At 33.8% G+C, this 64,744-nt stretch overlaps 2 protein-coding genes across 5 annotated transcripts in view; one reads left to right on the forward strand and one right to left on the reverse strand.

The window, feature by feature from the left end:
• Positions 1–347: 347 nt before the first annotated feature.
• Positions 348–45,295, reverse strand: LOC124357086 (myelin expression factor 2). 4 transcript variants are annotated; one of them, XM_046808509.1, is made up of 11 exons: positions 45,103–45,295; positions 26,177–26,409; positions 16,039–16,193; positions 15,458–15,742; positions 15,056–15,362; positions 14,118–14,207; positions 12,653–12,685; positions 8,378–8,530; positions 4,286–4,551; positions 2,055–2,190; positions 348–882 (listed from the first exon to the last, which is right to left on the reverse strand). In XM_046808509.1, exons 1-11 carry the CDS (start codon positions 45,135–45,137, stop codon positions 827–829), a joined length of 1,749 nt encoding a protein of 582 aa, XP_046664465.1. In that variant the 5' UTR covers positions 45,138–45,295; the 3' UTR covers positions 348–826. The 4 variants fall into 4 exon arrangements, with proteins under 4 accessions (XP_046664465.1, XP_046664464.1, XP_046664468.1 ...); XM_046808508.1 differs by having other exon boundaries at positions 8,378–8,548; XM_046808512.1 differs by lacking the exon at positions 12,653–12,685.
• A 7,733-nt stretch (positions 45,296–53,028) lies between these two features.
• The window catches only part of LOC124357088 (prenylated Rab acceptor protein 1), a 12,173-nt gene continuing 457 nt past the window's right edge, over positions 53,029–64,744 (forward strand). Inside the window, exons 1-3 of the mRNA XM_046808517.1 lie at positions 53,029–53,407; positions 57,915–58,121; positions 58,655–58,854. Of these exons, the coding sequence (XP_046664473.1) occupies positions 53,337–53,407; positions 57,915–58,121; positions 58,655–58,854 (478 nt within the window). The 5' untranslated portion in view covers positions 53,029–53,336. The remainder of the gene's footprint in view (positions 53,408–57,914; positions 58,122–58,654; positions 58,855–64,744) is intronic.

Below are 64,744 nucleotides of genomic sequence, written 5' to 3' on the forward strand. Positions count from 1 at the left end.
TTTAACAAAGTTAAAGCAAAATTTCCACAAAAAATATTAAAACAAATAAACTAGAGAAGCAGTTGACAAAAATAATGTTATATTATTAAATTAAATAGAGAAAAATTAAAACTTCCAGGAATGTAGCACTTGAATAACAAGGACAACAATTTTTTAAGTTTCGAAACAACTAAATTATTTTCATTGCTGTTTCTGGTGAACCCCTAAACGAAGTCTTGTATTCACCGTTGATGATTTCCTATGAGTTTATGACATAACAAATCAATAAAGACATCTTATGAAGTTGTGATGTGGAAATTTTGCAAAAACCAAACTTATCATTAGGGCACAGCAATCTTCAAGACACGTAAAAGTGGAATAATCAAGTATATTTTCAAAACACTGGTTTATTAATACAAGTATGATACTCTGGATCTTGAAACTTGACCTAATTGGAATAATCCAGCACAATACAGAAACGGTGATCCTTACAATCTCATCTCTTCATGTTCCCTTCTTAAACTTCAGCTGGACAGATACAAACCGCTTCATTTCTTGTAAAATACTATGCTATTAATCTAATACATCAACAAAAGTACATCTCAATTGATAAAACGATACAAAAAGGCGCTGCAGAAACAATTCAATCTCAAACCTATCATCAACAATTTAAGTGAATAATTGATAAAACTAACACTGAGACAAAATCTAGAATGGAACTGACTGTTGAGTAGATAGATGGTCTATTACATAAAATCTGTAGATTTCCTAAAAACCTATGTGGACACAAAAACACTGAAGGTCCAAGAGTCTTTGAACAGCAACTGAGTATCAGTTACTCACTGGCTCAGTAGTAACGGACGTCCAGTGTGCGGCCGTCCCACCTCACTCGGTCCATCATGTCTGAGAACTAGGTTAAGGAAACATTGCTATTAGTAATTAACACATAGACTGCAACAGATGCATTAAGTACATAGTGTACTGTAACGAGTAGTAAAATTACTCAGTATAGAGCGACAGTGAAATTGTTAACCCATTAGCGTATCATCACGGAAGAGCTCCGTGACGACATCACGTCATATGCTGACATCAGTCAAAAGCGATATGTGACGCCGATATTACAATAATACAATAAAATATGAGATAGAATACAGTACAAGATCCATAGTTATAAATAGTACAGTTATTTTAAATTTTATTACTCCATAAATAGTCTATTTTAAAGTTTAGACAATGGCTGTTTTCTTTTAGTTGCCGCGATCGCTGACGCTTGAACACACTGAGCCAGCGATCTCTCATTCAAGTTCATCACTCAGTGTAGTGTGTAGTAAGAATAAATAAATACTTTATTTCATTAGTCATAATGTTGCAATTGCTTGATAACTGTTAAGCTTCTGTTATTTTTGTGAACTTAAATTTTATAAATTTTGATTTGTAAATTTTTTAATTTAAAAAAATGTAAATAAAAAATTATAAATACCAATAATCTTTAAATCCACCCCTGATACTTCTAGACATAATTTATAGAATAACAGAACAAAATAAAGCACTAGCAGTATAGTGTGAACTCATTACGAAGCACCAGAAATTTAGTTAAAACTAATGTTTAGAAAATAATTTAGTAAGTTTACTCATTTTTTACAAAATATCAAATTTGAACTATATTTCAGACATATTAAGTACCAGATGAAATGTTATGACATACTTAGGACTTAAAAACAAGTTTTTTTTATCACCTCGTCCTTATGTGTTTATTACAGTATGAAAAGAACCCAAGCTAAGGCCCATCCACACAACCAAATTGGTGACCAGTCTTCAGTTTGGAATGCTAACAACTAACTTATCTTACCAGGATGGGATGTACTTTAATACAGTCAATGCTGAGTATAAAGTATAAGAGTTAGCATTTACTTGGGAGAGATCAATGTCAACATTTTCTTAAAACCTTTTATATGTAAGTTAATAAACCAATCTTCTTTTTAAATATTTAATTAGATTTTGTTATAAAAACGTTAGGGAATGCCAGTTTTAGAATGATATCATTATAAATAATTAAGAAAAATGTCAAAGGATACTGAGAGCACGTTCCGCATCCCACTTGCTGGCGAATTGAATGATCCCGATGTCCTTCCCCCTGAGTTCTGCGAACTTCACTTCTCCAGCATCGCGGAACTTGTCCTTCAGCTGCTGCCAGGTGGCTGTAGGTGGCAACTGAGAAAAAACAACATACCAAATAAAAGTGACAAATAACAACACTGCAGTATAAATTTACACAATTTTTGAAGTCTGAATACGTTCAATAACTATTATCAACAAACTCAATTTAACATCAGTTTCAAAGAATTTGTTGTTATACGTGCCATTTGTTGTTTATAGCTGTACTACCATCATAAACATTTGTAAATAATGTTTCTCATTTAAATTTTGGGCAATGATGCATAAGAAACACCAAGAAGAAATTAACATTGATGGTTCTTATTAGAAATGCAACCCATTATTTAAGAAATTTTGTGTTATTTATGAAATATGTACCATTTTTTAACTTACAAATTATAATAAAAATAAGTGCCTCGTCATAAAATAATCTTACCAATAAATAGCTATAAACTGAAAAGTATAAACACATTTAAATATTAAAAGTATTTAACCCTTTGCGTGCCACGGCGACGATACATCGTCGCCAAAAACCCTTGCGAAAAGTGCCACGGCGACGATCTATCGTCGCCGACTAACTGTGCGAAAAGTGCCAGGCGACGATCCGTCATCGACGTCTGTTATCGTAATTTTTAACGCTTTATTTTTCATGACTTCTTTACACAACCAATATTGTTTTATTTGTTAACTATCCTGCAATAGATAAATAATAGTTCACATAGTACTTTATATTAGTGAAGATAAAAAAAACACAGAATAATAGAAGCAACAACAGCTGGCGGTGATCAACCGGGGCATCGTTGGCGCGTAAACAACTCGCTACGTATAGTATGCGTAATATCTAAAATAATACGTTCGGTCACATGGTTGTTTTTACATCGTTTTGAGGTTAGGATCTCTAAAATGATTTTGTTAAATTGATATATCCCGTGGGTGCGTGCGCGCGTGTGTATGTGTGTGTGTGTGTGCGCGCGCGCGTGTGTGTGTACATATTTTTTGGGAAAATATGAAGACCATATATTAGATATACTTTAGAACCAAAGGATAAATGTAAGTAATGCATTAATTATTTTTGTTTTAGTGTTGTGTTACCGGTACTGAAAAATGATTTTTTCGTTATGTACATAATTTCAAGCATTATTATGTAACTATAGTAATTATGTAAAAAAGTTAACCATTATTTTTTTTCACATTAACAATGTTATAAAGAATATTAAAAAAATGCTTCCCATAGTAAAAATTGTTTCTTATTAATTTGTCAAAAAAAATAAAAACTAAAAAATAAAAATTGCTCTATACATTTTTTGGTTTTGACATGCCAAAACTAATATTATTTTATGTTGTTTCGTTTGTTTTGTAACATTTTATTGTAATACAATGTTTTACAAACATTTTGATACCTGTTTCATAAAAATAGTATGAAAAATAAAAAAAATATATTCTTTTTCCGGAAGCCCGGTAATACTTCTTATTATTCCCTGGCATTTTTCGCATATGACTTGCAATATAGTTGCTAGTGCATTTCTTTTGTACTAAATTTTTTGCCTTGTGGCATTCAAAGGGTTAAACATTTTGAAAATCTGCTGAATCCTGAAAATATTAAATTACTAGATAATAGGCTTTATAAAAAAGGTTTTAATTTCATAAGGAAACTCTTGGTGATAAATTTGGAAAAGATTGTTGAGAAGAATTAAAAGCTTGTCCAACATATTTTAAGCCTACTCCCTAACACATTTTCTGGTGTCAAAAGCATTTTATTTTGTTGATGAGTACTGTGAATATTTACAGCCTTTATAAAGTTCTTCATTGTGTCCTGGAATTTGATGAATATTCAAACTGTATAATAAATAAATTTAAATAAATAACATTCCCACAGTATAATACCATACTTCATTATGACAATCAATAGTTATTAATTTATTTCCTTCAACTGTACATTGTTTTGAATTTTGTTTAAAATTTTAGAGGTTACATTTTTACCTAATTAAAAAAATATAATTCAAATACAGATGGTTCAAAGTATGCCATGTTTTGAAAAGGAGGGAACAAGACAGCGCACAGCTAATTGTGCCATAACAGCTGTTTATTAGCTTAAAAATACATATGTCCGTGCAATCATACACTATTGGTTTTTAAAACCCATTTAACTTACATTCTTAATCATAATTGTGTCAGACATGGGATCTCTCCCGTTGTTGGCCATGTTGTTGGGTGGGGGGCCTCTGAAGTCTCTCTCCATGTTGTTGGAGTTGTAGCCACCTCCACCACCGCCACCTAATGCAGCACTGAGGCTATCAAAGTCCCGGCCGAGTCCTGGGCCACCGCCTCCCATACCACCTCCTCCCAAGCCGCCACCTCCGAGACCACCTCCACCCACACCCAAGCCTCCTCCACCCAGGCCAGCACCTCCTAAAGCACCTGTAACATCACAGATTAACTCTTTATTTAGTATTTATCTGACACACATAAGGCAAGTATTTGCTGGAACAACAGCAATTTACATCATAATACTCATCAAGAACACTCAACAATACTCAATACTCATTCAGAAAAATCTACTGAGTGTTATTATATGAATCAGTTTAATTTTATACACCAATATGACTTTATAATAAACTGTTATAAAAAATTTCTTTAAAGGCAAGGGTCTTGGAGATTAACATCTAAAAATTTAGTCCAGTTTATTCAAAATTGTAAATCTGGTTTACTGTAAGTTTTTTGTCTTTGATTATCTGCTGAAACTTTTCACAAAAGTCTCCAACAACTTCAGAATCTGCAGACTATTTTTCAGTGCATATTTCAAGTTGCCTGACACCGTATTGTTTTTTTTAAACGGACCAACAATCCTGTACTTGCAGTAAAATAAGGTTTACCATCTTTAAACTCTTTTCAGAAAAACAAAGCTTTTTCCTGAAGGATAGGGTCCGAAATAAATCTTCCTTTTTTACGTTGTTGACTGAACCAAAGAAAAAGGACTTCACTTGTTTTATCATAATCAGATTTTTTATCACTTTTCTGTTGGATGTGGTTATGTCAGTACTTTTAACAACTTGTAACACTTTTAACTGTTTAATTTTACTTTGGTTTCTGCGCCAATCGCCTACTGATGTCTCGCCTACACCATAATCAGCTGCCATTTCTTCAGCGATTCTCAATCCTCTTCAACGCTTTTGAGTTTTTCTTTGATAGAAACTATTTTTCTCTTTGCTTTTCCACTCATTTGCACAAAATTAGCTAAAAATTCACAAAAATAAAAAGTAATCTACACACCCACACACTTAACCCATTGCGGATCACTGACGAGCTGGGCTCGTCACGCAGCGGCCGGGCCTAACGGCACGGTGACGAGCTCAGGTCGCAAAAGCGGTCTGCTTTTACATTTCCCTCCAAATAGTTCTGTAATGTCTGATAGATCGGGCGATCGTCTTCACTTGTCTACTAAGAGTGTTTAACAACGGTCTACGTTTAGAGTTTTCAAAAGTTTTATAAATATCCTACAGATCGCAGTTGTATGTCGAAGTTGAAAAATCATTCATATGAGTTTACTCTCTGCTTTTTAGTGCTTCTGATTGGGTGTTTTCCTCAGTTGTTATTATAATACTTTTGAGGTTAGTGACACAACTAAACGACGCAGACGTACATGTTGGTGGGTTTAGTCTAGACAATGGCCCGGATGTTGCAATTGATTCGCCCGAGCAGCTTTATTTAGACTATGATTCAGACATCATCCCTGCCACGCCGTAACCTTGCTCGCGTGTTATCGTTCCTACATCACGGATACCCCAGCAAGCCCATGTTCCATCTGAACGAATACCTTCGCAGCTGAATTTTCTAGTATACAAAAGCGAGCGATACAATGTGGCGCACCATTGCTGTTTGTGCGGCCGCTGATCGTGAATTAATTCGCGCCCGCTGGTGCCCGCGCGCCAAAACAATATGATCCGCAATGGGTTAACAACATGCACACAAAAAGATAACAAACTATTCAATTGAATTGAACGCCTGACAATCATAAAAAAAATAGAGAACGAACCCAAACCGGTTACAGAGGCAGAAAGAGCAACACTGATCTATTTTTCATAACACGTGAATCTTCTGAGCAATCAGGTGTCATTGTCCACTGACCTTCACTTCTCAAAAATTCAATAAAGCTCAAAAATTCAATAAAGCACTGAACGACACACAGCTGACTTATATACAGCATGCCGTAACAAACTTCACGCATTCCACTTCAGGATTGACACGGACTACTTTACTGAATTAAATAAACAATCTACAATTTCTTTTCACTCCAAGGTGCCTCAGATTAAACAGAATCTTGGATTACCGGGACTAAATTATCGAGCCTACTGTACAACATTATGAAAAAGTAGACAAAATCTCATTTTTAACCCTTTCAGTCCCGCTGGCATTTTCCCAAGTCATATGCATAAAGTGCCAGGCTGTGTTTTTTGCAAGTTTTTGGGAAAAAGCTGTTGAAAAGAACTATCCAACATAATTTTGTTGTTTTTTTTTATAATTAAATGAAGAACGTGAGTCATATTGTTAAAAACAAAATTTGCTTTATAATATGAAAATTTCAATTTTTACAAAAAAAGTTAAGTTTGAACATAATTTGAGTGAATAGGGTATTTGTAAGTTTTTTTTTTATTTAATATAGTTATCTGGTTATTGGGTCAAAATAACCTTGTACTATTTAAAATATTATTGAAATACAAAACATTAAAATTATCGACACCAGCACTTTATCCACTTTTTGTACAGTCATAATTAGCGACACTGCGGCACTCAAAGGGTTAATAATGTTATTAATATAATTTGCACAGAAACAAAATGGCCATGTCATGTCCACACCATACAATATAAACTTTTCTGAATACCATACCTGAGTTAAAGAACACAATTAAAATAAAATACAGGATAAATACACTAAGCAATATCACTGAAATGTTTAAGTACATTATGTAATATAGTTCTCATTATCTTATAAAACATATTATTCAAGCAGCATTGTCAAAGGTTCAAAATATTAAACTCATTACTATAATAATCATATACTATCCACTGAATGACTTGTAAAGTGTGAATGAAAACCGACAAATAATAATGTGGAAGAGATTAATTCTGTTTCAAATTTTACAACAATATCAGTCATGTAATTAAAAAATGTTGTGCCAAGTAGTATAATTATAAAACTATTGAACTCAAGGAAATGTGTTGTTAAAAGGGATTTGTTGTATTAACCTCCTCCACTACTCTGGCAGTTTTTGTTTAAGTATAGCATCTAAAAATAGTGATAACCTGTTGTTAAGTTGCACATGCTCTCTCATTTCACTGGAAAACAAAGTTAATTTTTAGGGATTATTCGTTTGCATTATTCTTTTATCGACCTTTTATAGAACCTCCCCCAACCACTTTATAAGTGGCCAGTAGGCAGATTTTATTTACATTCTGTATTGTTATGTACAGGCTTGTTATTTACATATATTGGTTTCACAACACGCATTAGGCCACCAACAAAATTTTGAACAATGTTATTCATTGAAAGGTATTTGCAAAGTACCAGAAGATGGAAAAAAAATTTACTTAGAAAATTTAGAACAGGCACATCAGTTAATATTAAAATCAAAAGTACCCTTTGGTCTGAATAAAAGATGAAATGATCAATTGTTTTTGTTATTATTTTTCTAAATTCTTTTTCTAAATTCTTCCTCTGTTCATGATATTTCTCTTTGGTGTTAATCACATGTTCAAAAATTCCTGTTTATTTATTTATTTATGCAAATGTTTATTTATTTACTTGTGTAAATTTTGTTTGCTGTGTTATTTTTGTTTTATACCTTTTATTATACCTTTTTGAAAACGGCAAAGCCGAAATATTAATGGAAATTTATACTAAGAAGTCCAATAATTGTTATATATATATATATATATATATATATATATATATTATTTTTTTTAAATACATAATTATATTGAATATATTAAATGACTTTTACTTTATTCAACTGAAACTATTGTTTTGGTATGCTGACACGTTCAAAAAATGTTTCGAATGCATCAACTACGACTAAAGTTTAAAACTCATAAAGTATCTTATTAAGTAATAAAGTATCACAATGTTATATATAAACTTATACTGCGTTAATATTTCAAAAATTAACATCAGCTTTTAAAATGTGTGTACACTTTAAAATTTTACACTTACAAAAAACTTATTATAATGAAAAACAATAATTATTACCAGCTCCTAACAAACTGTTGCCTGCAGCACCGAGCTGAGCCATGAAGGGGTTGTTGCCGGCCAATCCACCGAGAGCCGCAGCACTAAGTCCCGACCCCAGTCCCGCCAAGTCTCCAGTCCCCAGACCAAGCCCTGCAGCAGCTCCCGCACCTCCTAAGTTGGGCAGCATATCTGGTTAAACAAATAAAATTTGGCTCAATTTTAAATTTACCAATTTAAAACTGAACCTCTCTGGGAATGAACAAATGTGAAATCAGGATAGGAGCTAATCGTTTTTTAACTCTATGCACTCAAAGGCAGTATTTATAATTTGTCCTTGGAGCTCTACTGGCCACCATTTTGTTGGAAGCGCAGAATAATTTTTGCCGTAATGTTATCTCAGCTCGTATGACCAGCTGTACTGGCCAAGATGTAATACATCCATGGATCGTAAGGCCAGCACCACTGACCACTAAACATACTTATTTTCTAATATTCTCTTTATTTTATAATGAATGGTGAGTGCTAAAACCTATCGAACAGCTTCATTTTAAAGTAATTTTTAAGTAAAGCAGTAAATATTAAATTAGCCTATAATTTTTCTATATACATTGACTATGCAAATAAAGACGAATTACGCGTAGTGGGCCTATACACTGAAGTGATAGAAAAGATAGAAACATAGAACATTTTACTAGAAGATTTGTGTCAACTATTCTTGATTATACATAGGTATGTATTTTTAAGTCTTATTCCATAAAAAATGTAATGACTGAGAAAAATATAAAATGTCTAAGAATACATAACTGTAAAAACCAACTTTATAACATTTAATTTACACATCTTTGTTAAATATATAGGTATAAGGGTTAAATTTTCCAAATGTATGTTTATCTTTGTATTAGAAAGATTCATTAAAAATTAATTTTAAATTATTTTTCATTTCTTCTTTAAAAATTTTAAATTACTATGCAAATAATGCGGAGGAAATTGAAATATAATTTTGATTTGAGGAGGCAAACAAAAAATATAGCCGGCGAGCTGTCAACGAAAATAGTGCAGCCATCTGTACAGGCCATAAGAGGACAAACTACGGCAAAACTAACATGAGCTGTCTGTAACCTTGGTGTGATCAGTTCTACTGGCCTTTTCGAGCACAAAGGGTTAAACCTAGTGAAAAAATAGGTAGAAATTTGCTATGCAACATTTTTATTTTCTTGAAATTTGGAAAAAGGCATACGAAAATGATAAAACTAACATTACATTTTTTCAGTCACTAAATAGTAATATTTTTTAGACAAACCAATACAGGAACACGAGTAGTCCATACTAGCCCAAAACTTACCATTACATAAATACCTAATCTAATATTTATTTCCATAATAATTCTTAAGACAGGCTAGATTTGGTTAACAAATTTTTAGGCAACAGTTGTCATCACTTTTTCATTTTCTAAATAGATTTAATTTAGATATAAAATGTAACTATTGGCAATTTTAATTATGGGTCTTTTAACCCTGCAACTGGCTTTAAGCGATTATCGACGCATTAACTACAGTTTCAAAATGGCACTAAGCTATTTTTCGACGCATTAACTATGTCGTAATATGATCTCTCACAGCAAGTCTAGTTTTACTTTGTTTGAAGTAAAACATACGTAAATCTAAAGATAAAGATTCAAGGTTTCATATTAAATCATAAAACGCTCTATAGTTAAGTTAAATCTTTCATTATAAAATTCTAAACTTGGATGTTCACATTTCCGATCGCCATTTGTTTGCGTAATTTCCGAACACGCTAAAATTACCGTATGTTTGTAAAAATTCCCTATCGTGAGTTTACGTTCTACACGATCGTAAGTGTCGTCATTGAAAACAGTGTATTCTTGGCTTTCAGAAAACATCTTTTCAATAGCCAGTAGAAAAATAAATGTTTATAAAATAAGCGTTTGAAAAGCTCGTGTTTTGTAAAATCCCAAAATGCCTAATGCGTCGGAAAATAGCTTCATTAAATTTTGTTATTTTTGTTACTTTATCGTTGTCTGGAAATAGTGAAAATCATATCAAAACAAAGAAGAAGAATTGCTCTAAAGCAACAGTATAATAGACAACAAAGACTATGAACTAGTATTTTATTTTTGTTCTGTTGCGCAATCACCGACTCAGCCAGTAGAGAAGAACAACGCATCGCATGGTTGCCGTGTTGATTTCTTTGTTGTTATTACGTCATTGCCGGTATTAGTGTATTGCTTGCTATTTATTTGGATATTTTAGACTTCTCGTTATTTAGTGTGTATAAATAAAAGTTTGTTTATTGTTTTTGTTTTTAATTAGTGAAGTGAAAAATGTAGAGGTTAGGTTAAGTTTTAGCGAATAGGTTGGATTTTTGTGAAACTGAAAATAAGCCTATGTTCACGTAGGTTCAGTGTTTTATTATTTTGTAGACAATTTAATTTTAATTAAAATAAAAATTTTTGATTTAAATTTATGCAAAGGTATTTATTATAAAAGTAAAATTTTTTACTTTTTCTGAAGGTATTAGAAGGTATTTCTATGACCACCGCTTGTTTTATTTTTTTTACAAAAAAATAATAGAGATAAAAATTACATTGTTGTACATTTTTGTAAACTTCAATAAACGTTCTATCTTTATAAATAATATTTGGATGAGAAAAGAACATTGTTAGCTAAAAAAGTTAGGCATTTATTTCACAATTTTGACTTTTGTATAAAAATAGAAAAAAAAATTTTTGTTGCCATATAACAATATATGATACAATGTAAACTTCTATAAATATCATATTTTTTCTCTTCTACATATATTTATCTCTTAGAAAAAAATATTTGTTCATCCAATAGATTCCAAAATGTCACAATGGTATACATAATAGTGCTATACAAAATTTTTTCAGATTTTGTAATTTTTATAGATATATTATCCAAAAGTACCAATAAACTTCTTTTACCTAAATTTTTTTTTGTAATTTGTAATTGAGGTATATAAGTAAACTTTTGTATATTTTAGAATTATTCTAAAAACTTTCATATTACCTGAGAGGGGTGCTATACATTTTGAGAAAAATTTATTCTTTACTAATATTTTTTATGGTTAATCTGTAAAAAAAATAAAAATATATTCAATGATTCAAACTTAAATATTTTTTTTGGGAAACTGCATTTTATTTCTAAAGACAGTGATGTTTTTAAAATGTTTTTATCTTAAAAAATAGATGAGCAGTGATTAAAATAGAAAAACCCTTACAAAATCACCAAAAAAGTGCCTGCCATTTTGGGAAAAATGATGGCCAGTTCCAGGGTTAATTACCATTAATAATTCTACTCCAAATATAAATAACATTTAAAATTTTAAAATAACATTAATGTTATTTATTATTTTTAGTATTTTAACCAAAATATAACTATAATCTGAAGTTTTAAAGAAAAGGTAAATATTGTTTTAAATTGACAGTACGTAAAATAAAATATTATTTAGGACCAATTAAAATTATATAACTATACAAATTTATAATTTTTTAGTAGGACTATCAGAGATGATTGTAATACAAACATTCAAATAATGTTGAGTTGTGTTTTTGTACAACAATTGATTGTTTATATTACATTAATTATTCTTTGGTTTAAAATCGAACAATTCAATGATATTGTAGTTTTATCATTTTATTTTATTGGATTAGATTGTTTGGCCTTAAATTAACAGAGGTATAACCAATAAGCAAAGATCATATACAACATATTATATTCAATTGTAAGATTACAATTATTTCTAATTTGTCAATTTGTGTATGAACTATATTAGGTATTTGTACGATAATTTATATTGAATTCTGCTGCATTTGTTAGCATTACATTGCCTTTGCTTTTACTGTATGAAATACAATAAACAAGAATAGGTACTGAAGAATCAACCTTTGCAGATAGATTTTCAATGCACCTGTGCTAAGAATAAGTAGATCAAGAATCATCATCATCATATCACAAATCATCCTATTCGTAGCAAAATAAAATATGTTTAATTAAAGACCAACTGTATCTCGAGGTTATAATCATCTGAAAAGATTCTGTTTCTAAAACAATACCCCTAAGTTATAAGAGAGAAGGTAAAAAGTAAACAAAATTGTTCATACTGGGCTGACCACAATCTGCTATCAAAATATCCGATCTGCAAAATAAGTTTATATTAGGTATCTTGTCTATTACAATGTATATTATTGACACTGCAAAACATTGTAACAATGGACATTGCAGACTACACTAATAGCTTGTAACAGTACACTACCTCTTGCTGCCAAGGCTGCGGCTGCTGAAGGCCCTGCAAAAAAACACATTTTCTAAATATATCTCCAAATAGACTCCATTTCCGTGTCCAACACTACCTTGGATATGGAAAAAATTGTAATATGGTGATTAAATGCAACTGAACAAATTTGAAAAAGGTAATTTTATATTAGTTTAATGTAGGAAAATATAGTTCAATAGAAACCACAACTCTCTTCAGTTTTACATTCATATCTAAAGAAAAGGATATCTATCATAGAAAATTCACAGAAATCGCTAACTTTGATTAACTAATGCAACCACCTTTAGGACAAGCACAGAGACAACTGTAACTGACAAGACAAGTGAATCTGGTGATTTCTGAGAATCAGTCTTCACAAGAAGGCTCACCTAAAACAGCTGATAAAAACACTGCATATCAGACATAAACCAACCAAGATCAAATTATAGCAACAGAAGGGTACGGAGAAGAAGCCTTGGCAGTAGCTATGGTATTTGAAATTATTGATCTTCACAATAATACAAGAATATTTATTTTAAAGGCTGTTTCATTCATTTACAGGAGTTTGCTGAAAGAAGGGACTGATGTTAGTTCATTGCTTTGGCTGGTGACGTACTCGTATATAGTTATTATTATTTAATTTTAGTTCTGAAACTGGATTGATTAGTTATAAGTTTAATTTTATTGAAGCTATTCAATGTTTAATGCATAACAAACATTCCATGAATAAAGAGATATTTGATAACACTAAATATAAGCTCTGTTCAGTTAATTTTTCCTTGAGGTGTGTTCGTTGTTTCAATGTCAAAATGTAATCAAGAATTATAGCAAAACAGGAGATTTTCTGTAACAAATAATAAAGTACAAAATGCTCTAACTTTTAAACTCTGGAGCTTGTAGAAATTTAAATTTAAGTTGATCTGCTTATAAGAGCTCATTTATAAGTTTTATTTTCTGATGATTACCATGGTAAACGAAGATTCAGTTGGTCAGGACTAGCATTATCACAAGTATAGTTTACAGCTAATTTACAGGAGATAAGTTCTATAATAAATACAAAAGTATTTTCAAGTAATCAGTTATATTTGAAAATGTGTAAACAGATGCATTCATCTTTTCACAAAATGTACAAAGTTTCAAAGTAGTAAATTGCTTTAGTATAATTTAAATAATTAGATTTACTATTTTGTCATGACCTTATAACTCATTGGTTTACTCTAAACTCAGATACAATTTGCCCTAGAATGTTAAGAACATGCGATTTTCTATGAATTCCTCTATTTTAGGTTTGCAAATGTGTGACTCTCCTTTACAGAATCCTCCTGATTATCCATCAACAATGTAACATCTAAACTGTTTGCTCAGAAATAAAGAATTTGATCAAACCCAGAAGATTGTAGAAAATTATAAATAAATCAAAACTGAAAGATATCATCTTTTACTGGACTAAATCTATGGGAGTTACCTAAGGCAGCTGTGGTCAGAGAAGGTGCTGAGACTGCATTTGCAAGATTCATGGAAGGTTGAATGTTTTGTGCAATGCTAGGAAGATTTCCTGGAAAAAATCATATAAAAACAAATTTAATGTATGTACGTATATATCTGAATTTTAAAATATTTAGACATAATTTTCGTGAATCTGAAGCTATATTTTTATAATAGTCTGCTTGGTCTTAGAACACTGATAACAACAACTAAATCACATCCAAGATAGTCCATTTAATGTTTTGTAATAAAATAATACAAAATATTATATTTGTACATTGAAAGCATTCCATCACAATAAATTATTTTATTAAAACTATAAACATAGGTTAACACTTTAAATATAACAATAAGTATCAGAAGTACATAATGGATAAAAGCAGTACAGTATAATCAAGGTGAAAAATCCTCCACATTTATTCCTTATAAAATGGTTGATATTAAAATTGTATAGAAATACTATTCACCTTATTTTATACATATTTTCAATGTTTTATATGCATTGTTGATGTAGAAATTCCTCTGAGGATCTAAATGTCCCTCCAAGCTGCTTTCAAGCTACATTAGTAACAATGATTTTCAGGATCCATTTATTTATGCTACCCATCTCTTTACATGCATTAAAAGTTGCTAAGATGAATAATATTTATACAAATATAAAGTTTAAGAAAGAATAACATTTTTCAGAATATATGAATTGAACACGCTTTGGTTGAAAAGCCTGAGTCCACTCAAAAGAACAATTTACAACCGTACATGTCTGCAAATTTAAAAGATTTACCAAAATTTTAATGCAGACCACTCTGAAGGTAGATAAAATAAATACTAACTCCCAAAACACAGTTATATGCAATACAAAATGTGAATTCTATACTGATGCTGAATCATATAGAATTTTATTCATCATAACCTACTCACTTGCGACATCTTGCAAGGGTGTTCCATTCGCTCCAAGTCCCATCCCGATGCCCTTGAGGCCCTCTGGCAGTTTGGGTGGGCCGTCAGGCTTCTCCACCCTGTCCATCCGCACAGACAACCGCCTGTCATACAACATCTGGTTGTGAAGCATAGAGATGGCTTGGACAGCCTCCACAGGGTGTTCAAACTCCACCACACCGAACCCTCGACTCTTGCCTTCTTTGTCGACACTAATCTCAGCATTGTGCACGCGTCCGGCCAGTTTGAAAACGTCTCTCAGTTTCTTGTCATCCACTTTGTAATCCAACTAAAACAAAAACCACATTAATGTTTGTGAAAACCGTACACTAAAGTACTGTTGCGGATAACACTAACATGTGAGTAGATACAAATTTGACTTACATTGGCTACAAACACCCTGGTAACAAGAGGGCTTGAAATGTGAAGTGACTCCAGGAATTGAGGGCTCAGACCGTAGGTGTTACCCCACTTGCTGGTAGGGATACCCGCATTACCCCCACCCATTCCCCCACCCATCCCTCCAGGCATTCCCCCACCCATTCCCACTCTGTCTGGCTCTCGTATCCTTGAGTTCCCCATGCTCTGGCGACCGCCTCCGTCATGGTCTCGCCCACCCATGTTTCTCCCAACAGGTCTGCCTTGCTTATCTCGTTCAATGTCAAAGTCCTAAAACATAAAATAAAATGATTATAAGATACAAAATTTACAACATTAATAAATAATTAATTAAATTAATTAAATACCATATGCAAATCGCTAAAAATATCACAGCACTTTTGGATGGCACCTGTAAAAATACCTTTGGCATTATTGACTAACACTTCAAAAAAAATGTCTGGCACTGAAATGGTTAAAGAATAGCATTTTTGATATTTAATGCAACAAACTTGACAGTTATTGCTGAACATTTAAACAAAGTATTTCGTGATAGTGCTTAAAAACTAAATCAGATAATTTCTTACCTCCTTCACAACTAGTTTCCTGCCTTTGAGCTCGTATCTGTGCATTTTCTCTACAGCTTTCTGAGCTAACTCCTTTGATTCAAACTCGATAATCCCACATCCTCTTGGTTTGTCATTTTCATCTACAAACAGCTCCACAAATGCTACCTCACCAACTGTAACAAAACAGATATCAATTATTACAACAGTCAAGAGAGAATAATTAGTTAACACTTTTACCGTATCATGAAATTACAATCCCTTACAGTATCATCCGGTCTCACAGACCTGAGGGAGGTTTTTTGCTGTTTTTGGGCTATTTTTGATTTTTAGTTCAAATTTAAACACAAAATATATTTACAATTATTCCCTATTGATAACAAAACTACAATAAATAATTTTTAAATTTTTATAATTGCAAAAAAATATAAAATTTAATAATTTGGGGAATTTAGGATGGAAAATAATATTCTAGAATACTGGTATAGTATAAAGCTGTATTTACACAGGGTTCCCACTCAATCTAAATACTCAAATTCACGGCTAATTCACGGTTTTCACGGTTAAAAAAATTAAAATTCAATGTCGGAAAGTTTTCATAAACAACGTTACAGGTACAAAAAAAATCGTGTTGGAGAGGGGCGAAGTTGAGACGTAAAACACTACAGACGCGGCAGAGCGGTAAAATACAATATAAAACTTCTTTCCATTTGACTAACGATGTCATTGGTCGTGCAGGAATTGACGGAAAACGTCTAAAAGAACGAAATAACAATAGGCTTCGGTTACGACGCAAGCAATGAGCGGCGAGCGCCCGATTTTATGTGCGATTTGCTACATAATGAATATAACAAGGCATATTATTTTTACAAAACATCATCATAACAGTCATCAAAGCAATGACAAAGACAAATTTCAATATAATTAGCATGCACATAGCTCATAATTTTCTTTAACTTACAAGTTTGTTGAAATCTGAAGAGAACTTTGTTGACACAGGTTAGACAAGATGCAGGGTGACAGGATTCGTACGTTGGCTAAGGCTAACTCGTTTGAGTCCATGAAGTACACTTGCGTGATTATTAAATTATTTTCTTGTTTAACACATTATTATTATTATTTCGATCGATTTCTTCCACAGGAAAATTTTCACATAATCACAGGTTCACATTTTAATTAGTACATAAGAAAAGGCAATTTTATTGAAATTAAAATAACATATAAACGTTTTAAATGTATAAAAATTATATACAACTTGTTATAAGAACAGTTATTTGGTACCAGTTTATACAAAAAAAAATTATATTTGTACACATAAATAAAGAAATTGATAAAAATGTCTAGAATAAAAGTGAATTACGATTTTGCACTTTTTGCTAAGTTCCTGTATCTTATCGTCTAACTCAGCTGCCCTTTTCCTGGCGTCGGACAAAACCTGGAATTTTTGTGCTTCCAATTCTTTTTTTTCTATTGCAGCTTGCTTCCCTCTCTTTCTCAGAATTAATTTTGTCTTTCATTTCTTCTCGTTGTTTTGCCAAGTGCTCCGAGTAGTGGGCGTGGGAATTTTTGGCAGCATGAACTAATTCATTAGTGATTTCCATTGCCTCCAATCCTCCTGCTGCTGATATGCCGTCACAAACTTTTTCTCAACGCGACTAAACTCTCCTCCTTCAAGTTTTCAACTATACACTGTTTGTTGACAGAAGAAGCCTCTTTCAACAGAAGAATTTCCGTGAGAAAAGTGTCAGAATGAGTTGAATGAAAAGCTTTAAATCTTTATATCATTCTCACAATAAGAATAAGATTGGAGTGACCGAGCTGGGGAAACAAATCTTTCTGTTGAGACATGAAAACCAGCTGTTGTCCGAGGATGGGGGAGTGGAGTACACGATATACCCCTCCCCTTCCACTCTCATTGACAGTAGACAACAAAGGTTATTTTTACCATAACATCGCTGCACCACATTACAATAAATGAACCTTGTACGATATTATTTTTCATCTGCATGAAATGATTAATAGCGTTAACGTAGTCGTATGGAACCCGACAAAATTATACTTGGACGACTTCCTCGATTTGTAGTTTTGTAGTAATAAAAGCTTAACACTACAAAGTTACTCGACCGTTTGTTGTTTCCTGGTTAGAAAAAAATGCAATGGTTTTTTTTTCTAAAGTTTTTATAACATGACGTTTCATTTGTAATATTTTACTAATACATTATTACAATTTAAAACACACATTCACCATAAAAGATTTAAACCGTGTACACTCGTAATATCCATGCAGCTTAGGAATCATAAAAAATATTATTGATAAGGAAAACGCATATCACTACCGTTTAATATCTAAAGAGATGAAAAATAAAATTGTTTTCTCAAACGACCTTACTGGTAATTAAAACAGTTATATAGGCCTATAAAGTTATGGTCTCGCTGCGTTAATTGATATGTGTCGTGTAGGTTCTGCTCCGTCACATTATTATACTATTTATTTACGCAAGACCCTAAATTAATTCAATTTATTGTCCACCATAAATTAAAATTTTTTATAATTATTACATTGTGTGTTAACAGTCATTACACACAACGATATAGATATCGTACTGAATAGCATTTTTCTCATTAATATTTAAATAAATAAGGGATTTAATAGAATGAAATTAAGTTAAAATGTAATTTAAATTCCGTACAAGAATATGGTATAACTCTCGGTTTGGCTCGGGCGCTTTCGGTGCGGAGAGTTCACCGCGAGAAACTCCTGAAGGTTCTGCCCGGCGGAGGGTGTGGGTCAACTCGGGAGTTGAGGCCAGCCATTTTTTGTACGGGGGTCGAGTCCGACAGCCAAGGGGATAGCACCATCATCCAGCTCTTTCTCGGCGGCAGGGTCGGGAAAAATGTTTCTTAAATGTATTTCACCAGAACATTTGTGGAATACGTTCCAATATTGACCTACTCCAAATTCATCTGGAGTGCGAGCCGCCGGATATCTTGTGTCTTTCCGAACACAATCTTACGCAAGCGCAGTTCGAAGTTTTTAACTTGCCAGGTTACACAAGCGTTTCTGCTTTTTGCTGCAATTTCAGGCAGAAGGAGGAGTTTGCATTCTGATGGATAGTAAACTGCAAGGTGATCATGTCGATGTTTCCCGATTTTGCTCTGAGGACGATTGTCAGATGGCCGCAGCAAGAATACGTCTTCAACATGAGGAATCCCCTTTTTGTACTGGCGGTATATAGAAGCCCGGGATATGACTGCGAAGCCTTTTTTAACTCAATCAGCCAATGTCTTGAAAAACTGCTGAGTAAATCTCGAAAAATCATAGTGCTCGGGGACTTCAACATGATGTCTTGAGTTCAAGGCCTTCAAGTAGAAACTTTTATACATATAATGGGATCCTACGGTCTCAGGTGTACAATTTCATCGTACACAAGAGAGTTCAAAAACTCCAGAACCGCAATCGACAACATTTTTACTAACATTGATACACACGGGATAAGCAGCAAAGTTGTTGTCACTGCCTTGTCAGACCACCACGGCCAGGAAGCCTTAGTAAGGTTGTCACCAGTGGTCCTCGATAGCTCTCAGTATAAGTGGTCTCGCCGTTTCTCGCCACAGAATGTCCAGACATTTAGACATTACTTAAGTAATGAAATATGTGGGCTGACATGCTTAGCACAGAGAATGTCAACGACAAATTTGAGGAGTTCTTCAGGGTCATCAATCACTACTTTGAGGTTTGTTTCCCTTTGGTAAAATCTAGGATTTGTCCTAGAAAGTCTGCCGGTTGCTCTGTCACAAACCCTGAGATCTTACATATGCGGGATAGGTTGCAGTTTTTGCACTCAATAACAAAGGATTTCGATTCATCCCATCCCTCACGAGTATTGTATAGGAATGAGAGACGAGATTACAGGAAGGCTATTCGGAAAATCAAATCAGATCAAGTACTGACCAAGATTGCCAACTCCTCTAATAAAAGCAAAGCAGTGTGGGAAATCATAAACAACCAAAAGTCTTCAAATTCCAAGAAGAACTTGAACATTCAATTATTGGACGAAAATAATACCCATATTACAGATCCTACAACAGTTGCCAATATATTCAATAAATATTTTGCTGTTGTAGGACAAACACAATCAGATGTGATTTGTGGTAACACTGCTGCTATTACATTCATCTTCACTAGTATGCAGACAATAATGAACTCCTTCTTCCTTTCACAAACGTCGGCAGAGGAAATATCACGCGTCATCCTTGCTATGAAATCCAAGCCATCTTGCGGATCTGATGGTATTTTCTTCTAAACTCTTGAAACAGATCCATGACTTGATATCACCACTGCTGGCCTTTCTTGTGAATGAATCTTTTCAAGAAGGCGTTTTTTCCGGATGTTTTGAAGCATGCTATCATTCGACCACTGCACAAAAAAGGGTTAAAAGGGAGGATTGCAGTAAATTATCGCCCGATTTCCCTCTTGTCCAACCTTCTCCAAGGTAATTGAAAAAGATTTTTCTCGAGAGATTCTTGTCCTTTATAGACAAGAATAATGTCCTTTCTCCTCAAACAATTTGGTTTCATCAGAGGGAAAATCCACGATGGATGCCGTGAACTTTGTTGTGTCATCTCTGGCTCAAGCCATGGACTCAGGAGATCCGGCCTTCGTAGGTTTGTTTTTCGACCTTACTAAGGCATTTGACATGGTCAATCATGGCTTACTGATGGAGAAGCTTGACAGACTTGGAGTAAGAGGAGTACCACATTCCTGGATCTCATCATACTTAACAGGGAGGACTCAGTCTGTTCAGATACGGTACTCGGATGTCTTTGGGTGTCGTAGGTCAGCCAACTCAATCTCAGCTGGTGTTCTTAGGGGCGTTCCACAGGGCTCAGTTTTGGGTCCTGTCCTCTTTTTGCTCTTCATCAACGACCTCCCGAGGATTGTGTCTGGTGTCAATGCCAGGATTTGCTTGTTTGCGGATGACACATCACTCACGGTAAGAGCTCCGAATCAGTTAAGTCTTCGGACCTTGACATCGGAGAAGGTTTGTGAGATTGTGCATTGGTTTGAACAAAATGAGCTCAAACTGAATGGCTCTAAAACAAATCTCATGGAATTTTCCATAAGTGGTTCGGTGAGTTCCGAGCCGCTTGCAATATCTGTGGGGAGTGAACGAGATCTCTCCGTGTGCCGTGAGCAAATTCCTCGGCGTTCATATTGACAACAGGCTCAAATTCCATGACCACATTGAGTTCGTTTGCAGAAAGCTTAGTTCGGCTATTTTCGTAATACGGAATCTCTCAAAGATCGCTGACACTCGAGTGACAACTGGCTGCATATTACGGGTTAGGTTTATCCGTACTTGTCATATGCAGTCGGGATTTGGGGTGGTGAAAGCACGCGCACGGGGTTTATTTTTAAACTTCAAAAGAGGGCATTGAGAGCTGTCTTCAGCAAACCTAGCCGATCATCCTGCAGACCTCTTTTCAAGGAACACACAAAATCCTCACATTTCCATCAATTTACATCCATAGTTGTCTCACTTATATCCATAAAAATCCCCTCCTGTTCAGAAAATCCCACAACTCCAACACTTACCATCTCAGACATTCCAATAACCTTCAGATCCCTCCACACAAGACCAGTTTCTTTGAAAGGCAATTGCGGTTTAGTGGTATACGGTTGTTCAATGCTCTTCCCGAAACCCTTAAGGCAGAAGGTGACGGGAAATCGTTTGCTAAAGGGGTAAAGAACTTGTTGGAGGTGAAGTGCCACTACAGAGTCAGGGACTTCCTCAACGATAGTAGTAGTCTAAGGTGAAAGGTCACCTATGATCATGTTTAAAGTTATTGTTATGGTCATGTACCGTACCTTGTTGTTCTTAAAATATGACTACTTTAGTATTATTTTTTATTTGTTGAATGGAACAATCCTATTTTGTACATGACGCCATTGTATGACACCATATTGTGTTTTGTCAATAAAGAAATTTGAGTTTGAGTTTGAGATTCCTTACATTAGATTAAGGATTTGTATACTTTTTTTTATTTTATGAAAACAATAATAGACTATATCTGATACAATAAAACTCCAATACGAAAAGTGTTTACATTAAACGGACAATCTATCAAGTAATTAAATTGTGTTATTAATCTCGCGTTCAATCAGAGAATGACTTGTTTACAGCCGCGTAGCGTAGCCATAGCCAAGGCCCGGAACCTGGCGACAGACAAAGACAGGCCTCACGTGATTTGAGCCGGAAGCGTCATCTCCCACCGGCCCTTCCTTTTCCTCATTTGTTTATAAACCATATTATCAGTAAAATCGCTCAGATAGCAGCACCTGTCAAACTTCGTGGTCTATCCCCTACATTGCGTGCTACTTTTTACTTTGCAATAGCGAAGGTCAACTTTCCCATATGATCGTCTGACGACAGACCCGTGTTGATTTTTTATTTATTCAAAAGTTGTAGAGATTTTTCACGGTATGTAAACAAAATTCAACGTGCTTATTTAAGGTTTTTTCACGGTGAACGAAAATTCACGGCTTATTCCCGGTTTCACGGTTTTCACGATCGGGTGGGAACCCTGTTTACAAGTATCAGAAATACACATACATTTTTACCAAAGCAATTAAAACTTTAAAAAAACATAAGTACATACAAAAAAAAGTATCAACAAATTTTAGATATTCTGAACACAATCATGGAATGCACAACTTTCTGCTGCACTCCAAACAGATGGGTTGTCCGCATTTGATACATTTGTAATTGGTTTTTCTTTCCTTAGCAACTGGGCACTGGAACATGTCTTCCGTTTTTTCCAGTTTGTCACTAGGAACACATTTATTAGGATTTGCAGATTCTGTTTCTCCAACGTACTCCGTGATGACGCGTCTAATGTCTTTTGGCAAACTTTGAATTTCTAGGCGTCTTGTCATGTGAGGCTTTATAAGTTTTAAGGTCAGACGTTTTATGAATTCAAATCTTGTAATGAGTGGATTGTTACCTAAGACTCTTGCTCTTGCAGTAGGCCCGGGTAATGGTCCCCTCATAATGTTATGTTGAGGTATTCTGCGCTGCTTGGGTGGCTCCTTTCTGCACCATACGCTACCATCTTTCCCCCAAAAAAAGTCGTCTTCAGATTCCTGAACCAAATAATTTTCGACACTATAGTGGATGTCATCTTCATCTTCCAGTTGGGGTTTATCAACAGCAAAACTATCTCACTTTCACTTTGATTTAGTTCGTTATCAGACACTACATAGTTTGGATCTTCATCTGAATCGTCAACAGGTTCATCGTCACTATCATCCCCTTCAACGTTATGTAGGAGTTGTAAAAGTCGCTCGTTAAATCTTCCATAGTTCACTCTTAAAATTTCCAAGTCACTCATGATTATAACAAGTTATAATAAAACATAAAAACTAATATATACAAACACTTAATAATTATTCAAACTTTATCCGTTATCACCCGGTATGACAGACCGGTAGAATAGTTACAGTAACCGTATCGTCCGGTACAGTAGACCATAGCGCTCACAAAATAACTGGACTGATTCAAGGTCAAACACCCTAGACAAACTAAAACCAATCAAAAACGGCTCAGGAGAGACCGGTTGACAGCTACTGAGCGTGGAGGGGACAACCGAACACCAGAAGTGCCAATTTCAGAAACATGAAATTCCCCTCCGGTCTCACAGACCGGTGATACGGTAAAAGTGTTAATTAAGCCTAGGTTTATTGTAACTATTATAATAACATACTTTACTGCAAAAACATTAACGTATTGAGTTACAATTGGCATATGTTTAACATACACATTCACTGTTAACAATTAACTCAATTTATAATTGCATAAGCAATACACTCTATACTGCATAGCACTGACAGCTTCCTATTCTATTTAAGCTTCACCGGACAGTGATGTAGCCGTATGTAGTGTATGTCGTGTGAAAACCTCAGAGCTCAGTCCGTGATCACTTAATTCTACATAGGTATTGGCTATTTCCTCACAGAGTGCTCACTCAAAACCTTTTTCACAAATTCCTGGTTTTACCTGGTTGAAAACTTCCTGATTTTCTGGTCCATTTTCAATCCCATACACACTTTAGAATATTTTATTTAACCCTTACTCAGAATGTAATGGTGACAGTTTTGTCACCCACTGCATTCGCAGGAAATGCCATGAAGTTGAAGTGACCACGCAAATTGTGTGCCAGAGGTTTTGTTCTTAGTGTGTATTTCTGTGCCTTTCAACATGATGACATAATTCATGTATAGCTATTAATTTTCCATTATGTGATGTGATGGAAATTATATTTATCCAATTCAGCAAAATAAAGACAACAAACAATTATCTACACAGTACTACCGTGGGGCAGACTGCAGAGTAGCATTGCAGGCCAGAGGTCTGTGGTGCACACAAACTTTTGGTACAAGACCATGATTTTACCGATACACAAGATCGGTTCAGTAGGCCTACAACCAAAAAAATAAAACTCAAAGAAAGTTTCATTTGAAATATACAAATCATAAACATTAGACAAGTGAATCCTCAACAGCTTATACTTGAAATGTGATTCACATGTCCTTTCAAACATTCACAAACACAAAAAAGTAAATATATAATTCCAGTACTGGTACAAAACTTAATAGGCAAGGGCTTTATCTCATGAATGGTAATTGTTACAACAGCCTTACTTGGCAAAAACTAGAAAAACTAACTGTGTGGAATCATAAAAATGAAAGCCAAGAGTGACAAAAGATATCCTGAAGTCTAAAATAAATAAGGAGTAGTACAAGTTGTACAGTTGGATGATGGATCCATTGCCAAGTAGTGTGACAAGACAAGTGTGTTGTTTCTCTCATCAGTACAGTACTTATCAAGTAGAAATGATTACATGCACTGTCAATAATAGAGATTTCAAAATCAGGTATTAGTGGAATATAATAAAAATATGGGAAGTATAGACCTTAGTGATCAAATTGTATTAACAGGAAAGAAAAATAGGCAATTAATGGTACATTAGTCTTCAAGAATTTGCTAAATATTGTGATTCTTAACACATTCAAGATTAGGAAATCTAAACCCAACAATACTGACCACCTAACATTATGATTACAACTAGTACAGAAATTTTAAAAAGGTTTCAATCTGAAGTACCAAGAACAGTTCCAAGACACTCCTCTATGCAGTTGCCACAGCCTTCACCTAGGGATCTAGCAGTTATTTTATTGAAAAAATGTCAGCACTTGGAAAGTACCAAAGCCTCAAAAAAGATGTGATGTTTCCAATTAAAATATTTATGGGGAATTATTGAGCCAACCTAATTTGTTTTTAAAATTCAGTATGATAACCAAGCAGCCCTTAGAAACATGAAAATTAAGTCTCAGAAAACCATTCATGAATGATGTTGCCGAACAATTAAGAAGGTTCAGAACCCATGCGTTATCACTGGCATACAGGACACAGTTAAATAATTCCTGTGTGTGATGGAGTCTACATAATTGTAGCGGATAATACATACTACAGATGAATTTAAGTGTATATTTTTCCCGAACACATTTAATTAATTGATGCAACCCCCATTGAGATAGGTGTGCTTACTTGAGTTTAAGTACAATCTCAAGGTATGTTTTTCTTTTCCTGCCAGAAGTGCGGAATGGTACACCACAATAAATATGGTAGAAGAAGAGACACATTTCATATTTACAGATGTCCACAATATGAGGATGGACTTTGTCTGGAGGAATGTTAATCAACATATCACACAGTTACACATTTGTTAATGTGTTTTGTGTAAAGCAGATAAGTGGCAATAAATCATTTTTTAAAGTGGGTAGTATATAGCATATATTTAAGTAAAATTTAATTTAAAAATAAAAGATTATAATTACAGATTCAATATAAATTTGTTTTGCATGTAAAGGTATAAATATAGCATACAAAAAATGCTATAAATGACAAATTAAGTTGAAATTATTAAGATGTGTCTGGCTGAAATTAAAAATGTGTTAAAATTGAAATAATTTCAATCCAGTGAGTCTCATGGAAATGGAGTATGGTTGTGCAGAAAACAGACTTTTCCCACTACATACATAACAATAATATGACAATATATTACAATGATATTGTAAAAATCACTTTTAGTAACCCACCTTCTTGTCTGAAAAGATCTTTCAGCTCTTGCCAACGGAATTCGTAAGCAATGTTAGAAACATAGACTCGTCTATCTGAAGGGCCTCTCCTTCTATCTCCTCTTATAGGACTTCTGTCTCGAAAACCTCCACCACCACCGCCGCCGCCTGGGCCTCCAGAGAACCTACTTGGCCTGTCTCCTCTGCGGGATCTTTCACGGTCTCGGCCTCCTCTATCATCCCTATTGGGAGACCTGTAATGAAATATAGTTTATTCCATCATACAATAACAATTAATAAAATAGCTAATATTTTTATACAATATGCACCTAGAGTAAAAATATGTTAAAGAACGTATGTGTAATCAGGACAGCACCTTTTGAGCTATGGCTATGACCCTACTAGCCCATTAAACACATTCGGAACAATCTGATTCACATGTCATCAGCTACTGCAATGAAAACTACATCATGTCGGTCACCACTATATGTTTCTATAGTATGACATATGTTTTATTATGTTATGGATAGTGTTTATCTACATTGAAATTTCATACATATAGGACTATATTTGGATTTTACTTCAGTGAATTGTTTTCTTAACCATCTACATGTGAAAAAATAAAATGTACGTTTTAAAAACTTTAAAATATGTGTACCAAATATGTCAGCAGTCATCCAAAACTACAAGTTTTTTATACTGTTACAGTTCTTAACACATTAATTATTAAATGCTTATAATTATTTTACAAAAAGCTGCAATTTTGGTAGCAACTATGTAATTTCCCTGAAACTATTACTATTATTTTTTTATCTTGTTACTATTGGAAACCAAATCTGAAAATGTTTCATAATCTGGTAACTAAAAGAAATAAACACACATACAAATATATCCTGGGGATGTTTCCCATCTTATAATAAAAAAAATAAAAGATAACAATAAACTCTTAATTTTTTTATTTTAAGGTTCGACACTCAAATAAATACCATCAAAATTCTCAACCTCAATAAAGTCAGAATCAGAATCATTTTATTGTCGTCCAACAATTACAAAATTGTATTGACAAAGTCAAATATGATATTAAAAATATCAGTAAGTAGGCCTACAGAGCCTAAAATAAATACAATCTATATCTATATTAAAAGTTTAAAATTGTTTAAATTGTAAGTCACTAAAATTAGCATTAAAAATCTCATCTACAGAATAAAATGTTTTTCTCTTGAGCCACTCTGCAACAACATTCTTAAACCTACCAACAGAAATTGATCTAGCACTTAATGGTAACTTATTGAATAGCCTAGCTCCGGTTATTGCATAGTTCTGTTGAGTTTTACTTAACATAGCATATTGCACATCAATTGTATTTTTAATTCTAGTGTTGTGTTCATGGTTAAAGCTTCTAAGATTGAAAGAGTCGAGATTTTCCTTAACAAAAACTAAACTGTGTAATATATATATATATATATACATGGAAGTGTAAGTATACCCAGTTCTTCAAAAAATGGCCTACAGGACTCATTGTCACTAATTCCTACTATGCAGCGTATGGCTTTCTTTTGCCACTTAAACACAGTCTTGGCTCCACTAGAGTTGCCCCACAGTAAAACCCCATACAGAAGGTGTACATTAAAGAAAGCGTAAAATGCACTAATGACAAGATTAAGACTTGTATACAATTTTAGTTTTTTTAGTAGAAATATTACTCTTGCCAATACATACATAAGTCAAGCACACTAAAGGCATTCTATAATTTTAAACATGTCCACTAATTTTTTTTCCAAATTATCATCTAAAATAAAATAAAATCTTATAGCATTTTTTGACGCCGGCCACTTACTTTTTTATAGGGAACTTAAATGCATATCTTGATTACCAAATGTCCAAATCCTTTAGTGACTTTACTATTTTTCTTATGAGTGATAGCCTTAATAATAACTGTATAACACTAAAGGATAGAACAAAATAGAATAGGCCTAATATAATTTTGGCTAGTTACAAATATATACATGATAAAAGAAATATTACAAAATTGTCATTTAGGTACTCTTCCTCCACTACTCTTCTAATAGTATTGTCACTCAGTGGGGACCTTGAACATTTCATAATTCACTACATGTCTAAATTCATACACTCACAATTTGGTTATATTACAATTGGGCGGCTGAAAGGCAAAGTGGTCTAAGTCACTTTTTTGTCATTTTGACTTATGGTCCATATTTGGATTGCCAGCAGCTTGATTTCATTTTATGGCAAAGAGACCCAAGTCGTAGTTCGCCTAAAAATCCGCTAGAGCGCAGAAGCTTACTGTGCCTGACTGATGTCAGCTGTATATTCGGCCGGCAGAGTGGTCTAAGTCAGACTTAGACCAGTTTGCCTGAAATCGATTTGTTCATTCACCTTGTCATACCAGCTGAGGCTGAAACAGTTGCTTTCTTTTGCCAATTATTGTTGTGTTTATAAAGTTCACGGTGATGGAAGACGATGATACACCTAGTTGAGCCTAGCGTTTCTTCAGTACTCAGGATCAGATGACTTCCAACCTTCTGATGAATTTAGTTCAGGTAAGAAAATAAATAATTATGAACCTAACCTCAAAACTTGTACCGGGCTGGGCCTAGATCTACACATTACTAGGTACTTTTTTAGAGCGTACAGCTATAGTTTCAATCTGTATAAACGAATATGTGTTTTTTGTTTACAGATGACTCTCGGCACTCTGGAAACCCTGAAAATTCTGCAGGTGATGGTGATGGCGAAGGACATGATGAAATGATTCCAGTTGCTGTTCAAGAAGAGCCACCCAAAAGGACACGAAAACGTCAAAGAAGAGAAAGGCAAGCGACAAATTAGAAAGAAGCAAAGGAATTCTGGTTCGTCCTATAAAACAGAGAAAGGTAAAACAGTTGTAGCAAAATTATTTAGAAATACTCCGTGCTTGTGCAAAAAGAAATGTGACAATAACATTGATGAAGAAACAAGGAAACATACTTTTTCAGTTTTTTGGATGTTGGGATCTTTCAAATTGCAAAATGCCTATTTGTGTGGCTTGGTTTAAGCAAGAAATCCCAAAATGTCGTCGGCCAAGGGATGGTTCCGCCCAAACAAGAGCTCTCGTCCAACCATTTTTTACATTCATAATGTGGATGGCAACAACATCAATGTTTGTAGACAGTATTTTGTTGACACCTTTCAGATCACCCACGGTCGATTGACGCGATCCTTGAAGAAGCTAAAAGATGGAAAAGCACCTGGATTGGGCGAACGTGGCTGTCATGTTCCAGCCAACAAAATTGCTGTTGATCGTATGAATGTTGTTAGGGAACATATATTCTCTTTTCCTGCGTACCAATCGCATTATACTAGGACTCAAAACCTTAACAGAAAGTATTTACCATCACACTTGACCATCACTGCTATGTACAAGTCGTATTTAGAATACTGTAATGGGAAAGGCGATCCTGTCAGTGAGGTGGTGTATCGTCGCACATTTAACACTGAGTTCAACTTACATTTTCATTCCCCTCTAAAAGATACTTGCGGAAAATGCGATGTGTTAAAAATAAATTGAACGTATTACAAAATGAGCAGGAAAAACAACATTTGAAAGCAATGCATGAACTGCATTTAAGAAAAGCAGAAGCTGCTAGGTCAGCAAAGGACGAAGACGCAAAGCAATCAAAAGATGATCCAAACTATTATGCGTTCACATTTGACCTAGAAAAAGCTTTACCATTTCCTAGACTTTACTACTGGTATAGCTTATTATAAGCGAAACATGTATTTGTACAATTTAGGGTGTCACGAACTAAAAAATGGGTTAGGGTTTATGTACACATGGGACGAAACCCAAGCTTCCCGTGGTTCCCAAGAGATTAGTTCCTGCGTAACCAAGCACTTGCTATCAAGGGCTAAAGATTGCAAACATATTGTTATGTACAGCGATACATGTACTGGACAAAACAGAAATTGGAACTTTGCTCTTGCTATGCAAAAGTTGACACAGATGGAAACGTCTATCGATGTAATTGATTTGAAATACATGGTAAGTGGCCATATCATTTTTACCAAATGACACGGACTTTGCTTCAATCGAGTCCTATATGCGCAGAAAAAGCTACAGGTAATTTATTCCCCAAATGAGTGGAATGAGGCCATCCTGAAATGCCGAAGTAAGAATCCGTTTCACTTAACAAAAATGGACAGAGAGGACTTCTATTCCACCACGGAGTTAGTTGATGCTGTAACTAAACGGTCAGTGAACGTTGATAAAGGAAAATTCAACTGGCTGAAAACCCAGTGGATCAGATTTTATCAGAGAAGAACCTTTTGTCCTTTTCTACAAGGAAACTCTACAGAAAGATGTACAGTTTGAATCAGTTTCTCTCGCTTGGTCGAAACAAAAGACAAAGAAAAATCGAAACAATGACCAAATACCTGTTGGGTTGATTGAACAAAGTCACTTGTACAATGCTCCCCGTCCTGTGACTAAAGAGAAGAATAAGGGATATGTTAGACCTTTTGGACTATATTCCACCCGTTCATCATGAGTTCTACCATAACTTGATCACAGGTGATGATGTTGAGGACATTGGACTTCTGGAAGAGGTGGCTGAACCAGAGCAAGACGAAAACATTGATTAAAAAAAACATTTTATCTGATATAGGCCTATCATGTCTTTTTATACAAGTTGAACTGTAATAAAGTAAGCTACTTTTTATTTTTAACCAGTTTTTTTTTATTTTTCATTTTCCCAGATAGCTAAAAGTATCAACTAACGTAAGCCAAAGTGATCTAAGTCACGTTTTACGGTAAAGTGGTCTAAGTCCTGACTTAGACCACTTTTACCCATCTAATTAATTAAAAATTGGTATTAAAACTTAGGACTTAAGGTAAAGTGTCTAAGTCAGTTTTTTGGCTATAGCGTTAAGGAAAAACACGCTAAAAAAAAACGTTATATGCTTTAAAAAATAAAAGATTATTGTACAAAAGTAACTAAAAAATAATTGTTTAACTAACGTCAGTCATTACAAAATTATTGCAAAAAATCTAAAACATCAATTATCTCAAAACAGGTTTGTATGACTTAGACCACTTTGCATTTCAGCCGCCCAATTATAAACAAACATAAACATAACCACAACATTCTAACAAAGCACTCGCCAAAACAGCAGATTGACAACTGAAAACAAAGCGTCTCAGCTACGACGTCATTGACGACCGGCCAGCTTAAGAGTACACTTTTGTCATTGTTACAGATTGATCACCTGTGTTTGTGTACTTTAGGTAATCATTAACACACTGGCAATTTATGCATGTTTTTAAAACGTCCGGTTACCCCAAACAGTGGTAATTCACACATGTTATCCAGACGTTGGCACTGAAATGATTAATTATGTACAATTTATCTAACCCATTTATTACATGCTCACTAACAATATAGTGATGTCCTTAGATTTGGTTCAGTGTGTGTAAGTCAGTGTGAGTTTTATTAATGTACGTGTCATAAAATGTTTACTATTTCATCAATATTTCAGTACATAATTTAACAAGAACATAATTTTAACTAAATAGTCATTGTGGTATGAAAATCTCTTGAATGTTCACGATGTTATTGTTTGGTTTTAATGTTATGCGTTATAGTGTGGCTTAAGGGGAGACCCAACTGAAAATCTTAATTTCTTGCATATGCTTTTATTAAGATTTATGAACATTTGCTATATAAATACCTATACCTCCCAAATACTAATAAATATAAATACCTACTTACCACAAACTACATAATTTTTTATACATTAAATTCCCTCTTTCATTGTTAAAACTTTTAGGGTTTTTAATGTGCCTCCGCCTTTATTTAAAAAAACTAAGTAGAGTTGTATTTCTGTTAAGGCATTTAAGACCATTAGTTTCTAAAGACTATTTAAGAATGGCATATCACACTTTGTTCCAAAATATCTTCTCATATAGTCTGCTTTTGCGGATAAAATCTTGGACAGTATTTTGTTAGTAAAAAGAAAAGCTATCAGAATTGGTATAAAGGCAGATTTCAGATCTCGCTGCAGACCACTTTTTATCCAAGAGAGCATTATGAATATTATTAACCTTATGCACTCGAAGGCAATATTTATAATTTGTCCTTAGAGCTTGTATGGCCAGCTCTACTGGCTGCTGCCATGCAGATTATTTTTTGCTGTAATGTTATCTCAGCTCGTATGTCCAACTATACTGGCTAAGATATAAAAGACATTCATAGCTTGTAAGGCCAGCACCACTGGCCACTAAACATAGCTGTTATTTTCTAATATTCTCTCTGTTTTATAATGAAAGATGATTGCTGAAACCTATTGAGTAGCTTTATTCTAATGTAATTTTTAAGTTTGTTTTTTTTACACTGAAGTGATAGAAACCTAGAAAATTTTACTAGAAGAACAAGTGCAAACTTTTCTTGACTACATATAGGTATGTGTTTCTACAAATTTTATTCTATAAACAAATGTAGAGACTAGGAAAAATATAAAATAGGGCCATTCCACACCAAGTCATCCAGGGGTCGACACCCACCCGTCACAGATTTTAATGAAATTTTGTACACATAATGTAGGCATTTAGATAGGATAAAATCCAAAATTTCAGTTGGTTCTGACAAATGGTTCCAGACATATGAATTTTTAAATTTATTAGCTAATTCAGTTCCAGAGACCCATTTTGCCGCCAAGTGAGCGTACACGTATTCTCGTATTTCTATGTGGAATGGACAATTTTTAAGCTACAGGCTTCAAATTTTACTCATATGTTCAAAACTTAATGCAGAATCATAATATACTATTAAAATGAGATTTGTTATCTACTATCACCATAAAAATAATTCCGAAACACAAATAATTGGATTTTTCTGAAATCGGAACATTAAGTTACAAAAAGTTTTGTAGCAAAAATCTTTCTCCACCTACCCCTATAAAAGTATATATCACTGGAAAGAGGATAAAATTATCTTTCAAATGGTATAATAATATGAGTGGGGTTTTGTGTATTACCATTTTTATTACACGTCAAAGTAAAAAATAAAATTTTACTCTATTAAAACACAAAATATAGCCAAATATTAAAAATACCTATGAAAAATTGTTTTGAAAGAGGCCATTTTACATAAAATTAAATATGTTAAATCAAATGTTGTTGCAGAATAAGTTACAGTTAAGTTTTAAAACAATTAAGTCACTTATAATGAGTACACAACTTATATTCAGTACTTACTTGATAATATTTCAACAGGTATGTACATTTTCATGTAAAAAAAAATAAAAATCATTTATACTGAATTGATTATGTTGGTCCATCAAAACTACATTTTTCTTTCTCACACACACACATTGCACTCTAATTACAAACTGAAAATATTCCACGCTTTGTCTATTTCTTTCCGAGATACAGAATCAATTTTGTACGAACGTCCAAGAGAGGTTGTTTCAGGTGGATTAACAATGCATAACAGATGAGCTGCTGGAACAGGGCACTGATCTTCTTTTTGGGGCCAAAAAAAAGTTTCACTAGGTCCATGAGGGTGCATAAATTTTACATCATAATCTCCTTCAACTTCATTGAAACACTGGATCATTCCTATCCACCAATTATTTTCATAGACACATGCTACAAAAGAATGAATATTAGGCTCTAGAGTTGGCAAAGTGTTCTTGAATATGTTTTGTTTTAAACAGACATCAGTGTCTGAGCTTAGTCGCTTCGCTGTAATTACTTCACTAGTTGCTGGCTGAAAGAAGTGAAAACTTCTTGTTCCCTTAATAGTTTCACAACATTCAAAACGGGTTTCAAGAGACTTTCTTTTGTTTTCAATATTGTTCTCTTTCAAAAAGAAAAAACTAATTTTCGAGAACTGATTTGCACAAAATGAGTACATTTCTTCAGCATTTATGATTTGGTCTGAATCTCTGGCACTTTGTAAGTTTTTCTTTGTTACAGTCCTCTTAACTGTTCCTCCGATCCCATCACAAACAGTTTTTCCGTGACTTGTTGCATGGAATGACCAACTTGCTTCTAGCCCAAAATCTTCTTTATGGTAACACAAATTTACCATTGACTTGTAATTTTTATATTGGGCACTGCAACCATCTGTTAGGTATTCAATTTTGGTTACGTTAGGAAAGTTTGTTTTATTCTTGATTTGTATTGTGTCAGACAATGTTTCTTAAATGTAAATGTAGCTGTTACTATATGCACATATACAATTGCAAGTAAGTTAATTTTTTCTGTATATTTATTTGTATGTGTGTATGAAATCATTGTGGTTAAGTTACTAGTGTTTTATGTCTACTGTTGTATAACTGATTATGTTCTTGTTTTTAAATGTAAAAAATGTTGTAAATTGTAAATAATGTCTAGTTCAACACTTTTAGAGAGCATTAATGATGTAAATCAATTTTATAGTGAGAAAAAAGGGTTTATTATTGTGGCACACAAATATTAGGAGTGTAAACAAAAATTTTGATTCAATTTATTGCTTATTTAAATTGCTTGCAGGTAAAGCCTCAAGTAATTGTATTGTCTGAGGCTTGGTTGGTAAGTGAGAAAGAAGCTGTTTTATATAATATTAATAGTTATCAAATATTTTCATCTTGCAACTCTGGTGTGAGAAGTAGTGGTGTCATTGTCTATATACATCAGTCTATAACCTCGGTTCTGTGTGAATGTGATATAACCTGGGTTGTGATGTGGTTTTGGTCTCATGTCGTTTAAATAATATTTCTTTTTATGTTCTTGGTTTATATCGTTGGCATATATCATTGGCAAGGGGATGTCATTCATGATTTGACGTGCTCGTTATCAAAAATTAATTGTGATAATATCATATGTTTGGGTGACTTTAATATTAACATTAAGTTGGGAAAATAGCATTAGTGATGAATTTTTTTGGATTCAATGGCTAGTCCTTGGGTTTCAACAACTTGTTGACTTAGATACGAGAGTGCAGGGTATTTCCTCCTCATGTATAGATCACATATGGTTTAGTTCCAAGGTTTATGAAGCTCACAAAAGTATCGGTGATTGAAACAAATGTAACTGACCACAGATCAGTGGCGTGCATAGTGGATTTCACTCACTTTGGAATTGCAGAAAGAAGAGTTCATTATGGATGTTTCATTGATTATAAAGGACTTGGCATTGATATTTTGGAGAGTGATTGGTCGGATATTTTGGAGATCACTGATGTTAATTTGGCATTTAATTTGTTTTATGATAAATTGTCTACTTTGATCGATAACAATAAATATACTAATACAGCAGAAAAAACTAATGTTAAATTTAAAATGTTAAAACCATGGATGAGTGTTGGATTATCTAAGGCTTTTGCTATTAGAGATAAGTTATATAAATCATTTAAAAAATATCCCTGTACAAAAAAATAAGGAAAATTTTGATAAATTTCAATATAAATTATCAAACATGGGTGAGACAAGCTAAGAAAGATATTACATTAATAAGTTCCAAGAATACAGAAACAATTCAAAAACAACTGTGGCATCTAGTCAATGGTATTATAAAAGGAAATTCATCAAGTAGTAGTAAAATAACATTACAGAACAATAATAATCTAATGACTGATAGTTGTTGAAATTGCTAACTGTTTTAACAATTATTTTGTTAATGTTCCTAATAACCTAGTTGATTCATTTCAATATATCACTGATGATATTAAGCACCTTTGTTTTAACAAATTTTAAAACCTTTTATTAACGAAAGTTCCTTATTTTTATTTCCCATTACACTGACAGAACTAAAAAATACAAATTAAGTCTCTCTCGCTGAGTAAAAGTACTGGTGATGAATTGTTATCATCAAGGTTAATATTTAAAATGTCAGAAGAATTGTCTCCTGTACTTCTTAATCTATTTAATAAAAGTATTAGTTCAGGATGCTTTCCGGAATGTGCTTAAGATTGCTACAGTAATACCTATATTTAAAAAAGGAGACAGGCTTTTCGTAGAAAATTATCGTCCAATTTCTTTACTTCCAGTTTTGTCAAAATTATTAGAAAAATTAGTTAAAGTTAGACTCATAAAGTTTTTAGAAATACAAATACATTTTTTTCTAAAGTTCAATTTGGTTTTAGAGAGGGACTCAGTACAGAGCTGGCTTTGCAGCATTTTTTGAAAGATATATATAATGGTTTGAATAATATTTCTTGTAACAAAGTGGCCTGGTTTATTTTTAGATGTAAGTAAAAGCCTTTGATACCGTTAATCATGGGTTGCTGCTAAATAAATTGGAATCTGCTGGTATTCGAGGTGTCCCTTTGAATTGGTTTAAGACATACCTAACTGGTCGACAGCAATTCGTCAAAATAAACAGTAGCACCAGCTGCTTGGAAAGTCTACATTTTGGAGTCCCCCAGGGATCAGTTTCTTGGGCCTATTTTGTTTTTTTAATCTTTGTTAATGACTTTTACTCTGGAAATTTCAATGGTAAGGTGACAGCATTTGCTGATGACACAGCATTTTCCTATAGTGCGTCAACAGTTGATGAATTATATTCAAGGATGCAGGATGACCTAAATAAAATATCTATATGGTTTGCTTGTAATAAATTATCCTTGAATGTATCAAAAACATTATATATGATTTTTTCTTTGTCCCAATCCGGCAACTTTGGCACAGCCTTAAGAATACATTCAATAAATTGCAGCAGGGATCTGTGTGATTGTGGCGTAATTAATAAATGTAGTCAGATTAAGTATCTGGGTTTGACTCTAGATGAAAACTTATCGTGGAAACCTCATATAGGTTCTCTGAAAAAGTCTCTACGGTCATCACTTAGGGCATTTTTTCATTTGAAATCAGTTTGTCCCTCCCTCAGTTATGAGACTGGCTTATTTTTCATTGATTAATTCTAGGCTGGAGTATGGATTGTCATTGTGGGGTAGTTCATATGTTTCAAATTTATCTAGTCTAATAGTCCTTCAGAAAAAATTTATAAGATTGATATGTAATTCTAATATTAGAGAACATTCGTTTCCGCTTTTTTGTTAGAAATTTTATTTTACCATTAAGGATATTTATATGTTTTTAAAGTTTTAGTAATTTTTTTCATACTAAGTGGTAACAGTGGACCCGTTATTGACAACTCTGGTTATTCTACTAGACTCAGTAATCAACAGTATTTGCGATTGCCTAAACCAAACTGTTCTTTGTTTCAAAAATGTTTTGTGTTTTTTAAGTTATAAGTTTTTTAATTTAATTCCAAGTGAAATTAAAATTAATAGATCTATATTTATTTTTAAAAAGAGGCTGAAGGTTTGGTTATTGAGTAGAAGTGTTAAAGATATTGAAAATTTATATTTAGTTGTTCAGTAAAAAATATTTTGTTCTTATTTTATAAATTGTAAATGTATGTTTTTTATATTGAAGTTGAGTTGGATTTCTCTAATTAATGTGTGTTAATTTGATGGTTAAGAGTACATTTTAGTTTGTTTATTAATTATTTGTTGTATTTTCATATTGTTATTATAGAACTTAAATTAAATTAAGAAGCTGATGATGGCTCCCACCCGAGTGCAAGATTATTTTCTTTTTGGGTTGGCTATATTTTTTTTTCTCTGTAAATCTGTATATTGTTGTATACTGTATTTTACATGTATTTAAAAAAAAGAGAAAAAATAAACGCATTTATTATAGTTTGGACTTAATGTACTCAACGGTTTTTTCTTGAACGGAATAGACGAATGGTACATCATGTTTCAAATCATCGGAAATAAAACACAAAGAGGATTCTTTTGTTGTTTCACCCTCGCTTCTTGAGTAAACAACAACAGGCTGAATTGAACAACTTAAATGACTCCAATGATAGGATTGCACTTCATTTTGTAGGACAAAATTGTAATTTTCAGCGAAGTCCATTAGGACTAAGGCTACATCATATTGTAAATTCTCCTTCCTTTCCCTCATATAGGTGTTTTGTGATTTAGTTATGAAAGAATGTGGAATGAGTGATTCAATTTTATCAATTACAAAGCCAATAAACTCTTGGTGTGGAAGAAGCATTGTCTGCAGCTTCATGTGACCATCACTTATCCACTGTGAGAATTTGATTTCTTCCTCATCATCAAAATCTTCTAAAATAATCTCCAAGTATTGTCTTAATGGCTCGTTTGTTTTTGGACATTCATCACAACGTTTCAGCATACAATTTCTGGACTGTCTGTTGCAGACTAATTTTTCCATCATAATATGTATGGCTTCTTTATCATGCTGATTTATGGCATTAGCCAAAAGCTCGACATTTTGATGGTATAGGCATACACAAACGCAATGCGTGCCTGGAGAACCAGCCAGTACACACCATTTTGGCCTCAGAGAGCAAAATTTTGAAAATCCTATTTTTAAATTTGGATGTTTTTCTTTGAATGCAATAAACAGTTCTTCTAAATTACATAAAAGTAGTCTTTTTTGCATGTAGGTATTTTTTTGTACACTAACTCTGTCTTTCGCTCCTGGAAACATATAAGAAAATTCATCATCTTCATAGAACTGTTTTACTGCTTCAATTGTCTCTTCAGGTAGTTTTCTACCTTCTTTTGGTTCTGGCATCGCCAAAATGCCCTTTTCATTACAAACAGCCCTAGCTTTTCGTACTAAGTATTCTGAAACATTCAGTTTTTCAGCTACTTTTCTGCGGGACCATGACTTAGGAGCAATTGTTAGTAATTGTATTTTTTCCCTTCTGGTTATATTGGTCCTCAGCTTTTGCTTAATAACATCCATTAAATAATCAAGATCTTCAGATTTTTTCTTTTCCTCATCATGAAATTTTTCTTCGCCATCACTCGAAGACTCATTTAAAGAATCATCATTTACTTGTAGGACAAAAGATAGTTTCTTCTTGACTTGTAATTTTGCCTGCTTTAACTTTTTCCTGGCATATTTTTTTTTTGAATGAGTAGATAAGGACTGGAGTTTCAGAGGTGTCACATCTAAACCTAACAGAGACTCATTTAGAACTTCTTTTTCCACTACTCTTTTGGCAGTCGTAAGATCTTTGCCAATATCTTCATCACTCTCATGAAATGCAGTTTCATCATTATTTAAACCTTTGTTTTCTACATTCAATAACTTTCTACAATTACTGCACAAAAGCTTTCCTGGGACTAAAATTATGTCTTTATGTTCTCTAACATCTTTCGCCTTTTCTAAGGTAATTACTCTTAAATCTTTTTTCTTTGTCAAAGGTACAGCATGTTTTTGAAAAGGGTCACAACATGATTTTTGGCTTTTTTCAAAATATTTAAAAAAATAACAAAAATGATGAGAACAAATTGTGTCATTTTCACGATACTGATTATTTGTCCGCCAACTCAATGTTTTTACTTCTTCACTTGAAAGCTTTTGAAAAATTAAATGTACACTTTTATCTTTTGTCAGAGTAAAGTTTTCACAAGAAGAGTCTGAAAGTTTACCTACTGTACAAATTAAATTTGGTCTCACTTGACTTGGTCCAGCAATTTCTTCCATGATAAAAATAAACACTTCACAATTAATTACATATTTATAATAAATAAATTAATTCATTCATTTAAAATAGACAATTCACAAAAATATGTAGTACACAGCACCAATGTTAACTGAACCACAGATCCTCACATACTGACAATAGCTTGCAGTGTGACTTACTGAGTCATGTTGAGACTTGTGTGTTTCATGTCTCCACAAGAGTAAGTTTCTTTCATGTTGAGACTTGAATGAATGTTTCATGTCTCCACAAGAGTAATTTCAAACACTGGTTTGAAATGGTCTAGATGTCACCCATTGTGGTTTGTGTTTATAAAATATTAGTAATTAGCATATAATGTAATATTGATGTTTGACCTTTAATAGTTAATAGTGTTGTTTTTTTTTATTCAGAATGTTAAACTTTTAAATGTTGTATAAAATATTATTTTAATGCTTGTAAAGTTATAATTAGCCATGTTTTAGGTAAAAGTATTGTAGGCCAATTTAGTTAGGCCAATAATTATTTGTGTAAAATAATACTTTAATTCATTGACTTACTAAATTTTTTAAAGAAACTTAATTTTCTTTTTTATTTATACACACTTAAAAACTTATATATATTATATTTTATTTCACCTTCATATATTTTCAGATATTTTCAAACAAATATAATACATTTTTACACCTTAGAATTTATTTTTTCTTCATCACATAAATATTTTGTATACAATCACATTTTAGTGTCTTAAAATTTAATTTTTGACTTTGATATATGATAAAAATGTTAATACTCAAAACCCCACTCATATTATTAAATACCATTTGAAAGATGATTCTATCCTCTTTCCAGTGATATATACTTTTATAAAGGTAGGTGGAGAGAGATTTTTGCTACAACACTTTTTGTAACTTAATGTTCCGATTTCAGAAAAATCAAATTATTTGTGTTTATGAATTATTTTTATGGTGATAGAAGATAATAAATCCCATTTTAATAGTATTATATGATTCTGCATTAAGTTTTGAACATATGAGTAAAATTTGAAGCCTCTAGCTTCATAATTGTCCATTCTACATGGAAAGACGAGAATACGTGTACGCTCACTTGGCGGCAAAATGGGCCTTGGAAACTGAATTAGCATAAAACTTCAAATGGCCGTATCTCTGAAACCCTTTGTTAGAATAAGCTACAATTTTGGATTTCTTCTTATTTATATGTATATATTATCTATGTAAACTTTTATTGAAATCAGAGAACCTTGGGTGTCAATTCTACTTTTGGCTGGATGATTTGGCGTGGAATGGCCCAATAGTTCATTTTTGAGTATAACAAAACTGTAAAAAGCCTACTTAATAAATTTTATGTACACATCTTTGTTAACAATATAAATATAAGAGTTAAATTTCCCATGTATATTTATCTTTGTATGAGAAAGATTTGTTATATAAATACAATTAAAATTACTTTTCATTTCTTCTTTAAACATTTTAAATTACTACGCAAATAATAAGAAGGAATTTGAAATTTAATTTTGATCTGGAGAGGTAAACAACAAATATGGCCACCAAGCTGTCAATGAAAGTAGTGCGGCCATCTATAAGGGGTAGGGTATAATAAGCGGACCCGGTTTTTTATATTGAAATTGGCAAACGATATTACTTCATCATAACCATCGATATAATCAATCGATAGCCTACTGATTAATTATTTTGAACCATTAACTTAACCCTTTTAGCCCCGGCGTCCGATATATCGGACAGAGGTGGTCTAGCTAAAATGCCTAACGTCCGATATACCGGACGTCTCGAGAATTTAATGTAGCTGGCTAATAATATGTCCAAATGCCATCAGTTTCGGTATAGTAGTCGGTGAAGAAACGGGCTACATGCAAAAACAATAAACCTTCCAATTGGCATCGTATTACGTCGTCATTGAGCGTAGTTTATTTGTCGATGTCAGTTGTCAGACGACTTCAGTTGCATTGTTGTTGTATGCTGACTTATAACATCAATTAGTTTGCGTGATTGAAAGCGGTTGTTTTTCTTGTGATTTATTGTATTATTAGTAAAAAAAACATGAGTAAACGTCGTAGACAAAAGTTACCAGTGAGTGAAAACACTTTGATAAACACTGGTACTTTGGCATTATACCAACCACATCCATACATGAATCGTTATTTGACATTTTGCTTCTACTGATTACTAGATTAGAGTAGAACAATATTTCGTCAATATAAAACAGGAATTGTCTTATCGCAATCCCAAACCCCTCCCCATCCTCAGACAGAGGTCAAAGTCGAGCGGTCTAGTAGATAAGTAATTGCAGAGTCCCGCCGCGCGGCCTGCCGTAATCGGGATTCTCGAGAAAGATAAGATAACAGCGACAAAAATACCGATCACAATACCTGGAAATGCTTGTTGATTAATGGAATGTTAGTTCTGTTACTCAACTGCATCGTTTTATAACGTTCTAAGTTCATTGAAAAAGGTTTAAGCGTTGGGGGCATATAACGGAATCTGACCCCATTCCCAAAGTACCATAAAATGTATATATTGTAAATATTATTTCTTTTACTTTTTTGAAAAATTAAACAAGTTTTAGTCTTACAAACCATTACAATTAGTTTGTATTATTTTACAATTGTTATTATTTCAAAAGTGCAAAAACAAGTAAACATATCTGTATACTTCTACTGACGTGTATGTGGAAATATATGAAGAAGTGCTTATGCAGCAATACAATTAATTGGATATATCTCCTGCATTTATCAAGGAAAGTTCTTAAAATTTTGTGTGTGTAGTAAGAAATATGTGTACAACAAAATTGCTTCATTTTTCAGGGGCTACAATTTTTTTTCTACCGTTTATGTATGTCCAAACTATAAAAAATAAAAAAAATAAAAAAATTTTATGTATAAATACGCTAAAAAAAACAAATCATTCTGTAAAAGTACTTTTTAACTATTACATCTAAGAGTACACTTATTTGTGAACAATTTAAAACAAAAACCTAAAAATTATCTTCAAAAATAAGAAAACTAGATGAATTTTCCCTCAATTCTGCACTACGGTCCCTTATCGCCATGGGCTTTCTGGCAAGTCCATGAAAAAATGGCTGGGGTTAAAAGGGTTAAATTATCTACACCAACAGCTGTAAACACTTTCAAATACTCGTAATGTAATATTTCAATAATTTATTTAAGTAACATTTTATTATTAAAAATGACATTTAATTTTAGAAAACTAAACAACATTGCTTTGACAGATGATAAGACATGTTTTTTGTGACTTCAACATGTTGGACTAGTACCGAAAAAACTCATTATGTCTTCAGTTTTCCTAATTTTGGTTATAATAATTTGTTTCATCACTGTAAATATTAAATTCATATTTTAATTTAAAACATATGATTGTTATTGAGGACTATGGATACTTTTATATTGATTGATAGTGTAGGATTTGAGATGCGAATATTAGGTATCGATGATTACATTTTTAGATATAAAAAACCGGGTCCGCTTATCGTACCCTACCCTCTATAAGGGCCATACGAGTTGCAAGGATAAACTACGGCAAAACTAACTATCTGCAATTTTGGTGTGGCAAGTGATGCTGGCCTATCGAGCGCAAATGGTTAATATGTTTATTTTTCTTTGCTTGCAGCATGTAAAGAAAAACCTGTCTAACTTAACATCACACTCAACAGTCATGTATACAAACAAGAAATATTAGCAAAATTGATAGGCATTTCACCAGGCTCTCTAAAGTACTAAGTTAAATGCTTATGAATAAATGAAATGTTACTATGAGCTATATGATTCAAACGTTGTTAATAAGTCTACAAGGCAAGATCTGATGCTTGTATGTGTCCTTGAGATTAATGAAGTTATTCTACTCTATTCAATGAAATTTACTCCTTATAAGAAAAGTAGTTACAATTTTAATGTTTTATAACTTCGTTATTTGTCATTTCCACCCATTGAAACCTTATATTGTTTTGTTCAGGAGGACGATAGCAATAGGTTAATAACATGATATTCTCATAATTTGCCACACCAGCCTCTAAGTTCACAATTACCGTCAAATGTTTTTATACTCTCCTATTCTTCTTTATACAGGCTTGTCATAACCAAGAGTCTACTAGGCTAGGCTACCATAGCAATTTTTCAACTGAGCAAGCAATTTACGTTTTCCTGCACAATAGTATTGAAGCTATTTAATAACGAATTTTAGGTTTTTAAAACCTTATGAACTAATCTAGGAATTGTTACTTTTAGATTTTTCTAGATGAACTAACTCTTTCAGAATAGATATGTAAGACTATCCACATTGAGATAGTAGACTGACTAAACCTACCTAAGAAGTTACTTTAACCCTCCAGGTGCTGACATCGCGTAGCGCGATGTTAGCGTACCTGTTTCCAGTGCTGACCTCGCGGAGCGCGATGTCAGAAACGCGATCTCTTTAAACCACGCTAGTGGCTATATATATTACGGAATATCACGAACTATTTTATATAGTATTAAACTAGAAGAAATGCGGAACTCGTTATACTCTATGGAGCACGTCTTTGCTCAAAGACCGGCGCTATACGACAGCTGTTTCTAAGCGTATGTTTATTTCCAAGTCATACGGTTCGGTCGTTCTGTTTATTGCTGTTCCGTCGTTGTTTGCATCATACCTTTGGTGTTGTAGTTGACTATTACTGTTTTATATTGTGTTTTATTGTAAAAATGAGTGAATTAAGTAGGTCTAGTGCAATAAGGAATGTGAAAGGTGTTACAATGTAGTACACAATGTTTCAAATATCACTGATTTTTTACGTGTTACAATTTATCGTTTTTTGCTCTGAGTGAATTCTGTCAATATGTAAACCCATAAGATGTATATACTTTTGGGTTCATTATTAAATTACCTACAACTTGTATATCTTGGATTTTTATTTTCATAACTTTGGTGAAATGATATCTAAGCTCAAAGTGAAAAAATAAAAACTTTTTTTTTTTTTTTTGTCAAGATTTACATTCAGCAATATTTTACCATGTAAAGGTAAGTCATATAAGTATTATTATCATATTCTGTGATCTTTCCTGAAAATAATGATATATAATATGTAGTATTTACATTAAGGTAACAGTATATAAAAAAAAACTTTCTAAACGCTTGCAAACATACTGAAAAATGCCCAGCACTTAAGGCAGTTCTAACCAGCACTTGGAGGGTTAAACATAAATCCCAAATATGCTTCTTTGAAATTGGAAAAATATTTAAATATAAAAATATAACTTAAAATAACAACACAAATACTTAAATATAGGATACTACAATAAATCACAACTATAGAAACTCATATCTGAGTAACACTCGATTTCGAGGAATGAACCTTCTGTGATGAAAATAAATTAGGACATTCACATTACAAATCAAATCTACGAAAAATATTCACTCACCGATCCCTGGAATCATCATCCATGTCTCTATCCATGAAGTTTCAAGTTAGCAGATCAAAATATTTGTGACTCCTAGCTATAAGCTTCAGATGCCGGCCCAAGAAAATGAAAGGACGCAACCCCAAACTCTCACAGAGTAGAGAGGAAATGCGTAGCAAACAATGATCAAAATGGCGGCAGCGACTACGAACTTACAAACTACAAAGACTAAGAGTAAACATCACCAAAATCAGAATAGCCAACCAAAGTGAGTTATTCTAACTTATCTGTCATGAAGTTTATTATCATTTGATTCATATGTATAAGCTTTGATTTAAAAACTAAAAAATTGAGCTTGTCTATGAATACAAATTGCTTGGAAACTCCGGTTATCATTTGAGGATTTTATTTTTGGGACAAAAAAAATATAAAATTTACTATAAACATGGAGCAAGTTTAGTTTGTCACACGTATCTCTCAATGTGTTCTTAGAGTAAACTTTAAATTTCAGAAAGAACTAAAGATACCAAAATTGAAATTTGATACAATTACTGTTCTTGCAGGCTCAAATCAAGGTAACATTAATATTAGATCATATCACGTTGAAAGAAGCAACAAAGTTGGAATGTATAAATGTAAATTACATAAAAATATGAACTTTGTAAAGTATCTAAATTTCATTACTAACATTTTTATGACTATGACAAAAAATTGTTAGTAAATGCTGTAGATTTAACCTTTAAGCTGTCGTAATGCATGATTAATATAACGTGTAAACAATGAAACTTGTGTCATTCATTCAGGCCATTCCTTATACAAGAATTTGGAAAGCCAAAGAGAGTATACCTACCTATTGTTTATTAGTTAGTTAAATACTTAGAAATTAAAACTTAGTAACTAAAACAATAAGCTAAATTATGTTAATTACTGGTACCCATTAATTAAAACTATTTTTATATTGAAGTTTAAGTGACGGAAAAAATGTGAAATAAAAGCAAAGCAACGAGAAGATGCAAAAAGAAAAGCTATGAGTGAAAGTAAAGCACCAACGGAGAACGCATCGTTATGTCAATTTTACGTGCTATGTACAGCACTAAACAGCTCCCAGTTTTCTATCAATGACCAATTTCAAATGAAATCTGTAAGATGTCACAAAAACAGAGGAGCAATACGCAGTAGACAAATGATTTATTGAGGATCACCAACAAAAACTAATTTGGATTAATTAACAGAGATTTCTAAATTGAGTCGTCAAATTCCAAAACGTCCTATGTCCATTTTTTTTGGAAAGTGATGTTTTAGTGGTTTATGGAAGCAGAACATCCACTGCATAAGTAACAACAGCATTTGTATTCCAAAACGTCCTCTTTCCTATTTAAAATAAATATTGAAAGTAGCACCAATTTCCAAAACGTCCTTTGTCCACTTTAACAATTCCAACATGGCGGACATAAACTCTACAGAATCAAATTGTCCTATCTTCAGCTGGGTAAGTATGCCGTCACATCCTTCCAGTTTCAAAGTGTCCTTTGTTTAAGTAAGGGTATGCTGTTGGTTTTAGCACTTATTTCTCTAACAATGTATTATTTAGAGCATTATTCATGTTTAAAACATGTAGTGGCAACCCTGCTGAGTATAAAAAAATAGCTGTAAAGATTTTTAGACGATGCATGAAAGCAGAAAGTAAAACTGAACATAACCTTTCTTTCGGTGTGTTATGCTAGTACCTTTGAAGATTACTAAAGTTTTCTTGCTGAATGTTTCAGTTGTTTTGTGTTATCTCGACAAAATGCTATGTTTATTGAAAACTAAAGTAATTAAACAATTTGTACTTTTAGTGTCCAGTGAAAAGAACTAACAATAAACAAATGGATAGTCAAGAAGAGATTGAAGTTCTCCAAGCTGGGAAGGTGCAACCAGCGGCCGAAGGTAAAGCTAGGAAAAGAAAGTTAAATGTAGAACAATGGAAAAAGAATCAAAATAAGAAAAAAAGATACTCTTCTAAGCAATTGCCTACTTTACCTACTTGCCAGCACAAAAATGCCAAATTTAAATGTACTACATTAACAATGCAAGATATCCGCAAGTTTCATGAATGTTTTTATGAAACAAAATCTAAAATTGATCAGGATAATAAAATAATTTTGTATTCTTCATGCGAGTCTCCTGCAAGATATAGAGCTAGAGGCGATAGGAAACATGTCAATGAAGTTAGCAATACATTTTACATTCCAATTTCTCGACAAGGTGTTAAAAGTAAGGTTCAAGTTTGTAAGACAGTATTTTGTAAGATCTTGGGTATTACTGAAAAAAGAGCCCAGAGAGTGTGTAAACGGCATTTTAGTACAGGCTCATTAGCTACTGATAATCGTGGAGGTGACCATCGATCTCAAGCGATGGTACAACAGAGAGGATGTGTGAAAAGGTTTATTGAAAATTTAGTTCCTTTGGAAAAACATTATTGCAGAGCTCGTCAGTCCTGGAGAGTGTACTTACCCAGCCATTTAACTATAAGTTCTCTTTGTGAAGAATACAATAAAACCATAGAAGATCATCTTAAAGTTAAGTATGAATTCTTTAGAGGTATTTTCATTAAAGATTACAATATTGGATTTGGATCACCAGCGACTGACCAATGCTCAAAATGCCTTCAATTTAAAGAAAGGTTAAAGTCTGGAGAAAACTGTTCAGTTGAATACAATGTGCACAAAAAGAGAGCAAATTCATTTTATGTTTTGCTAAAGGAAGCTAATGAGGGTGAAATAACGTTCACCTTTGATTGTCAAAAAAATTTGGTACTGCCAAAAGTCACTGACCAAGCTTGTTATTACAGCCGTCAGTTCTACTTGTATAACTTTACTGTTTGTGAAGGCACTTCCAAAGAAAATCTTAGTAAAGAAAAAGTGTCAATTTTTACATGGACTGAAGCCGATAACAAAAAAGGCTCAACACAGATTGCATCAGCTGTGTACCACAAGCTCTGTAACACAAACATGGATGGATATAAATTTGTTCGTCTTTTCGCTGATGGAGCTGGCGGACAAAACAAAAATTCTATTTTGATTTTCATGTTGATGCATTGGTTATCAAACCGTGCTCCTGGTAACATCAAAGGAATAAAGTTAACCTTTCCAGTGGCAGGACATTCATACTTGCCGCCCGATAGGATTTTTGGACTCATTGAAAGAGACCTAAAAAAAAACTTAAAAATTATTGAAACAATCATACAGCCTGAGGAGTACTATAATGTTTTACAGAAGCATGGGACTGTTCTGAAAATATCTACAGACTTTGAATTTTATGACTGGAAAACACCAGCCCAAACTGTCATGAAAACTCCGGCTAACTGGCACTTTCGTTTTGCTCCTACAAAACGATTCATTATCACCCGAGGGAAGGCTCCAATAACTTCAGTTCTTGTCCAAGGAGAACCTGCTTACATGTTTGATACTGGAACTGCTAAAAAGGTTTTCAAGCCATCAATGGATGTAAATAGTGCTCCAATAGAAAAAGTTATAGTTGGAATACCTGTAAATCCTGCTAAGAAAAACGATGTTAAACTACTGCTTCAGCTGCACTTTGGAGACGGATGGGAGGAGAACCCTGCATTCAGTTTCTACAAACGTATTATAAATGACGAACAGCTTCCAGAAGAATCAGAAAATGAAGAAGAAGGAGGCCACATGGAAGAAATTGACAATATTGTGTAAAAAGTACATAATGGACTCATAAACCTTTTTACAAAGAAAACTAATTTTAGAATGTTTAAAAACTACTGTAAATGTAGAAACGAACGAACAATAAAATGTTTCGAGTTTTAATTTTTTACGAGTGTTAATGTTAAGATTTGTATTTAATTTTTGCCTTTATAATGTATTATAAAATACAATTTTGTTTCGAACCAAATGTATTAAAGTTTCTTTCGTTTTTACCTTTTTTGAAACAAAGTGTCTTTTGTCCAAGTTATACAGTTCCAAAATGTCTTTTGTCCCTCTTACAGTTCCAAAACGTTTTTTGTTCAATCTTACTTTGCTTTTTATGAACAACATACACATAATTAGACTATTTAATCATATTTATTGTGTTCAAATATTTATTTGCTATTTTTTAAAACATAATTAGCTTATTTTGAAGTGTAGAAAAATATTTTAAAGAAAAATCTTGATTTCCCACAAATTTTACTAAGTGGACAAAGGACGTTTTGGAATTTGACGACTCAATTTATCTTTATCAAGCCAAACGGTTTGGCAACAACATTTTCTGGAATTGTTGACTTAGGTAAACTCGCCATAGATACTCCTTTTACGTAAATATTTATTTTATTTAATATCTTTCTTTGATTTAGTCAATATAACGTCAATTAAAAATATTTTCTTGTCTGATTGTGACCTAAGATTGAGAAGCATCACGACAGTGTGGCTATGGCTGGAATGTGACTGGGTTCAATATGCGGTCACAGACCCATTCATGAACGTGGAATTGGCGTAGGATCTGCGTGGGTTGCGCATGTGTTGGATTCAATATGCGTCGGGCCTAAAGACATTCGATTTATCATTATCTCATTTTACTATTTGTGCGAAAACTGATTTTTTGTTCATATACTAAACAGAAATATACAACAATGCTTCTTCTGTATATAAAACGGATAGTTATGTAGTAATTATATGTACATTTTAGAAGAAATTCAATTTCGTTTGGTTTAGAAAATGTGTATATACTTTAATACTATATTGTACTCTATAAAATACTAACAACAAAATGTATTTTTCGCTTCACAATAAATATATAGTTTATATTATTTTTATTTTATTAAAATTAATTAAGAAAAATATAAATTTATTATATGCTTATATAACACTAAAATTGCATGTTATATTGTTTTCCCACAACAATCAAGTCGATCAATTTTTTTTAACAGTAAAAATTATGACCTCTAATATCTGTGTTAACCCTTTGCCCTCGGTAGTGCCTTTTAAGGTTTGTCCTCTCAGATCGAATGGCCAGCAGTGCTGGCCGCAGCCATTTCTGTCTCAGCTAGACAAATTTCCTTATGTTTTGTCCTCTCATGTCGTATGGCCAGCACTGCTGGCCATGGCGCCTTCTTTGTCAGCTCGATGGCAAAGTTACGTTCACCAATCTATCACTTCGGAAGCTATTTCGTGTTTAAAAGCGTGTTTGTACATGAGTGTGGTTTTTTATTATTCTAAACCCCATATCTTCACGTAAATGGTTACGTTGTAATTTGTTTAAAAAGTTAAAACGTACTGAATTTCATGGTATGGTTTAATTTATTATACAACATAATTTAGTCAATTTATTTGAGTAAGCAAAAAACTGGAAAATTTTCAATGCCATCAATACTTTAATTAAAACAATTTTTAAATTATAAAATAGCCCCGTAACATTACTTTAACTCATTCATTGTTAAAATTAATTTCCCCTTGAAATTCTTGCAGTGAAGAGACATTAGTTAAATATGGACAATTAGTGACAAAAAGTACAATAAAGTATCGTATGTATAGACACACAATTTGAGATCAAATACTAAATATTTCATTCTTACTTCGCAATCGTTACTGAGTGTGTTTGTTTGCTTTTTTATTTTCATAAAATCGATAAATAGTTTCGTAGAAACAGCAGTATTTTAATTTGCCCTAAACTTAAAATCATCAAATTACATTTAGTAATGACTAAGGCGAGAAATGATAACATGTATTAACATAAAAGATAGAAATAATTATTACTGTTACAAAATACAAAATTTGGACACATAAACCAGTCTTATGATTTGTCTTGGTATGGTATTTTTCAAAGCGAGCTCTAGGACAAAGTCCTGGCTTAGCGTCACAAGTGTTACAGAAGAATTTGGCACGTCTTCAAACGCCTGCTCCAGATCGGTCGCTACACACAGCGCTGTACTTTGTTTTTTTCTTCAAGGGGATACATTATGACGTGTAGTTTGCCATTCAGTCTCTGTTCATCACTAGTATTTGAGGGTCCAAGTCTTTTGTTTGTATTTCGAACTTCACCTACTAACTGTTTAACTAATTGTTTCCTAACTTTTCTTTGGGTCACCTTCTTTCCTTGTGTTTTATTACTGTTAAACAAAATACAGGAATTGACAATTCCTGTTTCTAATAACCAAAAGAACATTTTTCTCCAACATTTGATGGATTTTGATTAAAAAGGCGTATGAAGATATATACTGGTCTGTTAGGTCTACTCCCCCCATAGACTCATTGTACTTACATACAACGGTTGGCTTTTGTACAATTTCCACTACTCCACCTTTCTTCACCCGTCTTACTCAAAATCTAAGTATGGCTATACAATAATTTACAATTTAAAAGTTTGAATTGTCGTGTCTCAGTCTCTTATCAGGTCCGTGACTCCACAATAGCGCACAAGTCTAGTAGTGGCGCAAGGAAGTGAGCTGCGCGTTCACACAAGGAATTCCTCACAGGGTAGTCAGCGAAGCACCCAGAGGACTCCGTGTACGTTATATTCAGCTGAATGCCAAGACGTGCTGTTTGCTGGACGCACAGTCCAGAGCGAAAAACCAGAGCCCTATAAAGTTTCTTAATCTTTATTTTAAACCTGAGAGACCTGGCACGGTTTAATGCAACGATATGCTAAAGGCGACGTGTGCCCTCACATCACTAAAGGACATTCCTAGAGACCACAGCAACTTACGAACAGAACTTGCTATTGCGTGGTGATATGAAATCATGATTTTGTATTCTTTTATAATAAATTCTAAAAATATAATTGAAAAATATTAATATTATTACTGAGATAAGATACACGAAAATATTATGTATTATTATCAAGGGATCAATAATTGGGAGCATGATAGACAAACAAAATAAAAGTCAGCAAAATGCCGTAGTGTTTGTCTCTATTTGAAAAATAGGTGCGCGTGCTAGTGTGTTAATATTTTGTGTTTAATTTAAATTATGTTGATTAAGAAATAAAGGAAGAAATAAAAATGTTGAAGACAGAAGAAAACACATGAAGTTATTTACTAAAACAACCAAAAACAGGTCACTATGTAACTGGAACATAAAAGTGCTACAGTAATGGCTTTTACTTCTGTTGCAAAAGTTTTGCTATTTTAAATGGTACCAACACCTCCAAAAGACAAAATCAACTCTTCCCGAGTTTTTCTCTAAATTGCAATTCGAAAAAAATCAAATATCGTAAGAGACAAATATTATAACCCATTATTGTTTACTATGTTTTATAATATAGACATTGAAAAACAAGATATTAACGACAAAGATGTCGGCCTTTGAGACTTAGCTGGTTAATAAAACTCTGGAGTAAATTAGTTTGTACAATTTTGAATTAACTATACAGTTTCTTATTTCTATTCTTGATTTTCTCTTCCATTTCTCGTTTTAACTTTATTATGTTTTTAGTTCCTTGTTTGCTTGTAATTCAGAACTTTGGTTGGGTTCTTGCATTATTTTACTTTGCATATCCCATGAACGAAGGCGTTCATGTATGATAATCATTACCGTTTTTCTCAGAAAATATCTTCTTGGCCACATTTTTGTCTTGGATACTCGACTTCAGCTACCGACTGTTTTGTTGCACATTTTCCCATTGAGATCCTCTTCACTTAATTTTTTCATATTTAGTTAAGCCCATCTTAGTTTGATAATGATAGGTAGGTTAAGTTAGATTAGCTGAGAGTCAAAAACACACATAGTAATAGATGGATACAAAATTGTCATTTGTCATGATGCTGTGTTAGACTTTATCCTCAGACTCAGTTTTCAGCCAAGTAATCATTGTTTGCTACGATAGCTGTTTTAGTATCATAAGCTTGTCGCGAGTGTAGTGACTACTGCCAAGTACCAGAATTGCTTTGTGGTCTGTCTTTTGGTGTTAATAACAGATGTGCTGGCAAGCAACTTTGACACTTAAAAAAAAAGAGAAAATAACAATCAAAACCGAAACTCAACATAACCTGATCATCTTGAGTGTTGAACTTCGTGTGTGGCTTTCTGGTTGTTGTCTAAGTACAGTTAATATTTATCTAAATCTACATCGTAATTTTATTATTATACATAAGTTATGCTACTATTATAAGACATTTATTAAAACTTAGATCACTGATGCAACAGATCAATCCAGTCGAAAGTGTTTCTAAATAAACTGAAATCGTGAAAGATATGAAATAGACTTTTTTTAGAGTTGCATCATAAACTTATAACAGCCTATCAATCTGTTGTAATTATATCATAACAATGGCTGATGTTGAAATTGATGTCAGTGGTACTATGAGTACACCGTCATCACAAGATAAATCTGCTGGAAGGTAATATCAAACATTTACTGACAGCCATAAGACTAATTTTATTTCTGAAGTGTTGATGTTACATTGCTCTAGTTCTAGTAATTTTTTTAGGAATAAGCCTATTTTAAAAATAGCAGGCCTATAGAGTGCAATATTCAGAAAGTTTAAAATGATAAATAGTAGGACCTTATAGTTTCAGCCACTTTATGTCTGGGTTGCATGAAAAGTGCCTTGGTCTTCTCAACTAAGCCTATCCTATCATTCATTTCAAAAAGTCTCAGGGAGTGTATAATAACAGACCTGGTTGGTTTTTATTTTATTTAGTAGTCTGTCGTAGTCGTATGCCAACATCCTATATAATATCCTAGCCTATAATGTCAACATAGGTAAATCAAAATTATATTATGTTTATTTTTAAAACTATTTAAATATATATAAAATGGCATTTAATCTCATAATAACAGGTCTAGTGAAACCATAAATATCAATCAACAAGGACAGGAAGTGGGAAAAAATATCAATTGTATTATATTGAAAATGTATCAATAGCACAATAATTAGGACAGAAAACAGGAAAATCTTTTAAAAATATAAAGAATTTTGGGGCCTTATTTGACTTATTTATAAGCGAGGCGATTGAAAGTGAGTTTCTGCTCATTGCTGATGACAAAGTTGTTTAATAAATTGGGTTATGTGGGCGAGAGCAATATTCTACAGTGCTCTTTTGATAACATTTTTAACTGTTTTGTTTCTAATGGAATGCAAGTTTGTTAATGCATCAAAATGCATATCCATATCCTTATTCTTTCATCACAGTGATTCCTACTTCCAGGCTGACTAAACTATAGGTGGTATTTGCATACAGCGTTGTGAGACACAGTGAAGGATATAGTGGTTCTCTTAAACGTTACCCTTTCTCCTGATCACCACATTGATGCTGTATGCAGTAGAGCAAACCGACTCTTGGGTTTCTTGTGGTGTGGTGGTCTGTCTGTCCACTCCATAGTCTTCCTCTTCAAGATGATTCTATGCCCCATTCTGGAGTATGCTACAGTAGTCTTGAGGCCATACTATATTCATCATATTATATTACCAGGCTGGAAGGGATTCAGAGAAGATCTGTGAGGTTTGTTGGAACCAAGATGGGTTTTCATTACCTGGTCGTTCCTGTCAGCGATATATTGAAGTTGCTTGATCTTAGTCAGTTGGAATATCAGTTCGATCTGGCTAATTTGCTCTTTTTCCACCGACTTGTCAACAGATTTATAAACTGTCTAGCCAAATTTTACTTGACGATTTCAGGGTCCACCAGATCCACTGATCTATTTGCTCAACCACTACAAGAAACATTACCTGAAGGCTGGACCTATTAATAGATTACATAGGCTTGGTAATTGTTTTGTAGGTAAAGGGGACTTCTTCCAGGATAAATTACAAACATTTAAAATAAAGTTCGGTACTTTGGGATTATACCGACCACACCCAGACATGAATCGTTATTTCACATTTCGTTTCTACTGATTACTAGATTAGCGTAGAACAATATTTCGTCAATATAAAACAGGAATTGTCTTATCGCAAACCCCTCCCCATCCTCAGACAGAGGTCAAAGTCGAGCGTCTAGTAGATAACGTGATTGCAGTCTCGCCGCCCGTTCAGCTGGTGCATCGCTTTGTTGTACTTCCGTGTTTTACCTCTACATTTCTCCAAACACAAAAATTCAACAAAAACAATCATTTACCAAACTAAACTCTTTATTAAAAAAACACTAAAAACTTGTTTTTATTCTTGATCACATTCCGCCACCCAAAATGCGAGTGCCTCCGGCCATCAGCGCGGGCTTTGGCAGCACCTTCGGTGCTGCCCCGCGCTGATGTCGACGAAAGAAAAACATCCCTCGAGATAGTACCTATCAGTAAAATATCAAATTCTAGAGGGGCTAATCAGAAATATAAATTGAATTGTAATGGAAAGGCAATTATGTACCGTGCAAATCACGTGATGCCGCGCGGCCTGCCGTAATCAGGATTCTCGAGAAAGATAAGATAACAGCGACAACAATACCGATCACAATACCTGGAAATGCTTGTAAGTTTGTAATTTTGTAATTGAAGAGTTGTTTTTTTCGTTCTATCATGTTTGTTTCTATAAATTTCTATTTTTGTGTTCTTCATACTAGTGTGGTCGGTATAATCCCAAAGTACCTAAAGTTCATACCTAACCTTCCTATATAACAGTCATATCTGTTGCCCATACAAAGCCTCTATGTTGCTTACCTGTTGGTCTTATTATCTTTGTCCATTTAAATTAGCTGTCTCTGTATTATTGATTGTGTATTACTGTTGTTTTATATTTACTTGTTAGCGTTTTATATCAAATTGTTATTTTGGTCTTAATTGTTATGAGCATTGTATGTAGTAATTCACTGTTGTTAACTACTTGTTTACTATATTACTCATTCAATTTCAGTGCATCTTGTTCTTTTGTACGTTCATATTATATATTGGCCTTGCTGTTGGAAACAAAATAGAATAAATAACCCATGATTGATAACAGTAAGTTATGGGTAGAGTACAATAAGCGAACAGGGTTTTTATATTGATATTGACAAACCAGGTCTGCTTATTGTACTCTACTCTTAGTTACGGGTAGGGTACGATAAGCGGACCCGGTTTTTTATTTCGAAATTGGCAAACGATATTACTTAATCATAACCACCGATATAATCAATCGATACTGATTAATTATTTTGAACAATTAACTTAAATAATCTATATCAACAGCTGTAAACACTTTCAAATAATAGACATAAGGTAATATTTCAATTTTGCATAAGTATTTGATTATTAAAAATGGCAGTCAATTTTAGAAAACTACACAACATTGCTTTGAAAGATGATAAGACATGTTTTACATGGCTTTAACATATTGGACTCGTACAGAAAAATCCATTATGTGAAATTTGTGGGAGAGAAACAACTGTAACTGTGGGAGGAGCAAATATGGTCGTTTTCAGTTTTCCTAATTTTGGTTATAATAATTTGTTTCATCACTGTAAATATTAAATTCATATTTTAATTTAAAACATATGATTATAATTGAGGACTATAAATACTTTTATATCGATTGATAGTCTACAATTTTAGATGTGAATATTAAGTATCGATGATTACATTCTTCAATATAAAAAACCGGGTCCGCTTATTGTACCCTACCCTCTGTAAGGGCCATACGAGTTGCAAGGATAAACTACGGCAAAACTAACTATCAGCAATTTTGGTGTGGCAAGTGATGCTGGCCTATCGAGCGCAAATGGTTAATATGTTTATTTTTCTCTGCTTGCAGCATGTAAAGAAAAACCTGCCTAACATCACACTCAACAGTCATGTATACAAACAACACATTACCATCATCACTAGTATCACTGAGTAGGATATTACCTTCATCATCCCTAGGAAAATATTCAGGATCAGCATCCAAGTCATACCCAAAAATGTCCTGACTTGATGCATCACTATGTTCCTCCATAACTTCGTCTTGTGCATAGTCATCTGCTTGCTGACTACTTTCAGGCTCATCCAATAACCTATTTCCAAAATCACCATCATTCATTTCATTGTTCATTGTTCATTACTCTGATGACTCCTTATTTTCCTCACTTTACTCAGGATATTGATAACTTTCAAACCAGAGTTGTATGCCACAAGGCAACCAAAGAAGGATAGTGCAATTTGTTCCAAAATAGCCGGTATCTATCAAATAAACAGCTGAATACACGGTTTACAATGTGATCAAAACAAAGACATTAAAAAAGTTAAGACGTATTCCTAGGCCATGAGGACCACATGTGGGTCTCAGAGGTAAAGTAGTGTGGTATCACATTGAAACCATAATACTGCCCATGAGTTTTTTTATTTATGTATTATTGTACACAAGACAAAATAACACATAAGTTGCTTATGAAGTTCACATTCTCAAGCCATGAAGACCACTGGTGATACTCAACAATAACTTCTAAATAAATCATCAAATAAAAACTCTTAATACTGGTCAGGAGACCTGGCTTAAACTTTCTATGCACAAAAAAAGCTATGGCCACCATATGAGATATCTGGATTATTTTTTTGGCCCCAGTTGACATTTTACTGAGAACCATTGGTGGTTCTCATGGCCTCACAAAGAGCGTGAGGTGAGGACCATAGGTGGTCCTCATAGCAGTTAATGTGATAGAAGTATAATTGTATAACAAATATTACTTTGAGTATTGTCATAACAAAACTTACAGAGGGTTATGTTATCTTCATGTAACATATAATGTAGAGATAGGCCTTGTCATATAAAAATATACCTTGCATAGAGGTTTCATCATGTAAACTTTTGAAGACCTATGAACAAAGCAATCCAGTTGTGAGGCTTTAATAAACATCTACACTATTAATGGTTGTAATAGGGTTTAAAGTTATAGAATATCTTATATTATTTTAAAGAAAACATTTCTTTCCATTGATTTTACCAATTTGTGTTGTAGTGGTTTCCAGTTGCCACAGTCTCTCAGTATCAGAGCATGGTTGAGCCAGTGTTATCAGAACCTTCGTCCGTGGTCAACTTTCTTCAACACTTCGCACTTTAAACCTCCACCAGGAGTCCAACAACTTACAAAACGTCTGATGAAAAATGCTGTTTACTTCCTGAGCAATTATGTTGTCATTGTTTTTATTTTAACACTGTACTGTTTGTAAGTATAGGTTTTTTATTATATTCTTTACTTTACAAGTGTGGTCGGTATACAATGTTTGACAAGGTTAAAATTAGAATTCATGCAAAATCACTCAAAATAATATTTATATACTGTCTGGATTTTTATTATTAATTAATTGCTTGAGGTTAGCTTAGCCTATCACCAGTTGACCTGGAAAATTTTATTTCTGTCTTGTCAGTCCACACTATGAATGAGGCTTGAAATTTCTTATGAAGCTTCATTTCTATATAAGCAACATCGAGTTTGATGATAGTGCATGTGATTTGTCTGAGGATTTGTGAACATTTTTATATTTGATCTTATGGCAACCATTATGGCAACAAGAAAATTTCAGAATAAATATATTAGTAAACAAATTGAGTACAATGTTATTGACATTTTAACAAGTGGCATAGTAACACATGTAGCTTTAGACTTGAAATTATACATGCAACCTCAGCGAAGCGTGTTATACAACACATGGTTTATAGTTAGAAATACTGCTAAACGATGATCCTATCTTGTTCCAGGATCACCACACCGCTGTTACTTCTAGCTGTGTGTGCCAGTTTAGGAGTTTGCTACTCATTGAGTAGGCGTAATGCCCAACGCCCACTTGTGTTCATGGGCCGGACACTCACTATGGAGCAGCAGTACGCTTTGGTGGCCGGCTGTTCCATCCCTATCTTTGTTTTGGTTGGAGCTGGTTCCGCTATGTTCTGGGTACTAGGTAAAAACATATCCAAATAACAGTATTTGAAAACTTTATGAAACTATTTTCTCTATCACCAAATACAAATGACACCATAATACAAATCAAGATTTATTTATTTCCTATTAAAGAAATTACAAATGTCACAATTCATTACATTATACTATAATATGAAGCATGTTTAGAAAGTAAGTACCGTTTCATTCTACTGCCACTGTAGCGTTGCAGTCGGTGTTCCGCGCATGCGCACTAGTCGTTCTTGTTCACTGACTATCGACTAACGCCATTTTAGTTGTTCTACGTTGTGTTTTCAGTTTTCTCTGAACTTTTAAAATGTTTAAGACAACTAGTGATACTGCCGATTGTGAGATTCGTTCTGTAATAAGAATGCATGGAATGTGATACCAGCTGAAATAACTACAAGATGTTTACGGGGAAGATGTGATGAGTGAATGAATTGTGAGAAAGTGGGTTAGAATGTCCAACGGCAGTCAAACAAATGTGCATGATGAGAATCTGAGCGGTCAGCCTTCTCTCGTCACTGATGATCTGATAAGGGCAGTTGACGAAAAAAATCCAAGAGAACAGACTTTTCACTATGAAAACGCTATCTGACGATTTCCAACAAATTTCATCCACTCTTTTGTACGAAACTGTTACGGACCGCTTAGATTATCGCAAGCTGTGTTCCCGATGGGTCCCAAAAATGCTCCCTGACCTTCACAAAACCAAGAGACTCAGAAGTGCTTTGGCTTTTCTCACATGGTACAGTGATGATTGTGAGGTTTTTTTAAACAACATTGTGATAGGTGATGAAACTTGGATCCATCATGTTACACGGGAATCCTAACAGCAGTCAATGGAGTGGTGAAATGCAAAGTGCAAAGTTGATCAAAATGGTTTTACTTAATTTTTTTAAAGCGGTACTTACTTTCTGAACACACCTCGTATTAAAAATAATAGTTTAGAATATTGGAAAAAAGTACCCACATAGGCAAGCCTTTGTGAATCGTGTATAATCATGTATGAATATATATTAGATTCTGCTCTTTGTTAAGTAATCATATTCTTACAATTCAATTATACAAGGGTCATCCGGAAAGTAAGGTCCGATTTCTTATAAAAAAAAGCAGATTAAAAACAATTTGTTTTATTTAATTCCTGGCATCTTTCATTATTTTTCAATTTAGTTTCCATTTTTGTTTAAACATTTGTTGTAACATTCTATGAGCTTTTGAATGCCATTGTTGTAGAAGTCAGCCACCTGTGAATATAACCAATTTTAACTGCTTCTTTCACCTTGTCATCAGTGTTAAAGCGTTTACCACTGAGAAACTCCGTTAGATAGCGAAATAAGTGAAAGTCACTTGACGCCAAGTCCAGGCTGAACAGCGGGTAGTCAAGCTCTTCCCAACCAAATGATCTGATGAGATTTTAGGTTTGGATGGCAGGGTGGGGTCTGACGTTGTCATGCAACAAGAGAAATCCAGATGTCAATAAGCCATGTTACTTATTCTGTATTGCACGTTGAAGTTTAGTAAGTGTATCGCAATAATCGGCTGCATTTATTGTTCTCCCTCACTCCATAAATTCAATTAACAATATTCTATAACCATCCCAAAATGTGATTGCCATAACATTGTGTGTTCAGATTGTTTGTTTGATCTTGATTTTAACCGATAACATCATGTGATACCATTCCATTGACTGGCATTTCGATTCTTGTGCTATGTGAGAAACCCATGTATCGTCACCTGTGACAATGTTTTCTAAACAATGTTTGCCTTCCTCATGGCATCAGACCAAAAATTCAAGAGCACAACTCATTTTTTTCATTTTGAGTTTCTCAGTAAGCAGTCTAGGAACGTGAACACGATTTGCGAAATTTCAAATATCCAGATACAATTTTGTGCAATGTCATTTTACTCAGTCAGAAATTCCAATGCTAATGATGAAATGGTAAATTGCCGATCTTCAAGAATCTTTTCATCCAAGAAGTCCACCTTGCCGATCTGTCTCTCCACCCATTCCGTGATGTTAGTGATCAACATTTTTGTCCAACTTTCACGGGATTCAGCATCTCAGCGAACTTGCCATCTCTGCATGCTAACAACTTTAAGCTATTCCTTGCTGTCAATATAATATGTTCTTGCGCTTTTAAATCGATGGGCATTACACCTGTGATTACCTGAACCGCTGGCTTGTACCGTACAGTCTCTGAGCAGCTTTTTTCTTAACAGAAGCCATTTTCTTTTGATACTTTCCTTTCTGTAGAGCAGGGCTGCCCAACCTACGGCCCGCGGGCCGAATCCGGCCCGCGAGTCAGTTTTATGTGGCCCGCCTTGTTGCCAAAACAACCAAATTAGTTTACAAGCATTTGAAATATTAAATAAATACAAATTTTGAGAACCAAGCAGTCCAGCCGATTTCACGTAGAACAAGCCGTATTCATTTGGTGGAGTGTTGAAAGAAGTAAAGTAGTTGCAGACAGATTTCACTGACTACGGTGGTGGCTGCCGGCTGGCGAATAGAGCGCGCGTAAAGCACGGCACAGCGCGTGGTGCGGCGACGTAACCCCTACCCAACTCAAGGTCACCACTCGCCACGTAATTTGTATGTCCTAGTATCCTAGTAGGACTAATTAAAATCAATGTATTCAATTTATTGGTGACTTTTTTATTGTTCCCTCAGAATTAGAGCAAACATCCAAAAGTCTGGGTTTATATTTATTTCTACTAAAAGAACCTAAAAACATAATATATTATAAACCTTTACCTAACAACTAATAAATAATAAGAAATTACAATAATCAGGAAACAAGGGCCAAATAACCTTAAAACTCATATTTTGCACAAGATTTCTGGAACAAACCCCCGGGCAATACGTTTTTTCTGGGGTTCCAAATCCCCTGGGATGTTGGCCCGCCTGGCCACAAAGGCTTTACAATGTGGCCCTTGGGTAAAAAAGGTTGGGCACCCCTGCTGTAGAGTGTCGACTCAAACCTCACATCCATAGTATAGGATGGAGTTGGTAATCGATATCAATAGTCGCCCTCTGGTCAGGCCCTTGATATTCGCATAAGTGTGCTCAACACTGCTCTTATCTTGGTAGCTTTTCTGATAAGTACCGAATATGCTCCCAAAATGATAGCTTGTATCCAGGTACACACCAAGTTACTTCACTGCAGGCTTTGTACGTATTTCAACTCTTCCAACGGAGTTGAATGGCTGGAGGAATTCTTTTCCGTGTGAGCAGAACCAACTCAGTCTTTTCAGTCGCTAGTGTTAACCCATGTTCTCGCACCCATGAGCTCATACGTTGCATTACCATGTTCAGTACTAACTTTGCATCTTCTGTGCTATTATCAACAATAACTGCAGCTATGTCATCTGCATATCCCATCAGGAAAGCCTCCAGAGGCATCTGCAAACGCAAAATTCTATCATTGGAAACGTTCCACAAGTTGGGGCCCAACATGGAACCCTCAGCAGCCCTGCTTGTGACCTCCCTCCTGTGTTCGCCAACTGATGTAATAAAGACCAGCTGCCGATCTGTCGAGTACTTTTGCACCATCCTGAGCAGATACTTAGGGGTCCTAAAATGTTTCTCCAAGGCCTCCAGCATGTCAATCCATCTTGCAGAATTAAAAGCATTCTTGATGTCCAGAGTTGTCAACAGTACTATCTCCCTGGAGTAGTGGTTCCTCTGCTGTGCCATCTGAAATGTGCTCACCACTTCTCTGATGGCACCAATGGTTAACTTCCCCTGCCTAAACCATACGCCTGCAGAGCGGAGAGGTCACCAGCCACCTGAATTGTCCTTATAAGATGTGGCCGGAGGAGTTTCTCCAACAGCTTCCCTGCAACATCGAGCATACAGAGAGGCCTGTACGCTGATTGGATCCCCTTGTCTTTGCTGACCAAGACTAGGCACTGTCTTTTCCAGATAATTGGGAAAACGCTCTCCTCCAAGCAGCAGCTGTACGTCTTCAGGAGCACTTCTCGGCACACCTCAATAGCCACCTTCAGCACTTCACCGGATTTGCCATCTGGCCCTGGAGCCTTCTTGTTTTTGCAGCTTGTTTTAATTCTTCTTCTGTAAACAATGGTACGCTCTGAACCAGGACCGCATGAACCTCCAGATCTCTGACTGAAACAGCACTCTACAATGATTTCACTGCAAACTATGTCATTTCGTATGCAAGGCTTGCTGGAAGTTGGTGCACATTATGCTGTTTACTCGCCACTCGAATAGTTACTGTAAAGCGGACCTTACTTTCTTGATGAACCTCGTATAAATTTAAAGAGTAAATTTTAAACATTTTTTATAAGGGCAAAAAGTATACAAAATGTTAGAATTTTTAAGAGAATATACATTAATATTATCTTGCAATATAATATTTAGAATTTTTTAAATTAGGAACATACTTATGTATATCTATTCAACTTTAACGTTACTTTAAAAAAATGGTACTGTGCAAAATTGGGTTAAGTGACACATACTAATAGTTTGAAAGAATTTAATGTTTCATAAAATTGAAACATACAACGTAGAGTGACTAAAATGACGTAATACTGAACTTTTGTAAAATCACCAATATATGAATGAGGTAAATATTGCCAGAATATTACATGTTTGTAAAAACGTCAAACAGCCATTGTGTTTCTGTTTACAGTCTTTAGTTTTGACAAAAACAATAACTTTTACAATATTTTAATAGACATTTTGCTGTTCAGGGCAGAGGTGAATCTAACAAAGGAGAGATCATTATAATCGGTACAGTCATTCTTGAGTTATAAATGTGTAACTAACACGATTGACAAAATTTGCATTGTTCACGGAATGCTACAAACATTTTATCAATGGCTGCGACTTCCCCAATATCGTAATTTAGCTTACAGACTCACAAACTATACAAATATTTCATGTATTGGAGCAGCATTGTCTACTTTCTTTGTTCTCAGGTAGATTGCTCACCTGAGGGATTTGAACTGCCTTTATGACACAGCTGCCATGAACATCTCAGGGGCAGTACTACCAATGGTCCAAAGTTTTTCTGTGTGCAGGTGGCTTGACTTTTACACTCCTATTTCATACAACAGTCCAAAAAAATGCATTCATGTCAATAAAGTCGGTATCTTTACAGTCTTTGTTTGCATGTTTACAGCTTTATGCCGTCTTTAGATGTATAAAATACATTTACCTGTTTTGTAGCACGTTTTCTCGGTTGGGTTTGTTTAAGCTCCCCAGAGTCTGGGCCAGGAGAAGTCAGCTGAGCCGATCTTGTGTCTAAATCAGATGGTAGTGTTCTATACTGGTGAAAATTTTTCATCAGGAAGAGTTTTCACAATTATTCCTTTTACTGGATAAATATTGCTACTGGTTCCTGCGTCTTGAGATAAATATAAAACAAATCCTCGATTGTGGAGTGGTTCTTCTGCTGTGAAGGTCCAAGCAATGTAAGGCCATCGTCCCGATGAATTTGCAAGGACATGATCCTGAACAGTCTGCATGGGTTGTTCGTAGTCAGACTATTACGTGTTTGTGTCTTCTTCACAATCCCCTGAATCAGCGTCCAAGGCAGACTCATCCCCTCTCTTATAAAAGTCACTCACTAGAACGTTAATCTAGCTACAAACAAATATTCTCGTCATTGTTCATTGTGGTATACAACTGTTTAAAAGGACAGTCTAATATTCGCTAACAAACACAAATAAAAACTAAAATAAATTAAGCACACCAACTATTCAGAAAGTTATGTAGTAGGTCATGCCATTATATTGCTCCTAACACTGCACTCAATTGGTTGGTTGCGCTGTTAGATGCAAACTAACATTTTACGATTCGTGAGATTTCCACCACCCCCTCTCATCAACATCACCACTCTTACTACTTGTTTAATAATAGA

This window comes from Homalodisca vitripennis, chromosome 3 (assembly GCF_021130785.1).
Source record: "Homalodisca vitripennis isolate AUS2020 chromosome 3, UT_GWSS_2.1, whole genome shotgun sequence".
Taxonomy (NCBI): Eukaryota; Metazoa; Arthropoda; class Insecta; order Hemiptera; family Cicadellidae; genus Homalodisca; species Homalodisca vitripennis.

Excerpts from the sequence above, each read along its gene's own strand:
- LOC124357086 (XM_046808508.1), bottom strand. The coding sequence starts at position 45,137 with ATGGATAGAGACATGGATGATGATTCCAGGGATCG. Across the intron at positions 16,194-26,176 it reads AGATCTTTTCAGACAAGAAG|TTGGTGAGGTAGCATTTGTG; the intron begins GTGGGTTACTAA and ends GTTTTGTTACAG. Across the intron at positions 12,686-14,117 it reads TCTGACCACAGCTGCCTTAG|GGCCTTCAGCAGCCGCAGCC; the intron begins GTAACTCCCATA and ends GTTTTTTTGCAG.